Source organism: Lynx canadensis, chromosome C2 (genome assembly GCF_007474595.2).
Source record: "Lynx canadensis isolate LIC74 chromosome C2, mLynCan4.pri.v2, whole genome shotgun sequence".
Lineage (NCBI taxonomy): Eukaryota > Metazoa > Chordata > Mammalia > Carnivora > Felidae > Lynx > Lynx canadensis.
In genome coordinates, this window is record NC_044311.2 from 101,403,274 (window position 1) to 101,475,362 (window position 72,089).

The window sequence follows — 72,089 nt, forward strand, 5'->3', positions numbered from 1 at the left end:
CCAACAGACAGCTGGACCTCAAATATCACTGAGCTCTTAGGTCTATATACACACATTCAAACATACGTGTGTTTCACACAGTTTTTTTTTTTTTTTTTTTTTCCCCTCTCCTGTGGTAAACCCACTGTACCAGGGTGGCTGGTTCAGGCAAGTTTTCCGCAGAAGTAATCCATGTCTGAGACAACCCAGACCTAGTCTGGAGTCTGGCTCTCTATTCTAGAATCTGTTTCTCATGGTGAGATTTCTCTGAGCAGCTCCTAAGCTCCTAAACCACCAGCTAACCTCAGCCATGTCAGTTCAAGGTGTTTGAAGAATCTGCAACCTTAAAGGGAACAGGGGTGCAGTTTTCCATCCCTTTCTTTCCAGAAACACTTCAGAAATGTGCCCATTCCCATTTCAGCATCCCTAGAGCTCCCTATGGTAAGGGATTTGGGGAGAGCATCTTCAGTTGTGGGGGAAAAGTAAAAAGGAAACCTGTAATACCTTTGCCCCATAACAATGGCTGCCTGTTTGTCTTACACCACTTAATTAAAAATGGTTCTTTCCACAGCTAATTGATGTCTCCACTTGTAGAAGCTGAAGGGATTGGCAGGTTTTGAAATGCATATTCTCTCATTAGAAGACTTGAAGTTCTGCCTCACCAGTCATCCCTCTCCACTATTATTTTTCTTCTTATTATTATCATTTCAGAATTGAGGAGCTAAAAAAGTCCCTTGAGAAGACAACCTGAGAGAAAGAGGCAAGTCTGATTCTTTTAAAAATCCTGTACTCAAGTCAATTACCATTCTAGCTTTGGTCTGAATATACAAGAAGGTACCCTAGCTTTCTAATGAGGTTTTCCCATATGATATATTGAATTTTAGGTCCATTTCAGATGACCACGATTGTCATTTTTTTCAATTAAAAATTTCTTAGCAATTTGTGCCTTTAAAAAAGCCTCAGGAAATTCTTATTGCTCATAGTTCACATGAAAACCAGATAACCACCTCTTCTACCTGTGGCTTTAATAAAAAGGGAGAAAAAGTCTCATTGTTACAGTGTGATCACTGTTAGTTTGACACCCCATCAAAGAAAACAGCTCTCCAAGCAAGGCTGTCCTTAAACCCGGAGACAGACTTGTCAGTAACTTAGAGCCAGAAAAACTAGATTTCCAGAACTGTGATCAAACTGTCAGGGCAACGCTGCTTCCGTGGGGACCAAGACAAGCCCACCTGTCTGACTTTTTCCCAGACATAACTAAGAACTCTGAAGATGAGCCCCAAGTAAAAGACATCAAACAATTGCATCACTGTTTCCCTTGAGGGATTTGGTCCTGAAGATTAAGAAAACCCTCTTAGATTAGCTCTAATTAAATGCTGTGAATCTGCTGTCCCACCATTCGGAAAATGGATTGCCTCGTTGCGTTTTTTTTCGTGTTACTCATAAAGTGGGAAAATTGAGGTTCTTTAAAAGAAGGTGAAAAACATGGAGGGGACCCAAAAAACATTTTAAAAAATAAAAGAAAAATTGACAAGGCTATTCTGGATGCCCCGCGGATAAATGGTGGCCCTAGATAATCATTCAGTATGTGTTGACAGAATTTGTTGATGGGATCACTCAGGTGGTACGCTCGCCATATTGATTACAGAGTGATACGTATAGATTATTAAGATGACTACCAGTGACTTTCACACCACATTGGCTCACTGTGTATACAGACAAGAGCAAATTATTTTATACAGACTGTTCCTTGGGCGGGGGGGGGGGTGTGTGGCAGGGTAGTGAGAGGTGGTGTGGGGGGTTCACTGGACACTCTGCTTTAAGTTATCCTGACAAAACAGGGTTATTTGAAGATTTACCGTAAAGTGTTTCTGCACAAAGGAAATGTTTTGTGGAAGGAATTCATGACACCGTACAAGCATGTTTCTTTAATTGGAAACTGGATACACTCTAGTAAACATTTTATTGGAGAATTTATTTCACACTTTATGAAGGATCCTGAGAGAAATGCTTTGTGATTAACTGTGATTGTCCACATATGAAAAATGAGTAAAGGGACAAGAATAAATATGCAATTAGTAGGGCAGGCGTCCAATCCTTTATTTATTTTCTGCCATTTCCAGCAGTGCCCTTTCTCTCAAAGATAGTAGTGTTAGGCTGGACATCTAACATCAAACCTGGTCAGTTTGGTACCCTGTAATCTTTTGTTGTTATTTTAATTTTTAATACTAGTCGGGGGGTAAATCAAAAGCTAAAGATACCACTATAATCCTGCAAGCAGTTTCCTTTGAACAGAGGGAAACATGAGACCCAAGACCTGCGCTGTTTTTAAGCTCTTAGATAACACTCCTGACTCACTTACAGACTAGTGGCTTTTTGTTTCGTTTTTGTTTTTGTAATGGATGGATCCCTAGTTTATGTAAGCAGCATCAACATCACCCTGACACTTGGGAGAAATGCAGATTCTCAGGTCAATCCCAGACCCGCCAAATCAGAAATTCTGCAGTGGGAGTCCAGTAATCTCTGTTTAACAAGCCCCCCATGGTATTTCTGAAGCCCACTAAAGTTTGAGAACCACTGAACCACACTATTAACTCCTTCCTCTCCTTGCTTTGCATCCCCAAGCATGAGCTGTGGAGAGCACAGTCATGACTTAGCACAAAGTATAGTTCAGTGCTTTAACTAAACCTGCTGGCTCTGTGGTTTCATAAACACAGTGCTCCCAACAATTGAGCTGAGCAGACACACATAAAGCAAATATGTGAGTTTCCCCTCAATCTTTCTTTTTTGGGGAGGAAGCGTGGCATTTAAAGGTCTCATTTTTCTAAAGTGTCTTAGTAGTTGTGGGGCTTGAAGCAAGTAATTTAATTCCTCTCACTTTTGTGGTCTTCACCTATACGCATACACTCTTTCTGGAGTTGTGCCGAGTATGAAAGGAGCCCTGGCTAACACTAGCACATTGCCTTTCTGGGAATTAGAAACAGGTGTTCCTCTTGGGGGGACCAATTAGTAGAAAGCATCATCGGTTAAGGATAACACTGTGTTGTCCTAGATTTGGCCAGGAGAGATTGGGCTGGATTTCAGCCCTGCCTTCTGCCTCCTCCTCTGGACACCTTTGTGCAATTGTATGCAGACATGTTGATTGAGACAATGTATGTTGCTTTTCATGTGGTATGTTACATACATGACACATATTACACATAAACATACTTTTCTTAGATGTGTCTATCACAGTTCACGGAGAGGAGCGTGTGTGGTCATCATTTGGTTATCAGCAAAGATGCTTAAACTGCTCAGTAAAAGTTTAAAACGAATCATGAATCATCATATTTCTCAACGTTGTGATGCATGGACCAAATTAAGAGGTTAATTGAAAGCATTTCATTTTACCCTTAGTGCAATGTAGATGTATCTTCTCTGGACCGTTGAAAAATGAGATCTGGAAAGAAACCTGGTTTCACATTTGCTGCTCAGATGCCATCCATGACTTATCTACTGACTGATGGAATAATTGAAATAGGGGACTGACATTCCAAAATAATAAATAGCACTTAGATATACATGAAACATAGAGAAGATATTTCTGATATGATACCACCCAGGTGCTGAGGATTGGTTTCAAATACTTTTATTAAAAATATTTTTTAATGTTTATTTATTTTTGAGAGAGAGAGTGTGTGTGCAGGGGAGGTGCAGGGAGAGAGAGGGAGACTCAGAATCCGAAGCAGGCTCCAGGCTCTGAGCTGTCAGCCTAGAGCCTGATGCGGGCTCCGACTCATGGACCTCGAGATCATGACCTGAGCTGAAGTCGGATGCTCAACAGACTGAGCCACCTAGGTGTCCCTCAAATCCTTTTTTAAGGGTGACGTCAACAAGGAGGAAAGCCTGGGCTCCTGCAAAAAGAGGCTGCAGGAGGAGACACAAGAAGGGGAAGAGTGAAGTGTTTGGCTTCTTCACAAGTTCACTTAAGGTTGATCCTTCCTGGAGTTTTCTATCTAAGAACTTGAGTGTCATCACCTTAGGAAAGACCTACAACCCACTGTCATCTTTGGCTATCTTAGATTTTGGTATTTACTTTTAGCACAGCTCATTATTACTTACTATCAGTTCCCTGGTGCAAGGAGCAAGGATCCTGCCTAACAGTCATTATTACATATGAAATTGGCACAGTGAAAATGATGGAACAAAGCACTGGCTTAAAAGCCATAAATTCTTTAAAGACTACACTAAATCCTTGTGCATCTATACAATGCTAGGTTACAGCTCTGCTACCGTAATTAAATGCTATATGAGGAAATGTAACAAGATATGTGGCCAAAGTAAAATGCTAACCTAAATAGGATCGGTAAAATGTAACCCAGGAAATAAAATTGGAAATCACTATTAGAACACTGCTCGTGTTACAAGATGTCAGAATCATGCATAATGCAAGAGTGGAACTGCTTACAGAGACTTTACACAAGAGAATTTAAACTTGCTTCTGTGGACATGAGGAACTGCTCTTTGAAGCATGGGCTCTGATGAGATTCTGCCCGGCTGTAACGACATTCCAAGGGAATGTTCTGTTTCCATCAGATGCATATTTATTTATAGGGTGCTGAATGAAGGCACATTCATACTACGTGGCAGATTGTACCTCCACCATATTTTTCATTAATCACCTTTTCTTTGGCATCTTCACCATTGCTTCATTATTGATCTGTTTTTTGAACCCTCTATGTGAATAAACCTACAATCGCAAAATTACCCATTGATCAATGTCAGCAAACACATTCCTGCAAACACAACCTTTAACTCTTTTTTCTCCGAACCCTCATTCCATTTCATCTCTTGGGCAAAGGACTGAAAAAACAGATGATCCTTGTATTATTCCCTGAAGGTCAACGAATCCAGACTTTGCTTGGTTTACAAGGCTGAACATAAAGCCCATCTCAAAGAGAATACTTTTCCTCCGTTGCTCAGATTTTAAGTCAAAAGGCCTTTCTTGCACGCTCTAACATTCTCCCTGTACTCTGTGTTGAAGACTGTCGATCACATGTTGGTCTCTGTTGCCCTATACTGAGAAATCACCTTCTTTGAATACTTGTGCCAAATACAAACATATTTATCCACACACTAACCTCTCTAATTTGGTCATAATTAGAGAAAGGGCTATTTAATTAGTGAAAAGTCTTAAATTATAGATGGCTGATTGCTTTCGAGTATATAAAGTAATAGCAGGAAATGACTAACAAAGTGTTGCCAAGTACAGGACCTGCCAGGCCTGTTTTAATGAATAGCTAAAGATCACTGAAATTAGCACATTAATTGTATGCATGTAAATTGCTTCTGCTAAGTGTATTAAAATGTTGTTCTCTTTGTAATCATGTTGAAATTACTTATTTGGTTAGTACGCTCTTTTCACAATTGTTCATGAAAGACGAGAAAGCGAACTTCAACATAGTCCCTGCCTAAATCGGAACACCACCAATTACATGCCTCCACATTTTATCGTGCATACCAACGACTCATGACCTATTTTAAAAAAAAAAATTTTTTTTAAATTTTTTTTTTCAACGTTTATTTATTTTTTTTGGGACAGAGAGAGACAGAGCATGAACGGGGGAGGGGCAGAGAGAGAGGGAGACACAGAATCAGAAACAGGCTCCAGGCTCTGAGCCATCAGCCCAGAGCCCGACGCGGGGCTCGAACTCACGGACCGCGAGATCGTGACCTGGCTGAAGTCGGACGCTTAACCGACTGCGCCACCCAGGCGCCCCTTAAAAATTTTTTTAATGTTTTATTTCATTTTTTGAGAAACAGAGAAAGAGCGCGAGCAGAGGAGGGGCAGAGAGAGAAACACAGAATCCAAAGCAGGCTCCAGGCTCTGAGCTGTCAGCACAGAGCCCGACACAGGGCTGGAACCCAAAATGTGAGATCATGACCTGAGCCGAAGTCGGTCGCTCAACCGACTGAACCACCCAGGCGCCCATGACCTATTTTTTTAAAAACCCCAAATGCACATCTAATAAAACCCATCTTCATTTCCTTGTCTTGTATCTCTCTTTCAGAATCTCATGGAGGGTAGGTAAGATACCACCAGGCTCCAGACTAACCTCCCTGAGTGTGAATCCCTGCACAGCTGTGTAACTTTGGGTGCATTGCTCAATAACTCTGAGCGTTAGTTTCTCATCTGCCCTCCAAGATTGTTGTGAGAATTGAATGGATAAAATGATCTTTTGAAAACTTTTCTCAAACTTCCACAAGGACAGCAATCACCCGGGGGCACGTGTAAAACCGGCAGTTCCCAGGCTCCTTCTCTGAGGTCTCCGTGGCTTCTGATTCACGGGGAGCCGCCAGCCACCCCCGGAGATTCTAATCAGCTGAGAAACATAGCTGGGAAGCACCTGGTTCATCGTAGCTTCTCTTTGCTCACGTGCTGTGCACTGTGTATTTCATTAGTGAGCCAAGAAAAACAAAGGCAAAGTAGACTGAAGGTGCAGGAACCAAAAAAGTCATCAGAATATCCCTGACAGCTTTTTCTTCAGTGCCTCCTGGTGCAGAGGAGTTCACCGTCTTAGAGGGAGAGCAGTTTTCTCCACAGTTGAGCAGTTCCATTGGTCCAAAAGACAAATCTCTCATTGTGCAGAAATCTGTTTCTTTTGAAGTTCTGTCCATTGTTCTTGTCCAATATTTGGAGCAACATGGAACAAGTCTGTTCACCTGCCCATTAGGACAGCCTTTGTAACACTGAAAGAGCCGTCTTATCTCCTTCTGGTTTTCTTTTTCCAAGCTAAATATACCAAGTTCCTTCATCCATTATTGGTCATGGAACATGGCTTCTATAGTTTTCACAATCTTGGTCACCTTCCTCTGGAGCCAACTTGAGACTGTCAGTTTTCCTCATAAAATGTGTTGTGTGATAGCATTGGGTAGAGTGCTATACATTTCTGAACAGAATAGAGATAAACCGTATTTCTATAAAAGATGCTCAAAATAGATTATCTGAAAAGAAGGGTGCACTGAGTTAAAATTTCTAACTCCAGTTCTTTGACTTCCTGTGTGACCTTGGACGAGTCATTTAACATTTCCAGATTCTGAATGACCTGATCTGTGAAGCCAGCATAGCAATATTCCTCTGCCTACTCGCTCACCTCATAGGGTCATTCAGAGGATAAAATACAAAAGAAAGAGGTTGGAATGATTATGGGCTACTTTTATGATCAAATCAACAAAGCTACGTTCAAAATAATAGTTACTTAAAAATTAAGATATATTTTAAAATTAAGCAAGAGAAAATGATATATCACTTGCAAGCTCCATATAAAATAAAATGTATTAGATTTTTAACATTTTTTTCTCTTTTATAAAAAGTATATCACACATTGGTTCATATCAAGTTCATGTCAATTTAATAAAAATTCTTGATTTTTTTTTTCTTTTGAGAGTAGCCAAACCAGGTTATCTCAAGCTTGAAAACTGGAAGTCTGAACTTTACTTAAAAAAAAAAATGCCTTTCATGCTTCTAGGATGAGGGTCAATAGCCAGGAGACTGGACTCTAACGTGAAATCTTAAAAACCTACCTGTTAGGTCTGAAGAGAGAATTGGACACCACCTTCATGTCTCTCAAGTTTGTGAATTCTCTTTAGAGAGGAAGGTGTGGTTTGCAGAGTTTCCTCAATTCATTTAAGAGATTTTATTATCAATACGTTTCTACTCCTTTTTTTCTTTTTTCTTTGGTGTGATCTCAAGGTCAAGTTTAGAGTAAATGAGAAGTAGGTCTCTCACACAGTAGATTGGGACTTCGATTAATGGGAGAAATAAACTAACTCATTATAAGAATGAAGATTTAGCCTTGCTGATGTTTTCAAATAATAATTACACAAGGACATTTGTTTTTGTCTAATGGTGAGAATAAAAAGTAGAATACAAAATTACATACATATGGCATGATCAGAAGTATTGAAAATGTGTGTGAACACTTACGTGAATAGAAAAATAAAGAACACTGGGAGGAAATAAACCAAAATATCAAAAGTGATTATTGCTTGTCAGTGAGATTGCAGGTGTTGTCTTCTCTTTATACTTGTTTATATTTTCCAAATTTCCTGTAATAAGCATGTATTGCTTTTATAATCAGAAACAAGTTAGCAAGAAAGTGCAAAAAAGAACTTTGCTGCTAGGTAAAAAGTTGATGTTTGTATTAGAAACAAAATTTCACGAATACATTTTTTTTTTAATGATGCCAACTCCGGAAGGTGGGAAAAGGACCTTCTTTTATTCTTCTCCCCATTTAATCTGACATGTAGGATCCTCTTTTAATGATAGATTTCAATGAGGGAAAGGCACCTGGGGCAACAATCAAGGGAGATTGCGTTACACTGTGACAAAATCTTTAGAAACGCTTTTCTGTCTGGGTCATCAAACAGACTGCAACAGGTGTAAGTCCTTTTTCTTTTTTAAAGTAATTTTCAAGCAGACTTCTCACACGCTGAGATACACGTTGATTATATTAATAAAAAAAAAACCCCTCTGACCTATTTCCAAATAGGATTCTCACTTCACATTAATTTTCTGGTCTTTTATCCAAATTTAGGAAGTCAGGTCAGTGGCACCTGACCATTAGAATTAAAGCTCCATAAAAGTAGGAACTATGCTTATTGTTTATTTTAAAAATTTATTTATTTATTTTGAGAGAGAAAGAGAGAGAGAGAATAAGTGGGGGAGGAGCAGAGAGATGGAGAGACAGAATTCCAAGAAGGCTCTGTGCAGAAGCACAGAGCCTTACTTGGGGCTCGATCTCACTAACCGTGAGATCATGCATGACCTGAGCTGAGATCAAGAGCTGCTTAACTGACTGAGCCACCCAGGCACCTCTGTTTGTTTATTTTTAAATCATCTCCATGTCCTCAGCATCTAGCCCATGGTCTGACACTTAGTAAATGCCAGCCAAACAAAGAAGCAAGCCCTTAAACCCGCTGACCCGGATACAGACTAGAACTCTCTTCCTTCCTTCCTGGGGCATCAGTTCTTGGGTAAAGGTCAGAGAAACCTTAACCTGGGTAGAGAGGAGTAAGACTTTGCTGTTACCTGAGCAAACTGGGGAGGAGCAGGTAGAGGAGGGCTAGGGAATCTGCCTGGAATCACTTCCACATGGAACTGTGGAGCTCTGGAACTGTGGAAGATTTGGACTTTGGACAATAAATAGCAAAGACCGCTGTTTCAGGGATTTGGGCTTGTTGATTGTTTTTGGAAAGAGGTGGGTGAATTATGGATAGTTGTAAATTCACTCAGGAATGTTTAAGAAAGGGTTGGGATAGGACCTGGACTGACAAAGTGACAAGGACAAGTCGGTGGGCCCCATGTCAACAAGAAATAGAGACAGAGACTTTGGCCTAAGTAGTGATTTAGCAGACTGGTTGAGCAGAGCAAGGAAGGCCAGGTCTTGGGGAAAAGAAGCTCAGTGTGACTTCACATAGACTCCCCTTTTATTGAGCTTAAACTCTGTAACCATCTGACAGAGGTTAGGAATGGCCTGTGGCTTTGAGGTGTGGGAAAGGGCAGATGGGAGTCAAGTAGCTACCGCTGTTGGGCCATTTGGCCTGGGGAGGCTGAAAAAAAGAGGTGGATGGTGTGGGGTGGGCGCTAAGCGGCCTTGGCTGGCTAATCTGAGACAGTAAAGCAAACACACTTTGAAGGGAAGTGAGAAAGGCAGCTTGGTAACCACCGCATACCTGCAATTTGCTGACAGGCATATAACTCCTGTTCCAAAATTCCTCTCCATGTAGCTTCTTATGTCTTAAATTACTGGCTGGAATGTGTGAGGATCCAAATGACTCACTGTGAAAGAGAGCTGAGTTCCCAAAGTTGGGGTTTCAAGAGAAAAACCACTTTGGTCCCCTGGGAGTGACAGAGGCGCAAGAGTTTCTAATTGAGGTGCGGGATGATACACAATAATTTTAAGAGGCTTTAGGGTGTCAGCACCTTAATCTAAAGTAGTGACTCGAATGGTGGGATTTCAAGTACTGTGAGAAACTTGAGAGAAATAGGAATAGAGGCTTCTGAGATTCTCATGCCTGGGCAATCTGGACAGCTCCAGAGTAAGGCTAGATGTGGTTTCCAAGGGATTCTTTACCATGCCTGCAGTGATGAGGACACAGCATTGCTAAATTATCCCCATTCAGTGTTCCATTCTGTGCATCAGGAATCCTTTTGAACTAAAGTCACCAAATAGCCAATATGCTAGTCAAGTCAATTTTGTGCTGGTCAAGCTGATTCTTCTTTGAAATCCAAGTCCTCTGGCCTTGACCGTTGCCCTCCCTGGGGCCTGTTGTAAATCTATTGACCTCCTTTTAGTGGTCCTACCTGTTATCTCTAGATTAACCATCTCCAAACACTGCTTCCATCATGGTTTTCTCCTGTGCAGTCAACTTTGATGGCTTCCCATGGAGCACTGGGTTTCGAGGTGTGGTTCTTGCACTAGCAACATTAGCATTACTTGAAAAGTTGTGTGAAATGCAAATTTGGGGCCCAACTCCAGACCTACTGAATTAGAAACTCTGGTGGTAGGGCCCACTGATCTCTGATGCATGCTGGAGTTTGAGAACCACTGCCACAGAGTTCCTCAACCTGGCATTCAAAGCACTGTCTCCTCTATGGTCTTATAACACCTGTCTCTTATATTTGGCATTTATTGATCCTGCCTTGTATTAGGATTTTTTCTTTGTGTAATCTGATCTCACCTTCAGAGATGTAAACTCTTTGAAGGCGTGGTCTGTGTTTTCTAGATTTGCTGACTTGTAAAATCATAAAGCTGGAAGAATCTGGAAAAATACTATCTAATCTCTTCATTTTGCAAACCTTTCAATGGTACCATGTGCATGGTGGACATTCAATTAACAATTGCTGAATGAAGTAACATGCCCACGGGGAACATGGAGTTCGTGAATTAAGACTGCCGAGACTTCAGTGTCATCGCCTTAATTTAGATTGTCCCTTCTGGTACTCTCTAAGGGTTTGTGAATGCCTGGGGAAAGTCTTGGATGCCTTTGCCAGTTTCCCCCCATGATCCCCCTGAATGGGCTTTGGTATTTGCTCACTGAATACAAGGCAACAGTGTTTTGAGATACAAATGGCAGCACAGTTGAATTAAGAAAATAAAAACAAAAACAAAATTGATGTTGTTTTTCTTATTGCTGCTTTGAGAGTCAGCATGAAATATGAATCTGCCATACACAAGAAATAATATCTTGCCTGAATATTTAAGGCATAAATACAAATTAATTGCAGTGCGCAGCTGTTAATTATCAGGCTTTGGAGCATTCCAGGAGCAGTTGCTCATGAATACCTATTCAGCTAAAGATCCCTCACTTATTAGGACCTGATGACATTGACCATGAAGTTGTTGATGGGTTGCATCTGCATAGTCTAGAGGTCTAGGCTGCCAGGGGTCATTGCACTTGTAAGGGATAGGCTGCCACAGCAGAAACGGGGCATGTTTGGCTTAGGAAAGTACTGTTTCTCCATCTCAGGAATGTTCACACCCCAAAGAGGAGACCCTTGACTTCCACAAATGGTTTTGTGGTGACTCTTCTAAATGAATTGGGCTATGGCTATGGCAGACATCTGTGTGTATGTCACCATACCAAATTAATATGGCTGACTACATTCCCCATGCTGTACATTGCATCCCCATGGCTTACTGATTTTATAACTGGAAGTTTGTGCTTCTTGATCCCCTTTATCTATTTTGTTCCACCACCCTAACCCCATCCCTCTAGTAAGCACCTATCTGTTCTCTGTATCGATAAGTCTGGGTTTTGCTTTTTGTTTGTTTGTTTTGCTTTTTAGATTCCACGTTAAGTGAAGTCATGCTCTATTTGCCTTTTTCTGACTTATTTTACTTCGCATAATACTTTTAAGGTCCTTCCATGTTGTCACAAGTGGTAAGATTTCATTCTTTTTTATGGCTGAGTGATATTCCACATACCACATATCATATATACTGCATCTTCTTCTTCAATTCTTCCATTGATGGATACTGAGGTTGTTTCCATTTCTTGGCTATCATAAATAATGCTGAGTAGACAAAGGAGTGCACATATCTTTTTAAATTCATAATTTTCATTTTCTCCAGGTACATATCCAGTAGTGAAATTGCTGGGTCATATGGCGTTTCTATGTTTAAGGTTTTGAGGAACCTTCATACTTTTTCCAAAGCGGCTGCACTAATTTACATTACAACAGTACACGAGGGTTCCCTTTTCTCCACATGCCAACACTTGTTATTCCTTGTCTTCTTGATACTAGCCATTCTGACAGGTGTGAGGAGATAGTTCACTGTGGTTCTGATTTGCATTTCCCTGATGATGAGTGGCTTATCTTTTTACTATAGGTCAAGTTCATTAAAACAAACTCACATGGACTTTCCTAATTATGTTTGTGGTGGTTGTGCCGGGATTTGGTTTAAATAAGAGTGTTGCTATTTGTTTGTGAAGTTTCAGGGTAATTTTAGTGATTGCAGTTTTGGGACTGCTGGCCTGGTTTTGCCAGTCTTATGATTGTCTGGTCCTTCCTGCTCTCCAGTTTCCGCTGCACCCGCACCCACCATCATGAGCACAGATTGTTCCCTGAGCCTTCTAGGCTCTCTGTGGCCAGAATTTGAGACCTGGGATGGGGGGCATTTAAGGAACTCTAACTCAACACATTTGTTCCTCAGCATCAAGTTAGTTAGGTGTCTAGTCTGCCTTTGCCTTCCGCCATATTTCCAGAATCATCTATGTCTCTTTTTCTTTTGGGTTCAGTGCACTTCTTGTACTGGTTCCTGTCTCAGGAATTTGCCAAGCTTTCCCAGGTCCTCCCAGAACTTGCCATCCCTCCTCCCTCTTGGCCACCAGGGCGCAACCCTGGCACCATTGGCTGACTGAAGCTCCACCGTCACAGATTAGGCTGTCTGAGGCTGCCTGCCTGAGTCTTGGGACATGTTTTGCTTCTGAATTCCTTGGCACCATGCTGTGCTTTCATATTGAGTGAACTTCCGCTATTTCATGTTTGCCTCCTGATGCCAATTTCCTAGCTGCATTATCGGTTCTTATGTACTGCCATATTTTTTAGCTACTTTGTTCTGCCTGCCAGACTGGACATTCTCCCAGCACCTGCAGCTGGGCCATACTCCCTGGTGGCTGGTCTAGTGTCAGGTCCCAGCATCTTCCATCATGACCTGCCCAGACCCAGTTTAACAAATCAACAACTATGAAGTATGTCCTTCAAAATGTTTATGTTTCAAATACATTAATCATTTTTACTCCAATTAGGTTGTGCTACCTTTAAAGAATTATTCCCACACTTTTTTAGTACTCTATGTGAATTGTGAAAATGGTTGCCTTTCCCCATTTGCAGGTCTTTTAAGTAAAATGCAAATCAACTTTGCTTTTAACGGAAATTCTGAGCAAAATTCTTTTGTGAAGAAGTAAAAAAATTTTTTATACATTTTCATTTTTGAGAGACAGGGAGAGACAGAGTATGAGCGGGGGAGAGGCAGAGAGAGAGAGGAGACACAGGATCTGACGCAGGCTCCAGGCTCAGAGCTCTCAGCCCAGAGCCCGATGTGGGGCCAAACCCATGAACCACGAGATCATGATCCGAGCCGAAGTCGGACACTCAATCAACTGAGCCACACAGGCACTCTGCAAGAAATTTTATATTTAACGGGACTGTAATCTGATAAAATTGTTCCCATTTCTGCCCTGATGTCCAAGACAGGAACTCTGGGCCTAATTATTGTGTTTATCATCCTTGGTGTTAGCTATGTATGAGGAGCTGAAGAATGGGCAAAAGCAAAGAAAATATATGTGTGCGTGAATGTGCACGTGTGCATGTGTTGTATTGGGAGAGTGAATGGGAGTGAGGTAAGGACAGGGGAAAGCAGATATGTCTGTTTGACAAGTGTTATGGGCTTCCTGTTAATGTAATAGTTATTGATGATGTGAACACTTGTTATGGTGTTCTAATGTGTTCTAGTGTGCTAGTAAGTACTTGGATTAGCTCACTGAAACCCTCTTAAGTAGGTACTAATTTTGTTTCCACTTAGCATGAGAGAAGATTGAGGTTTAGAGAAGTAAATTAACTTACCTGAGTCCACACAGGAAATAATTGCTAGATTAGAGAGTGGAACTCCAGCAGTGGAACTCCAAATTTGTATCATCCTGATTCTGTTGTTTTCCTCTTTTTCACTATGGTGCTTCCAGATTATTCTTATAGGACCAGAGAATAGAGAATATAGGAGGAAAATAATTAACATTTATTAGTTATAATTTTCAAAGGGTTTTTACATTAATCTTCAGAAACAGATAATTCTTGTCTCCATTTAAGAGGGCAAAAGAGAGACTCAGAAACAATGACTCTATATTATCAAATGTAGCTGTAGTTTACTATTGCGTTATGGGAGTCTACCACATTATCCTGACCGTGGACGTTGGATTTTTCCAGGCTTTTTGTATTGTATATAGCGTCTCTGTAAATATACACATATTTCTCTCTCTCTTTTTTAAATGTTTGTTTATTTTTGAGAGACAGAGACAGAGTGTGAGAGGGGAAGGGGCAGAAAGAGAGGGAGACACAGAATCCAAAGCAGGCTCCAGGCTCTGAGCTGTTAGCACAGAGCCCGATGCAGGGCTTGAACTCAGAATGGTGAGATCATGACCTGAGCCGAAGTCAGACGCCCAACCGACTGAGCCCCCCAGGTGCCCCTACATACACATATTTCTAATGCACATTTTGCATGACCTTTTCTCAGGTATACACCTAAGAGTATATATGTTAAAAATGAACATTGAAGACAACAAATAAAAAAGAAGGCCACGAATGGAGCAATGATGACAGTTATGGACAATGATGAGTGTCATGAGCCAATAATTTTTATTAAACGAATTCTGTGAACCTGGGCTAAAAAATTTTTCGGTAAACTTGAGGTCTCACCTTTCCCCCCCAGAACAATTACCTGACTTGGTGACTTGTCTAGGACGACGGAGTGGTGGAACTGGGACTAAATCGAAGTTCTATAGTTATAGACAGTTCTTAGTCCCATCCGATTTCTACGCATGAACATTATCCTCATCATTCCACCTGGGTGGGCTGACAACTACAGACTTCACAGGTTCAGAGGGGAGATAATACACCACTGATTTGCAACCCTGTTTTTGCAGAAGAGATTTGGTTTTGAGAAATTACTCGAGTGTTGATATTGCTTCACCCATGGGCCTGTGTGCTGTTAAGCTTGAAATGAAAAGAATGGCTTCGTGGTTTAGTTTTATGAGGGAACCACAGCCATAGAGTTATGATCCAGTGCATATAACATTGAAGGATAACAATTTAAACTCCAATAACTCTTGCCATATATCTTCACCAGAAGGTCTCAAAGAGTTTTATGAGAAATTATAGACTAAGAATTTGGAAGAGTTATGTGCAATTCATGGTTAAAAAAGGAAGTGCTAAAGTTTTCTGGAATGTTCCAAGGCTTTCATTAGAGAAGGCATGAAGAGAGCCCAGGACCATTGACTCTTTGGCTAGAAACCCTGGCAGGAATAGATGTGACCAAACGATTTAGTGATTCTGAATGGCTTCAGCTTGCTTTGAGTGGCAATATTACTTTTCCAGGGGCCTTGCTGATTGAAGAAGGACATAGAGGAGCCAGCATGAGTTGACTCCCCAGAAACTTTAATAAACAGTGATACTGTTGCGGTCATATTAATACAGCTTCTGTAATATACTCTCTGATTAGTGTTTCTCCCACTTTAATTGGGATTCTAAGCACCATAATGATGTGAGCCAGCTGAAGTTTTTAAACAGTACAGATATAAATGGTTATCCTAAATTATATTTAGGAGAAACTCTACTTGAACTATTTAGCTTAATAAATAAAGACACCAAATTAATATAGGCTATTTTAAGACCAAGCATGTAATACTATAAAACTTTGGTGATCTGTGTGCTTTCTGTTGGCTGGCCATGGGATTTTTAATTGAATTACTACAGAAAATTCAGCTCAAAATATTATCAGATTTAACCACCCACTGAGTGTGTTGTTATTGTTTTATTAGACTAAATCAAAGGTTACCACAGCTCTTTTCTGCACTGACTTTCAGCCCAGAGGGTAAAGTCTTAAAACGAGATGATGAAATTTTAGAAAAGAGCAAGAACTTAATGTGGGGATAATAGTCACATATTTTCTTGAGAAAAATGAAACTGCTTCATGGCTACTTTATATAATAACATTACTAGCTTTTTAATAGTTAGTGTCCATGATATTCATGTTCTGAAGTTTGTAACTGGTCTGAGGTTGAGACTGAAGGAAATTGTCAGGGGACAGAGGTGCCCCTGGAGAAGAAACCCATTGGCAAACCCAGTGTCAACAGTATCCACATTGCAAGCACACTGCTTTCTGGCCATATCATCCCCAAAGCTCAAAGTGTAGGTGGGATGGCAGCATGGCTGGAGGAATCAACTCAGCAGATAATCATTTCAGAGCCTATACATCTTTATCGGCTTGCATGTGGTTAGGAATGCACCTCCCCCACTTTTTAATCTGTTCCAAGAATGTGTGTGTGTCTCATCTTTCAGTGGATCTCAAAGTGCAGTTCTCCAAACCAGCAGCACTACCCAGGACCTTGTCAGAAATGTATATATATGTGGTATGCGGTACACACACACACACACACACACACACACACTCAATGGAATAGTACTTGGCGATGAAAAAGAATGAAATCTTCTCATTTGCAACAACGTGGATGGAACTAGAGTGTATTATCTTAAGCAAAATAAGTCAGTTAGAGAAAGACAAATACCATATGATTTCACTCCTATGTGGAATTTAAGAAACAACAGATGAACATAGGGGAAGGGAAGGAAAAATAAGATAAAAACAGAGAAGGAGGAAAACCATAAGAGACTCTTAAATACAGAGAACAAACGGAGGGTTGATGGAGGGGAGGTGGGTGGGCGGATGGGCTAAATGGGTGATGGGCATTAAGGAGGGCACTTGTTGGGATGAGCACTGGATATTATATATAAGTAATGAATCACTGGGTTCTACTCCTGAAACCAATACTATACTGTATGTTAACTAACTTGAATTAAAATTAAGAAAAAAAGAAATGTATACTCTAATGTGCTCATCCAGACATACTAAAGCAAAAACATCGGGAGTGGACCCCAACAATCTGTGTTTTAAAGGCCCTTCATGCTTCATATAATTCTCATGTCTGCTAATGTGAGAAAACACCTGATTTAAATTCTGTTGATCGTTTTGTTTTGTTTTGTTTTGTTTTTAATCAAAGAGCAGGTTTCCCATTGTTGGATTCATAGTAGGCTCTCAATAAATGTTACCATGAAAATGAATATACACTTAATTGGTCATGCAACATTCTGCAATGTTTACCATCATATTTTAGTCTCTTTGTTATTGTATACTCAGGAATGAGCACTTGCCCTCACAGATTATTCATTTTCTTTCCCTTTGAGACTAGCTCTTCAGCTATTCATTTAATATGAAAGGTCATCTTCAAAGAAAATTGTTGTCTGAGGCTTCCGTTTTTAATTCTCCAGAGAGTCACTGAGAAGCAAAGTTAGTTCGTGCCAATCATTTCTTTCCCATTTTTAAAGAGGGCCAGTCAGTTCACTGTCAATGATGATTAGTGAGATTTTTCTCTAGTCTCTTCTGCAGGACTATCCAGAAGTTCAGTGGCCAAGAGTTTGTTGTTTTAGGACTTCTAAGTTGGCTTCATCTCTGCTTAGGCAGCAAATTCATCCAAGGGCTTTAATACTCTCAGCTTTGCTTCAAGTAATATGTGAAAATGGGGGAAAAATCAATCACAAAGAAAGCTGAAATGCAACAGGTTTATGAAGACAGAGGGACTCAGAGTGAAACATGTGAATTCACTTGTATTATATACCCAATAATTTCTGATGTGGGAAATCCAGGGGATCATGGGCCCCAGATGCAGTGAGATTGATGTGGTATAAATCTCTTACCTCTTGTCAGGCAATTGACTTCTGTGGGTTGAACAACATCCCTGCCTATGAGCACATCTAGCCCTCGGGGCAGGTTCCCAGGTAGGGACACTAAAAGAAAGAGTCAAGGCCTGGAGCTGGGTGTATGTTCTATGGGAACGAGAATGCTGACTGTGGGTAAAAACTTAGGATGCAGGCATCGCTTAGAGTTTGGGGAGGCTCCTCATGGAGCAGGAGTGGGGGAGGGGTAGTGATGGGCAAGGAGTGCTGAGAGTCTACCAGCAAGACAGAGAAGTATGGGATAGTCTGGAGGAAAGTGTGTTTGCAGGAAGCCAGGGATCTGAGTAGGACCTCCTCCTCTAGCTTTCCTTGTAATTCTCATGGGGATGTGGGTGGGTGAATGCTTCTAGAATTATGCTGGGTGGTGCTAATCATGGCCTAAGGAGCTCTTTCTTTCCTGAGTGAAACTTGCTATTCTGGTCACAGGCTTTGAATTGGTAACTGGATTTATTAATTCTGAGCCCTGGCTATAGCTTCTTAATTTTTGTCTCCCAAACTCCAATTGCTTGTTCATTCAGAGACGGAAGGGGGTGAATTGGCCTCTAGAACCCCTGCTCTGGGGGGCAGACCAAACAACTGCATTGTGAAGTCCACAACCACTGACCACCTTCCAGGCGCCAGGCACCACAGAGACACTAGAAATCGTGTGAGAAGCGAGAGTTTCTGCGTTCAGGGAGCACCGAGTCTAGTGAGGGACATAGATATCTAAACAGCCTACAGTTTGATAGGATAATTTTTGTAAGTATAGAATGTTACCTAAATGGAATTAAATGTGTTTTCTTTCTGCTTGAGGAAGTCAGCTAAGTCTTCTAAGAAGAGGTAATACTTATAGCTAGGCCAGGTAGTGAAGAGGGGAAGGGGCATTGTAGGCAAGAGGAGGAGTGTTTGAGAAAGTCTGATGCCTCCAAGAAATGGCAAGTGGTCTGTGAGTGGTAGACGTGAAGCGAGACAGAAGACAGGGAGTCAGATACCAAGGGCCAGCATCTTGCTGGGGGACTAGGGAGCACAGCTTTAAGTAGGAGCATGACAGGTTAGGTTTGTTTTAGAAAGATCATTCTAGCTCCTTTGTGGAGGGTGGGTCAGAGGGAGTAGAGCCTTGTCAAAATACAGTTGAGGCATGATGAACACCCGACCCATGGCCATTGCCAAGGCAGTGAAGAAGCCAGGTTGACTTTTAGAAGCTTGAATTTGTCTCGGTGACTTCTCTTCTATAGCCCTAGCCCCACCTCTTCGGGGGCATCTAGGGCTGCTGCTTCTGTAGATGCTGCCTGCATAGTTGTTTCTGAGAGAAGGTGCAAATTAAACCTGTGCCTGAGTTCTCTCATTTATTAACAGCAGCTTTCTTCTCTCAAAGATTTTACCAATCTCTCCTAACAGTATGGAACTGAAGCTAATTATAAAAAATTCCATGCTAGTGTATTGGTAAATAAATTCTGTACTTGGATACCATTTTTTTTTGTGACAAGCAATATGATTTTGTACTTTGACATGTAATTTAAATGGCTTACATCGAATGCTTTAATTCATTTGTGAAACTTTTATTGACATTTACTATGTGAAGGCACTATTAGTTGCACTGAGGGGTAACTTAAAAAAGTATTAGACTTCCTCTTGCAGAATGTGCCAATTCTGGTTTATTTTTACAACCACAAACCAAGGAACTTTCTAATAGCATTTGGTTCTTTCATTCATTTATTTACTCATTCATCTATTAATCCGTCAGTCAACAAATATTTGTTAATCATCTACTTTGTGAAGGCGAAGTAATGACATGAGGAACACCTTAGGGGTGGAAGTAAAAAATAGAACAGAGAGTTCTGGATGGACCTCACAGTTCTCAGAAAGCCCAGAATATGAAATAACCTCAGGGCTTTGGTTACTTAATCTTTAATACTAGGGTCACTTTCATTATTAAAGAGCATCTTGGATTAGGAAGTGAGGTTTTAACTTCTTAGATAACCTATCCTATCTCTGCCCCCATTTTCCTCTGGTAATTACTTGAAACTTTTAGTCATTGGACTGTGCACTGTGGAACTGTATTCACAAGGCCACAATAATTTCAAGAAATGAATCATGGAAGTATTTTCCATTACCTATCTATAGGATTTTCTCCTCAGTCAAAAAGGGACCAAACTGTATGCTTTCATAGGCAGGTGTGTAGAAAATATTCATACCCTTACCAATTCCATACCCTTACCAATTGATGGGTCTACTTGAAATTGGCCAGTTTCAGAATTCAGCTCCCAGTTGTTTGTGTAAGTGACTAAGGATCATCAGAAACCATCTTAGAAGTACAACATACCGAGACATATTTTGATCTCTTCCTCGTTTCAAGCCCCTCTTTTAATTGAAGAAGCTCTTTCTTGTTCTATAGTTTTCTACTCCTCTGTGGAAGGAGCACTTGCTAGGAATTAAGTGACTTGATTTCTAATCCTAGCTATACTGCTAACTCATTATATGACTTTAGCCAGGGCTTGGCATACTATATATAGCCTGCTGCTAAATCTGACCTACCACCTATTTTTGTAAATAAAGTTTTATTGGGGCACAGCCATGATTATTTGTCCACTTATTCTTTTGTGCTACCATGCAGTGATGAATATTCATGATAGGACCATTAGACCACAGAGCCTAAATAAAATGTTTACTGTGTGGCCCTTTATGGAAAAAGTCTGTCACCCTCAACTTTAGGCAGGGTCATTATTTTACTTGAGGTTCCCCATCTGTAAGTTTGGGGAATTGGATTAGGTTGTCCCCAAGGCCTATGTCATTTTTAGCGTTCTGTCGCTCTATCATTCTTCCTACAGAGCAGCCTCGTATCAATCTTTGTACACTGGGATATAAACCTATTCATATTTACTTCACTTATTCAATTTATGAAGCACTAATCCTGGCAAGCCACTGTAGAAAACTAACAAGTCTGAGTCTCTGCCTTTGAGAAGCTTATAATCTGGTTAGAAGGTATAGTTATTACAAGGATTAGAAGTTAAATTATGACAGAAGGTAGTAAAGGATAACATACCAGAATAAGTGATGATAATTAAATGAATTCAAAGGAGAGAGATGATTATGGGGTGAGATGACCAGGGAAAACCTATAGGGGAAAGTGGGCTGTTTTTAAGAATAGTTACCTCCATGGTCCCATAAAATTTTGGATCAAGTGTCCTTCTAAAGTAGTAGTTTTCAGATTTTAGAGTGCAGGTTCCTGGGAAAAAAAATGCAAATTCCTGTAAGGAAGCATTAGAAGTTCTGATGTTAGGTCTGGGATACATCCCAGAAATCTGCTTTTTCAAAGAGCACCCCTGGTGATTCTGATATACACGGAGAATTTTCTTACTTTTAAAAATACTGCTTTGGAAATTTGGTTAAGTTGCTAAATACTGTTTCTGTAGAGGAATTCATGCTAGGCTTGGCAGAGTCTTATTAAACCGTAGATTTTGTGTGACTAGGAGGGGCTCCACTGTCCATGGAGCAATTATTTTAATGATTTTCTCTCTCCTTTTAGGAAATCTGTGACCTCCCAGGCCAAGAAGAACAAACTGAGGACTATCTCTGAAAGCCATTGAATTCCTTAGTTAAATCCAGAGGGAAAGTCTGAGATCAGTATGGCTGTTGTGTCTGTGATAGTTGAGGATAAATTATTGGAAAGAAACAGGTACTAACTACTTCTTTTGCATTTGACTCTTGGTCCTTTTTTTGTGAGCTTTTTGTTCCTGCAAAGCTGGCTTGGGTCAACGTAGTAAGTCAAAAAAAACCCCTCAATGAAAGAAGCTGGGAATCTCCAATCTCCATCCCAAAACATGTCGCTGATGACTTGAACATATCACCAGATACTCAAGATACAGACAGCAGCTTCCACCTATGGGAGAATGACCCTCTGAAGAGAAACTTGGAATCATCATCAGAGCCATTGGAGGGGACATCTGAGAGTCATGTGGGTGAAATTTTACAAGACCCTGCCATGCCTCCAGTCCAGGGTAGAAAGTTAGATCCACTTCCGAAAACGCATAGACATCTTAAGAAGGCTGTAAGGACAAAGAGAATGAGGAAGAGCAGGAGGAAGGAGAAGGTGGAGACCCACCATGCCCCCATCCTTCCAACACCTTTTGTGCCACCACAAAGTGAAGAAGATGAGGTGGTAGACACAAAGCCGGCTGTATTCAGTGCTCAGGAAGAGGATCCTGACCTTCCCAGTGAGGTAGGGATGAGGCATGGGGTGGCAAAAGTCTGGGCTTGCCGCGTTTTCCTAGGAAAAATAATGACAGCCCTTCATCTGGAATGGAAGGAGGTGGGGGATGAAGAGCTAGGGGAACAAACTGGGATCCCTGGGCCCAGATAAAGCATGAAAGAACTGGCTCAGAGGGTGATGTCCTTTCTGCGTATGTGTGTTGGCGTTGAAGGCTTTAACTTCTCTCTTCTACTTGCAGGACAGGTTACAGAGTCAGCAGGATAAGGGCGCATGTGCGATGCATCAGGAGTGTCAGATACAGCCCTGTGAGCTCTCAGTGTCCCAGGAGCCGGGGCCGTCTTCTCCGGCAGTGACATCCTTGGCATCACCACCACGCTGCTTTGGTCACTTCCTAAGCTGCGTCTGCCAGACCTTCTCGAGGTCTAGGAAGCAGAAGGCCCCCAGAAGAGAGGACACCAAGCAGGCTGGGGCAGGAGGTGATGCTAAGGCTCTAAGACCTGCCCTGCTGAGGGGTCTGGGCAGAAACCGAGTGCAACCTCATGAAAGCCTGTAGCAAGCTGATGCCGATATGGCTTCTCCCTGTGTTTCATTTTGTAATTTTCCCCGTGTTGTTGTTCCTGTTGGTCGATTCTTGTTTCTCAAAGATAAACGTTTTTGCTCTGCTTTTTTGCTGAGATCCTTAAGCCTGAGGAAGTGGTAAAAGCAAAGTAACTTTGAAGATTTTAACACTTTACCCAGTAGTGGGATTGCTTCCTACTTCCTCCCATTAGGCTGAAGTGGAATTCACTACAGAGCAGCGGTTCCCAAAATTCATGCGGGTGTTGCTCATGTCTTTAGTTAGCTTAATTCTCACTACCTTCTCTGAGGATGGAAGCCATACCATCTCATCATTTTGATGTGTCTCCAGAATCAACCGCCAAGTGGAGACTCCTCATGTCCAGCTCCTCTCATTGTCTTTTACCTTTGGCTAAGAGATTCATGTTGCATTCCTCATCCTCAGGACTTTGTTGAAATTCTGACACTCCCTACCTGATTTAGAAACGTCTCAGGGAGTGGTCGTTGCTCTTTTGCTCGCATAAGGTAGCGCTACCACCTCCTGCATCTCTAACCATCCTCTGGTTTTCTTTTTGTCACTTGTTAGTAAGATATCTGGCCCTTACTTCTCAAGTGTTCTGTATTAAGAGCCTCGTCACATAAGGTGATGGGCTCCTTTCCCTGTTATTCTTTAGCCAGATTCACAGAATCCTGAGTTCTGAGAACCCTAAAGAAAATAAGTACTTAGAAAAAAGTTCAAGATTATTTCATTTCCTGTTGTTGTCCCAGCACACTGGGCTACTCCTCTTCCCAGGACATAAACTAAGAGTTTAAATTAATTTTACACCCTCCTTTGAGAGAGTAGGTTTAAGGTGAATTTGAGAGTTTTCCTGTAGCTTTAATGACCTGTTGTTATTTCCTACATGTCCCGGTTTTTCCGATTCATATAAGAATAATCAATAAAAGTACAAATAGAAATAAATGTGTAAAGTATCTGCATTGGAAGGAAATTGTACAATTTCTTCCTTCTTTAGGACTGACCCCAATGGTTACTGCACTAGAATTGGAGAAGATAACCAATGTGTTTGTTTTGTTCTTTCTTGCCTGGAATCGGGCCTGGTGCTGTTGGAAGAATGAAGTTGGGAAGGGAATAGAATGAGGTGCAGGAGCAGTGGCGAAAGATCCCAAAGGCTGCCTTGCGAGTAATTGGTAAAAACCAGCCTGGAGGGAGTCTTGCGATGTGATGAGGATCTCAAGTTAGAATGAGAAATTTTATGAAATGTCATACTCCGTGTTTGGAGTAAAATGGGACAGCTTTCTAAAGTCAGTCATGCTTTGGTACCTTTAGTTGTCTAAAGAGTGGTTGATTGTTTAGAGAGTATGGCATTTTAATAGAGCTAGTTGAGCATTATAAATGGGCTCAAGCTATTACATGAAATTTCAAATTATCCAACTGTATTTATGCACATATTTTCTCAGTGTTATATAAGAAATGTGTTCCCAGGCAAGGCATAGTGTACGTAAAGTCCTGAGTCGTGGAGCCTATTATTAAAAGCTCAAAAGAAGGTAGATATTAGTGTTGTCATTAAGGCTTTGTTATTGTTATTGTTTCTTATTATAAGATATTTTAGGATGAGCTGTTCTATCATAGAAAAACTATTAGTTTCAACCTGGTTAGCCATATGCCCACTCCCATTTACAATGGTGATTTTCACACAAAGTTTACTTATTCCAAATTTAAGATACATATTACAGATAAGGAAAGATCTGTATAAGCACTTAGTTTTGAAACTCTTTTGCGCATGTGTCTTGACCGCCCGCTCACAAACAGGGGAAAGGGTGTCCAATACTCCTCAGCTGCATTTCTAAAGAAAAAAGGATATGTTCTCAGGTTTCAGACTTTGTGTTGCTATCTTCAGAGTCTGAATTATTAAACATGGTTTCTGTCTTAATAAAGTTGTTTTTTCAAAATATATTTAGAAAAGTAGTACGGCTGTGTCAAAGTAAAAACAAATTAAAAATAAAACCTACTACTATTGATGAGAGATAAAGCATGGGTCTCATTTAAAAAAAGTTGCTTCCCCCGCCCCCCCCGGCAGATAAACAGATACTGTAAATGTGTTGTAAATGGCAGTACTTGACAAGTATAAAGATGACCACATTTAATGTATTTAGCTCCCTGTCTTTCTCATGGGAACTCCCAGAACTAGGTAGGTGGCAGGTACCCTCAGTGCTGCAAGTTGAGTAAGCTGAGATTAGGCAAGCTGATTAAACTTTTCCAGTGATTTTTCTAAGAACACTCATTAAAGCTGATAGGGAATCATAATACAAATTCTTTAAACAGATTATTTAATCACTCACCTGCGGTTTTATCTTCTAAATGTGATTGTTTTTGCTCTGGTTCTTATCCCAGCGTTCCATCCTGAAACACTTCTTGCTGACCATTTTGTTTTTGTCACCTTGTCCTCACACTACTGTCCAAATTCCAGCTAATGTCATCTTTACTCACCTGGAAAATGTTAACATGAAAAAAAAATCTGGTTAATGTAAAATTACAGAGAACCCTTAGAGAGGGTTTACTTATTAACCGAGCTTTAACGGAAAACGTTGAAATTATCTAGTCCTTATTATCAGAGGAACCTGAAACAAAGAAATTAAGTCGTTCTCTCAAGGTAGCATAGCTGGTTAGTGGCAAAGCTAAAACAAACAATAGCTAACATTAGATTCAATATTGTACATTGTATCTATCTTCTGTGATCTTCAAGCAGTCTGCATGGGGTTGATATTAATATTTTAATTTTACAAATTAGACCATTTAGGGGTGCTTGGTGGCTCTGTTGAGCGTCCAACTCTTGATTTCAGCTCAGATCATGATCCTAGGTTTGTGAGATCAAGCCCCTCATCGGGCTCTGCACAAAGCATGGAACCTTCTTGGGATTCTCTCTCTCTCTCTCTCTCTCTCTCTCTCTCCCCCTGCCCCTTTCCCTTATATGCTCGCTCTCTCTCAAAAAAAAAAAAAAACAACCAAAAACAAAAACAAAAAACAAAACAACAACAAAACAAACAAAAAAAACCCCAAAAAACAAAAAATCCCCCAAACAAAAAAACCCAAATGAAACCATTTAAGTTCAGAAATGTCCTGGTAAGTCCAGATGCAGAATTCAAACCCAGATTTGTTAGTCTCTGAAACCCACAGTCATTACATTCTACCTCTCAGTATTAATTACAATCTTATAAAATCTCTTTGTTTCCAGTCTAACTCTGTAATGTCAAAAACATGCAATTTCTCATATTTGCCAAAATTTATATTTCAGCTTTAATGCGTTTATAATAAATATAGTTCAATTAAAAAAAAAGTCCAGTTAAAAAGATTGTTTCTTCCAGGTAAAATTTTTGTACTGGACAGTAAATAATAAAATAGTTAACCTACGTGTCATTGATAAAATAAAATTGCAGTGTAATATAAACACAGTTTTAGTCATTACAACCAATTAAACCAAGACAATTACTTAACTGAAAAGTGATTAAGAGAAAAAGGAATAGCACATAAAGCAGGGCCCTCGACTTGACAGGGTCACAAGACAAAGTACAGCAAAGATGAATTAGGCCCTGTAGAAAGCTAACGGACATGAGTGTTTCTAAACTGTTTTCAGGTGAATGGTTTGGGACTCAGGTAGCAGAGAAGCTCTTCTGTGTAACCCAGTGACCCTTGAAATAAGTGACTATATTTCTGCTAATGAACTCCAGGCTTTAAATAAGAAATTTGAATTTTCTCACGTTTCAGAACATTCTTTTCATTCTTATTTGACAAGGCCTCTTCAAGACAAAATAAAAGAACAGCAAAACTAGTAGATTTGAGCCACTGGACTGCGTGGTCAAGGAATGTTCTTCATTTTTTTTCAAACTCAAGATGCGAGGACAGCCGTTGTATGTGGGAAAATGGAGGGGTGCGGATTTCCTGGGCTGGAAAGAATTGCAGCACTGCTCCCATCGTGGAACCTTCGTGAGGAACTATCTCAGACACACGGTTATGACCCTGATTCCTAATGCTAGAGGAAGTCTTTGAGTATCATCCTTGTTTCCCTCCCTTCTTCCCCACCTTGGGGATTTGAGTCAGTCCTGCAAAATTGGTGAAAGGCCAGAAAGGCGATTTTAATAAGAAGTTTAAACAGGCTACAGGAACGGGAAACCTCAAAACAGATTAAAATAACTTTTAGGCAAGTTCCATAATTTTAGATGAATTCGAAATTCTGAAATTTTATTACAAATGATTTCTAATGTGAACTTGACTTCTTTCCCAGTTATAATTACCATTTGATTCTAGGATGCCTGTGAAAGTACACAGTGCTGGATCATTACAATGGTAGCCCTTCTGGTGAGCAGGATAGTAGATCCATTCACAGAAAGGGATGAAGCGGTAACTGGGAGTTTTTACAACTACCATGAGAGATATCCCCTAAATATCTGTCTCTTTACATGGAAAAAAGCGGAATTACAAAGAGTGGGAAACTAAAACAAAAGAATACATTTCAATCAGCATGTAGTACCCAGACTCCTACTTGGTCTGTGATCCTCAATAAAAATCTCTGACTACAATTTATGTATATTGAAGATAATAGATGAAATAGAAACTAATCATCCCATGATCCCTTTTCAAGAGCTACCATTCATCCTAATTTAAAATTTGCTTTTATTTTAAGGTGAAAATTATGAAGCAAAGTTCTGTGTCTAATTCAATGTGTTATGTAATTATATAATAAGTACTTGGGAAGTATCTGTCTGGGCTTGGACTTAAAAGTTAAAACACTTAAATACTGAATCCAAGTTTTGTCATGTGCTGTTGTGCAACTTTGACCATTTATTGATTAATCTTTGATCTCCTCCTCTAAAAAAAGAGGATGCTAAGGTGGTTTTGAGAATTTCATGAGGTTATGCCTCTGAAAAAACTTAGTGGCTATTTTGTAGTAGAAAGCTTTTGACATTGTAATGCCTATTGAATTCTTAGAAAACAAAAGAAAACATTAACTTGACTAAGTGCTCTGCCAGGGTAAGCACTCATGTCAATTTTTATTTTGAAGAGAATTGAATTTATTTCTGGGAGCATCATGTTGGGGCAAAAAGATTTAATATTTGTTGATTCCCAATTTGAGTGCCTCTAGAGAAAATGTTTACCCTGGAACTTGACAAGCCAAAGCCCCTTTATTGTTACAACCTGTGAAATCAATATTAGTTGGCCATTTATTCTTGATTTGTAAGGCTGAACAGACACTCATTTGGTCCTAAACTGTCATGGTTTAATGCAACATCTTTTTTTAAGTTATTAGAATTTTCTAAGAAAACTTCATTATAAAGGCGTTTTATTCAATGACTGTAATAGAGTAGTAGTGGCTTTTAACGTTTTCTGCTTAAATCCTTCTGAATGATAGGAGATATCCTAATGCGTCACTATGGGTGGTTCAGTTAGTTAAGTGTCTGACTTCACATCAGGTCATGATCTCATGGTTCATGAGGTCAAACCCGGCATTGGGCTCACTGCTGTCGTGCAGAGTCTGCTTTGGATTCTCTGTCCTCCTCTCTTTCTGCCCCTCCCTTGCTTGCACTCTCTCTCTCTCTCTCTCTCAAAAATAAACAAACAAAAAAAGAATTTTGGAGAGATTGTCATTGGGTAAGCCTCCCTCCCTGCATCTTAATGTCCTCCCCTTTCCATTTGCCCTACCTACATGTAAATATTACACCAAGATTTACTATGTAAAGGGTCAAAGAATTCTAGTTTTCTGTGATCTGGAATTTTATTTTGTTGTATTCACTAAGCATGTGTGGAATATCTGTGCCTAAAAGAAAGTGAAACAAAGAAAGCACACATAAAACGTAGAAGAACCTCTCTGTGCTATCAAATAATTTACAGACTGTTCCGAGAAAATATGGCACTCACATAGTGACTACTGGACAATATCGAAAGTATTCGAAGGAGCTCCAAAGAGTAACAGTGTAAGTGGGCACAAATAGAATGTCTTGTAAAGGAAAGATTTTTGCAAAATGGAATGTAGGAGATGCCTTCCCTGAGTAGGTAAATTTTGAGCTGAAACTTGAAGGAAAAATATGGTCTAGGTTTGTCCAATCCCATGGTCAAACAGGTTAAAGTTGTTTTACTGGATGGAGTCCTGGAGACTGGACAGAGCCAGAGCACAAGAGTAACCAGATACAATAGAAAGTTGACAGAAATGCTGCAGCCCTTATGGATGAGTCCTTGTGCCCAAGGGTACCAGTTCAAGAGAAGGGTCAGGAACAGAAGACAGAGATAGAAAGTTAGGTGCCGAATACAGGCAGAGATGGTGCAGAGACAATCATAAGGGAAAGAATAAAGAGTGGGGGTAGGACTTTATCTGAACAGCAGAAAGGCCTGTGGGGTGTTGGCCATCTAGTGTTCTGGGGGGAGATCCCCTCCAAGGGAAAATGGTGGACAGCATTGAAGGACTGAAATCAGATGATTCCGATGAAGAATATCATGAAGAAAGGTACAGATGTGGCAATATTAGGTTATATGATGTGGGGAGTAGTGAGAAATAAGCTGGGGTCAGTTGAACTCGATATTTGTATTTTGTACTTGGCTTTGATTCATAGTTGAAAGGGAGCCATTGCAAATTCTTGATCTTCTCTAAGCAGATAACATTGCCCAAGTTAGTGAACTCCAAAAGGAAAAAGTATAGGAACAGAGATGTGCATGGGCATCGGCTCAGATTCAGTAATGATCTTTAAGAATATGCTGTTTGGTTCACTGCCTTCCACTATGTATCTGGGGTAGATGATTGCCTTTTTTTTTTTTTTTTTTACCACTTGCTTACAAATAATATATTTTTGTAAGAATTGTGGATAGAATTAAAGGAACAACTGCAAAGAAACCCTTATGTGAAAACACACACTACAAAGAATGTAGAAAGTCCTGATCTGACTTATGGTCTCACATTCTACCTTAGTCAAAAATTAAACACAAAAGTTGAACATAATAAATTTGCTAGGAACTTCTAAATGCTTATCTGTTCTTAGGGCAACAGAGCCGTACATCCTGGCATTTAAGAATATTTCTGCAGACAGTGTCTGGGTTCAATTCTTGGCTTTACTACTTCATAACTTCGTGCCTCAAACAAATTACTTTCTTTGTGTCCCGGTTTGCTCATCTGAGAAGTAGGAGGAGTTACAGCTACCACATAGGGCTTCGGTGAGAATCAAGGAAGGTGATGACACATTTAGGGAACCTAGGCTAGAACTTGACACATGGAGTGCAAGTACAAAAGATGTGCATCTGTCATCATCAGGTAGGCTGGACAGTTTTCTGAAATACTGATTTGTGTGGGAAGAGGTCGTAAGGTCTCAAACGGGAAGACTGTATGAGGCACCTGAGGAGTCTGACCCTATGTGTAGGGGCTTCCGGCCTCTCTAAATATCCTGAGCAAGGCTGAGAGATAGTGGGATTACCATACCCAATGAGATTCTTTGTGGTAGGACAGCGATTATATCCATTGACAGAACCAACTTATCACGTGACTACAGGGCGAGTTTCTTAGCAGCTGATTGTGAAGGAGTCCAATTCATCTTTTATGTCCAGTGCTAGCACAGGGCCAAGTACAATAAGCACATAATAACTTCTCAGTAAATGTCAAGTAAATGAGTCAACAATTCAGTGAAGAACAGAATTCCTGTACAAGTAAAATGAAATGTACCATTCACGGAAACATTTTGTTTCATTCTCTTCTGGCTTTGGCAGTGCTTTGACACTGAAGACATCTTTCAGATCATGGCACATAGGAGGAGGACTGAATACGAAGTTTTCATCAGTTAAGTGGGATGAGGCATGGGATCAGCATTAGGCTGATTTTAAAAAGGTAGATTCAGAACTGCTCTATTCAGTGATTAAGAAGCAATGTATTCCTTCGTTGAGCAGCCTCAGTACTCTGCTTTGAAACGTGCATGTGTGCACACACATACACATACATACAGGCACAAATACACAAATATATCGCAGTTACTATAGTGCTTTATTCATTTTGGGTAAGTGCTGCCTAACAGTCTCCCTGAAAACTTAGTAGCCTAAAACAATGACAACCATTCATTTAGCTCATGGATCTGCAGTTTGGTTGGGGTTTGGCAGGGAAGGCTCATCTGTATTCCATGCAGCATAGCTGGGACAGCTCTATTTTTGACTGAAGGTTTCATTCAAGATGGCACATTCACATAATTGACAAGTTAGTACTGACTGTCATCTGGTTGCTCAGTCATGCTGTGTGCAAGGGGACGCAGGTCCTTTCCACACGGGGCCTTTTCATCGACTATAAACCACTCACAGCATGGTGGCTGTGTTCCAAGAGTGAGCTTCCTAGAAAACCTGGTAGAAGCTAGGTTTTATGATCTTGTCTCAGAAAGCACATAGTGTCAATTCTGCTGTAGTCACAGGCCACCCAAACCCAAGGGGAAGAAATGTGGACCCTTTCCTGCCCCAGGGCAGGGAGTGTCAATATCACAGTGTAGTGTGTGCAGTGGGAGAGCTTGTGACCGTCTTGGAAGATCCAATCTGTATTTAGAGCAATGCTAATTCAAGTACCTCTGAAGTTCCCCAAAGTGACAAGCCTATTCTGGTATGCGGAAATATTTTCTGGAAGAAGCATATTCAAAGGGAGGAGATATTTTTGTGGAAATTTGGAAAAGATGGTTCTAATTGCACGTAAGAGGTGTCACGACACTTGTCTTTGAAGAAAGTTGCAAACAATATAAATAGGACAAAGAGGTGAATGGGGGCATTAGCTGATTGAAGTAATTTAGCATGAAGAGCTGTCAACAATTAAAAAAAAAAAATAAAAGGAATCTTCACTTTGTCCTGTCGATGCCAGTAGAAAGGGATATTCTGAATAACCATGGACCTTTGGCAATGGCTCCTTTGATATAGTATAGAATGTGCATAGCTAAATCTAATTTTTCTCTGCCTGAGTATAATTTTCCATTATGACTAGAGGCTCAGAAACATCTTACCCACCAAATTGAAAGTAGACAGGAAAATCGTAGGGAAATCTATATCTGAAGTATGTATCAACATTCTTTGTTAGTAAATATTTATTAGCTCTCACAGGTGAAATATAAATAATGACTGCAGTTTCCTTCAAGGCAGACTCAAGTTCAGCTGAGAACAGTATGCAGCAAATCAAATGTCAGCAGCTTTGACCTGTCTGCCAGAAGAGACACATTTAAATGGTTTTAAAAATTATCTATTTTAGGACTTTGCATGAAAACCCAGGAAAATCATTTTGCTAAAATATATACCAGCTGGCCCAGGTAACTTCATAGTCTCTGCCCGCATCTGTTTTATTCACAAATGAACTGCAACTGATTTGTATGAGGAAGCAATATCACACCAGTGATCACTTCCCCCAAAGCCATAGCCTTTGTCTGTTTAGGATTTGGAGTGGGAAAGAGAGATCATAAACAATAAATTTTCTTCTTCAAAATATATTTGTTACTATCAGCTTGCTTCCGTCCATCCAAAGGAGACTGTAAAAGCCCAGTTAGGATTGAACATGGCAGTTCTTTTCCTTATGGAATGTTAATCGGGCCAACTGAATCTGCACTGGCAAAGGAGAGGATAATGGTGGTACTCCATCATTCATTTTCCACAATTATATTATTTTAACTGATCCCCTATGCTTCAGTAATTTTCTTTTGTTTAATAATTTAGCCTTCTGTTAAAGAATCAGGAGTAGCTAAATGATGATGCATTTATTTCAACTTTGTGTACCTTATGCCTGATTGTCAGGATAGGGAATCTTTGGTAGCTCGATTAGAATGGAAAATACTAGACCTAAAGAACTGAGAACACAGAATAAAAGCAATATTTTTATCTCCTTACCTGGGCCCTTCCATGAATGGGGCCGTGGGTTCCTTTACCTAGGAGAATTGAGGCAGAGCCCTAGGAGTAGGATCGTATGAATGTCAATGTCATTTAAGCCTTCTCGCCATTCACTGGTTAGTATCTGATAACTTATTGAGATTAGACAACTTCACGTGCAGGATTAAAAGCATTGCCTTGATCACAGCACCTCAGTTTCAATACCTTCTAATGCTGCCAGGGCATAGAAATCATGTGACCATTTCTACAGCTGGGGTTACTTTCCTTGACACTAGGCAGAATTTGAAAACAAACTTGTAGCTTTTATTTCATCTCCTTGGAGTGAGGACAATCCATGGGGTTGAGAACTGGACATTTTCTATGGGCTCCACAAGTTCTTTAACCTATGACCCGGAACTGACTGAAGGCACCTAATACTGTGTTAGGAAGCATTGTTCTGAAAGGCATTATTCTGAAGCTTGATACTCTGTCTTCCTTCTTCCGGTTTAATTCTCTTTATATGCTAGGTTTCATTTCTGGTTTTGGATGACTACCATTGCTTTCAGAAAATTCATTGTAACATGTCTTGAGATCCTAATAGGACGTGCACCGTAAAAACAGCTTAGTTTTGCATTGTATAAGCCCTTCTTTCTGAAGAAATGTTAAATGAACCTGTTAAATTTTACTTTAAGGAGTTAAGCTTAGAAGAACCCTTCAAACAGCACGACTTCTTTAGACAGGTGGTAATTTATTGTTAGGCATTCTGAAATGGTTTGTCTTGCAGAAATAAACATACAATAAAATTACCCAGAAAGCATTCAGGTGAGTGTTTTGATTCAACAAATGACAGGAAAGTTTGGAATTTGAATATTTTGTGAATTGTAGTAGTAACTTTAGCAACTGAAGGGATATGAAGACAAATCAAATGGAAAGCAATTTTGATTTTAATATGGAAAATGTGCAGTTATGTAGAAGATACTAATGGTACTAGAAAAAGACTTCAACAAGGAACTAGAAATTATATTTAAATAAGCAAGATCAAGAACACATGGTGATTGACAAGTATTAACAGAGCTATTAAAGATGTTTTTGAAGCAAATGCTCATGACATATTTTAGCATTTTTCCAGTGATTTCAACATCATTTTATTTGTTGTTACTTGCTTGTTGAGGTTTAGCAGATGATACGTAAAACGCCAAAAGGCTACATGTAAAGAAAAACTTTTTAATTGTCTAGCTGCCAAGCTTTTAAAATGCCTTGTATATTCAAATATATATATATATATATATATATATATAAACACCCACACATCAGAAAATAAATTGACAAGAAAAGTTGTAAATTACACAGCAAATAAATAAATGAATAAATAGAATGGAGTAGTACATTTATCTATATCAGAGAGGGCCAGACTCTTTAAGTCATAATTACACCTTTATTTGCTATTTGCAAAAAAAAACACAAAAAACCCCCAAAGCACATTTTTATATTGGGGAGCCAATATTAGACTTTTCTCCAAAGATATATTTAAGTAGTATAATATTAAGAAAGACATCAGCACGAAGGTCAATATGAGCTAATTTTGGAGTAGAGATGTTATCAAGACTAGTTACCTGAAAAATTTTTAGTGTCTACCTATTCCTGTATCTTTCAGTCCTGAAAGCCAAATATATATCAGTGTTTCTTAAACTTTGTGGCCATCAGAATCATTGGAGAAACCCCTTCAAAATATTTTTGCTTGGGATCCATCCTCAAAAATTCTTGAGGCTAGGCCTCAGGAACCAGTATTTTTAACATCATTCTCTGCCCCACTCCCCAGATGTGATTCTTATGTACACAAAAATCTGAGAACTATTGTAGCATATAACATACATACAATAAGATATAAGATAGGAGACCATGGCACTTGAATAGTAGAGCATTTATACCTTTAAAAATGTCAGAGTTCATCTAGAGTCTATGATCCATATGAAACAGTTTAAAAACGATTTTGCTTCTGGATTATTTGTTTCACATTTTATTTTTTTCATAATTATTCTAAGAAATATTCCAAACTGACTATGTTATACAGGTATTAGTTTTTGAAACAACCAAATTATTAGGATTGGGAATTCTATTAATCGTTTCATTTTAAGCTGTTACGTCTTTTTTGGACTTTGGGGGTAGGGGAAAAGAATCATAGCTTTTTGTTAATGACATAAAAAGTTTATACATATACAGATATTTAAGTCAAGAGAAATAGTATTGAAGAATGAAAGGCATTGTATTTAAGGTGCTGTAACTTCTTTATTGCTACATGTTATTATTCCCTTCCAACTGGCTATTTGCTCCCAGTTCACTATATCCTATTCTTAATTGGTAAGACCTAAAGATACAAAGGATCTTTAATAGCAGGGCTGGTAATGGTGGGAGGGGGGTAGGCTAATCCTTAGAGGTGAAGGCTAATGGTATGTGGAAGAAAGTGCTGGGTATGGTTGTGAAGCCCTGAGTGGTGGAAGTATGGCGAAGGATGTCCACCTCAACTGATGTGGACAGGCCAGGTTTCGAGGTATGCATATGCTGGAGGAAACAAGGGAAAGAGAAGTTGACGGTAAGCCTAGGACTAAGCCACACATGAATAAAGTGTTGGTGAGGGCTACATAAGGTCTGCCTTGAGATATGGTCTGTTGTGTTCAAAATAGTTACTGACTTTAGAGTCAAGCTCTCATAGTTTGAATCACTGATCTGTCACTTATGGGCTTTCTGACCACTGAGAAGTCATTTATTCTCTTTGCTCACAGCTTTTTTCTTATTTGTAAAATGTGGATAATAATACCTCAAAGGAGTTTGATGTGGATTAAGTGAATTGGCATGGTGTGCAGAAGATTTAAATAGAATCCAGAGTTTCATAATATAGTATTAAAAATGTCCAGGATACAACCCAAAACTACTCAGCATACAAAGAAGTAGGAAAATCTGAACAACTATTAAGGGTAAAGGAAAACAACAGACACCAACCACAAGATGACCAAAGTGTTGAAATTATCAGAATAATCTCTGAAGCAGCCATTATAATCATGCTCCACGAAGTAAGGCAAAACACTCTTGAAAGGAATAGATATATAGAAGCAAAGACATAGAAACTAATAAAAAAATCAGAGAAAAATTTTAAAGCAGAAATATACAATAATGGAAATTAAAAAAAAATCACCAAAGGGGCTTAATAGCAGAATGTAGATGAGAAAGGAAGAAGTCAAGAGAGTTAGTGAACATGAAATTAGAGGAATAAAAATTATCCATTCTAAACAATGAGAGAGAGAAAGAGAGATAGAGACAGAGAGACACACACAGAGGAGCTTTGGGAGAATATTCATGTTATGGGAGGAGAAAAGAAAGTGTGTGAAAAAAACAAGCATACAAAACCTAAAAGCATAGACTTGAACAACACCATTAGCCAACTTTATTTAATTGACATTTACATAACACTTCAGGTTAAAACAGTATAATACACATTCTTTTCTTTTCTTTTTTCTTTTTTTTTATTATATGAAATTTATTGTCGACTACACATTCTTTTCAAGCACGGATGGAACATTCACCAAGTCCATATTGTGAGTCATAAAGCAAACCTCATTAAATTCCAAGGAGCTGGAATTATTGAAAGTATGTTCTCTGACCATAACAAAATTAAACTAGAAAGCAATAACAATCAAATCTGTACAACTCTTAGATATTAGAAAATTAAACAAAACATTACTAAGCAATAGATTAAAGAGGAAATCTCAAGACAAATAGAAATGATTTTGAACTGGATAAAAATGGAAATATACCCACCCCAAATTTATGTGATACAGCTAAAGCAGTGCTGTAGAGAAAAGTGATAGCATTAAAAATTTATATGAGAAAAGAAAGTTCTCAAATCAATAATTTAATATTTAGGAATACCTATGGTCAATACTCATTTGTATGAAGTTGAATAATTAAAAAAGAGCAAAATATACTCAATATAAACAGAAAAGCAGAGGTCGATGAAACTGAAAACATAAAAATTAGTGTAACTAAAATCTGGTTCTTTAGAAAAACAAACAATATCCTGAGAAACTTAACAAAAGACCATGGGGCAGGGGAAGAAAAAAAAGAAAAGTTAGAGAGGGAGGGAGCCAAACCATAAGAGACTCTTAAAAACTGAGAATAGGGGCACGTGGGTGGCTCAGTCAGTTGAGCGTCCGACTTTGGCTCAGGTCATGATCTCGCGGCCTGTGAGTTCAAGCCCCGCATCAGGCTCTGTGCTGGCAGCTCAGAGCCTGGAGCCAGCTTTAGATTCTATGTCTCCCTCTCTCCCTGCCCCTCCCCTGCTCATGCTCTGTCTCTCTGTCTGTCAAAAATAAATAAACATTAAAAAAAATTAAAAAAAATGAGAATAAACTGAAGGTTGATGGGGGGTGGGAGGGAGGGGAAAGTGGGTGATGGGCATTGAGGAGGGCACCTGTTTGGGATGAGCACTGGGTGTTGTATGGAAACCAATTTGACAATAAATTTTATATTAAAAAAAAAAGAAAAACAAACAATAAAATTGATAAATCTCTAGTGCAATTGACCAAGAAAATAAGGCACAAATGGTCAAAGTAATACTCACAAATGATCAGGAATAATTTGTGGAATCACAATTGTGGGATCAAGAAGAAATATCACTAACAAACCAACAGACATTCAAAGGATAATAAGGAGATATTATGGGGCACCCAGGTGGCTCAGTCTGTTGAGCATCCAACTCTTGGTTTCAGTTCAGGTTATGATGTCACAGTTTGTGAGTTCGAGCCCCACATCAGTCTCTTCACTGACAGTGAGGGGCCTGCTTGGGATTCTCTCTCTCTCTCTCTCTCTGCCCCTCCCGCCTCTAAATAAAGAAAGAAAGAAAGAAAGAAAGAAAGAAAGAAAGAAATAAGTAAACAACTAAAACTTATAAAAAAGGAAATATGAACAACTTTACTCACATAATTTACAACTTAGATGAAATAAATTCTTTTTAAGACACGAATATGAAAACTAAGTGAAAAACAGAGATAATATGAGCCTTCCTTTGCCTATTGAAAAAAATCTAATTCATAGTTAAACACTTTCAAAAAATATTTTCAAGCCCAGATGGTTTCACTGGTGAACTTTCCTAAATATCCAAGGAGGAAAAAAATCAACTCTTCAAATTTCTCATTGAGTTGGGGTCATAGTTTATATATATATATATATATATATATATATATATATATATATATATTGGGGTTATAGTAATGCTAACTCTATAACCCTAACCTATATAACCTATATAACCTATGTATAACCTATATATAACCATATATATAACCATACAGTAATGCTAACCCTATAAACCTAACGGTTAGGTTTATAGGGTTAGCATTACTGTAACCCCAAATCCAGACAACGACAACATGAGAAATGAAAACTACAGACCAATATCTCTCTTGAACATAGAAAAATCCTTAAAAAAATATTAGCAAGTCAAATCCAGCAATGTATAAAAAGAATAATAAATCACAGCCATGTGAGGTTTATCTTGGGAAAACTCTGAAGTAATTAGAAATGACAGATCATTCCACCAGTTCTGGCTTCACAGGACTATATGTAACAACTAAAATCAGTTGTTATATATAACCACATTAACAGACTTAATGACAAAAGAGAACAAATGATTATATCAGTAGACTCAGAAAAAAACATTTGACAAAATTCTACACCTAATTTTTGATAAAAGTTCTCAGCACACTTGGAATGAAAGAGAACATTAGCAATCTGATAAAGGGCATTTATGAGAAACCTACAGTTAACATTGTACTTAATCGTAGAATGCTAATTGTTTTCTCCCTCACATCAAAAACTAGACAAAGACGTTTAGTCTCACTAGAATTCTAGCAAATTCAATATGTATAAAAAATGAAACAAAAGGCATTTTCTTTTTTTTCATCCCAAATTATTGGACAGGAAAAAATAAAACAGTTTTTGTCTATGTAGTTGATCTCAAGGAATCTATTAAAAAATTTTTCTAGAATTAATAATTGAGTTTGGCCAGTTTATAGGGTAAAAAAGCAATAAACAAAATTCAATTATGTTTTTGTGTACTAATAATGAACAGTTGGAAATTGAGATTAAAAAAATCAGCAACTGGCATAAAAACAGACACTCAGATCAATGGAACAGAATAGAGAACCCAGAAATGGACCGACAAACATATGGCCAACTAATCTTTGACAAAGCAGGAAAGAATATCCAATGGAATAAAGACACTCCCTTCAGCAAGTGGTGCTGGGAAAACTGGACAGCAACATGCAGAAAAATGGACCTGGACCACTTTCTTACACCATACACAAAAACAAACTCAAAATAGATGAAAGACCTAAATGTAAGACAGGAAGCTATCAAAATCCTTGAGGAGAAAGCAGGCAAAAACCTCTTTGATACTGGCTGCAGCAACTTCTTACTCAATGTGTCTCCAGAGGCAAGGGAAACAAAAGCAAAAATGAACTATTGGGACCTCATCAAAATAAAAACTTCTGCACACCAAAGGAAACAATCAGCAAACCAGCAGAATGGGAGAAGATATTTGCAAATGACATATCAGATAAAGGGTTAGTATCCAAAATCTATGAAGAACTTATCAAACTCAACACCCAAAAAACAAATAATCCACTGAAGAAATGGGCAAAAGACATGAATAGACACTTCTCCAAAGAAGACATCCAGATGGCTAAAAGACACGTGAAAATGCTCAACATCAGTCATCAGCAGGGAAATACAAATCAAAACCACAATGAGATATTACCTCACGCCTGTCAGAATGGCTAACATTAACAACTCAGGCAACAACAGATGTTGGCTGGGATGCAGAGAAAGGGGATCTCTTTTGCAATGCTGGTAGGAATGCAAACTGGTGCAGCCACTCTGGAAAACAGTATGGAGGTTCCTCAAATGATTAAAAATAGAACTACCCTACTACCCAGCAATTGCACTATTTTTATTTAAGGGATACAAGTATGCTGTTTCAAAGCGGCACATTCATCCCCATGTTTATAGCAACACTATCAACAATAGCCAAAGTATGGAAAGAGCCCAAATGTTCATTGATGGTTGAATGGATAAATAAGATGTAATATATACACAATGGAATATTACTCAGAAATCAAAAAGAATGAAATCTTGCCATTTGTAACTACATGGATGGAGCTAGAGGGTATTATGCTAAGCGAAAGTAGTCAGTCAGAGAAAGACAAATATCATGTGACTTCACTCATATGAGGACTTTAAGACGCAGAACAGATGAACACAAGGGAAGGGAAGCAAAAATAATATAAAAACAAGGAGGGGGACAAAACATGAGACTCTTAAATATGGAGAACAAACAGAGGGTTACTGGAGGGGTTGTGGGAGGGGGATGGGCTAAAATGGATAATGGGCATTAAGGAATCTACTCCTGAAATTGTTGCGCTATATGCTAACTAATTTGGATGTAAATTTTAAAAAAAATCACCATTTATTGTTGTTCCAAAATGAAATATTTTGTAATAAAGATAAATACTGATGATATTAAATGGAGAAATGTTCATGGATTGGAAGACTCATAGTTAAAATATCAGTTTGTCTCCATTATTATTTATAAATTTAATGTAATCCAAGTCAATATCTCAACAGGATTTTGTTTGTAGATATCAACAAGATGATCATAAATGTGAATACAGAAACTCATGAGAACTAGAAGAGCCAAACTATTTTTTAAAAGAACAGAGTTGAAGAAACACACTATTGAATTTTAAGCCATGTTATAAAACTATAGTAGTCAGAGTAGTGTGGTAGAAATATAGATACATAGAACATTGGAACAGAAGGGGAAACCTAGAAATAGACCCATACATAAGGGGTTGAGTTTTGACAAAGGTGCAATGGATAAAGGACAGTCTTTTCAGTAGTCTAGAACACCAGGAAATTCACACGTGGAACAATGAACCTTCTTCAACACTTTACTCCATAAACAGAACTCAAATGCATCAGAGATGTAAATGAAAACGTGAAAATATAAAACACTTAGAAGAAACCATAGGGGAAAATATATAATTTTTTTAATTTTTAAAACAATTTTAATTCCAGTGGCATTAACATACAGTGTTATATTAGTTTCAGGAATACAATACAGTGATTCAACACTTCCGTATGTTATAGGGACAATCTTCTTGACCTTTGGTTACAAAGGAGTTCTTAAATACAATACCAAATGTGCAATCCATAAGGACTAACTGATAAATTGGACTTTACCAACAGTAAAAATTTTTGTTCTATATAGGACATTATCAAAAAAATAGGAGTACAGGTAGAGAGAGAGAGAGAAAATAGAAAGACAATCCACAGACTGGGAAAAAATATTTGCAAATTACATATCGGACAAAGGATTATATTAGCATATACAAGAACTCTCCAAGTTAAAACATTAAAAAATATACAACCCAGTTTTGAAAATGGGCAAAAGATTTAAACAGGCACTTTACCAAGAAAGATAAACAGATGGAAAACAAACACATGAAGATATATTTTGCATCATTAGTCATTAGGGAAATGAAAATTAAAACCATGAGATAGCATTTACACCTATTAGCTTGATGAAAATAAAAAATACTGATGAAACCCCATACTGATGAGGATGCTGGAGCAAAAGGAATTCTCATACATTGCTGATAGGAATGCAAAAATGGTCCGACACTGGGAAACAATTGGGCAGTTTTTCAGAATTATGCATACACTTACTATCTGACCCAGCAATCCCACCTTTAGGTATAGTTATTCAAAAAAGTTTATGTTCACATGAAAACCTGTGCATAAATGCTTATAGCAGCATTATTACTGATCACCTAGAACCAAAAGCATTACAAATATTCTTCAGTGGTTGAATGCATAAGTAAACTACGGTAATCTAAGTATGCAATACTTAGATAAGTTTATAAATAGGTTTACCAATAATAAAAAAAATGGAATGAGCTGATATGCACTAAAAAAAAAAAAAAAGGCCTAGAGCACAGATCAATGTTTGCTGGGGCTCTGGAGTAAGGAGGATCAGAACACAAGAGACAGTCCGAGGGAACTTTTTTGGGGTGCTGGCATTGCTTTGCATCATCTCTGTAGTCATAGGTAAAGAATTTATACATGTTAAAATATCACAGAACTGTACATCAAAGTATTACTGTTTGAAAATAAAATAAAACAAAACAAAATAAAATAAGACAAAATAAAAATTCATCTGGGTCATTATCACTGTTTCATGTAGATTAGAGAAACAGCACAGTATATTCTCAGCTCTACAGTCTGTAGTTATTCACTAAATGAAGGGGTTCAATAGTTTTGTTTTTAAGTAATATATTTTAATATTCAGCTAGGAACTTAATAGATGGCTCACACAACAATATGAAAACCAATAGCTTTAAATTTTGATGTTTTCAAGGATTTTAAACCCCCAGAGTTCCCTCTTCATATACAAAGTTGTCTTGTCTGCATTTAAATTAATGGTAATTTATATAAAATATTTAATCATTTATCTTCAGTAATGCTTTTTAAAAAATAGAGTAAGATGAAATGCTGGTCTATGCTCAATGCCCATTTCTGCATCTTTCTCAATGTATTTTGACACATAAACTTTTATTTCGACTAGAAGAGGCTTGAATTGGGAGCTTTATTTAAATTGAGTGACTATATTAATGTTGCCTTGAAAAAAAGAGTACTAGACGTTCTGCCCAAAAAAGTAATGCTTTTGGAAAACTAGAAATCAGTACGGTGGTTTTTTTTTTCTTTTTTTACAAACTTCTAATAAGAGGATTCAAGATCAATCAGAGGTCATAGTCTGTGAAGGGCCTAAAATTTTACTCCCCTTGCAAGCTAACAAGATAGCCTGCCACGATTTCATAGATACCCTTTGCCAGAAGCTCAGCAAAAGCATCAGTCACAGAGAATTGTAGCTCAAAGAGGTCATTATGATTTGGGGGCCCCCCAAACAGAAAATGGGCTCCAGTTTGATGTGCACTTCCAATTCAGCATATCGGTTGCTCCGCATTCAAAGGATACTTGTTTGCAGATGGGCAGATAAAACAGAGTGAGTGAGGTATATACGGTCTCCAGTGTTCAGAGTATAATAAAGTGTAGAGCATTTTTGGTGTGGGGAGAGGAGAGGCAAAGAGACAGCAGTTTTCCTTGACTACCAGAGAGATTGGATGTTGAGAATCTATCCACACAGTCCTAAGAAGGTTTACTCAGTGACTAAGCCCTTGAATTTCATTGTGGTTTATCAGCTACTCTTACTGGTGGGGGTACGATAACAGGGCAGTCAGGGACATTCAGATAGGCTTTTGTTTTGCTAACCCACAGGACATCAACTATAGACAGAAAGCTTTGGCCACCATGGGACAGAGGTACTTGGACTAAATCCTGACCTACTCCCTGGTGGCAAATAACAGTGGAGTTTAGGTAGCTCTGGCAAATGTATATTGGAAACTTTGCCACATGAATGAGAATTGGTAATCAGGCACCAGCGGCTAGGAAATAAGGCACTGGCAACATCCAAGGCAGCATACCAGGTACCATCAGTGTATGCAACGGATTCAGGTCCAGTCACAATCTGCAATAGCCAGGGCTATGGGAGCAACTACTGAATTCACTGATGGTGAAGCCACTCTAAACCTCCAAACCCCTCTTGTCCCTTTCCAGTAGGCACCCAGGGCTATAGCATTTTTTACTACCCCTGCTGTCTTTAAGTCCTTACAGGACTGTAATTTCTTTCTCCTGGGAATGTATTCTGTTTCTGTTGGACCACCTGGGAGGGAATGTGGATTAGAGAGTGACTTACATGTCCCTCTAGAATTTCTCTACAAGCAGTAGCTCCTGAATGGGAGAACCCCTTCCAGCACTTAAACGCGTTCACGATACAGGCATGTCCAATATCAATACCAATTATACATTCATCAGTGTAACCCACAGTGACAGTACACTAATTGTCCCAAAGAGCCCCACCTACAAGGTCAGGTCAGTTTCCCTTCCTCCCTGTGGATCTTGCCCAAGCCCCATGAACTGAATCCAGGCATTACCTCCCTCTCGGGATGGAGTAGAGTGGTGACTCTCTTGTATTCAACAGAGCCTGAAAAGTCTGTGTCCTCTCTGCACAGTTTCTCAGCATACTTGGGCACATGCATATCGCATTTGGTGCCCCTTGGGGACAGCAAGACTTTGGATCCATCCCCAATTGACTTTTTCTTTAAAATAGCTAAGCTTAGCACCTGGGTGGCTCAGTCGGTTAAGCGCCGACCTCGGCTCAGGTCATGATCTCTGGATTCACGAGTTCGAGCCCCGCGTCGGGCTCTGTTCTGACAGCTCAGAGCCTGGAGCCTGCTTTGGGATTCTGTGTCTCCCTCTCTGTCCGCCCCTTCCCTCACACTCTGTAAAATAAGCAAACATTAAAAAATAAAAAAAAAATTAAAACAGCTAAGCTTAGGGGCGCCAGGGTGGCTCAGTCGGTTAAGTGTCCAACTTTTGGCTCAGGTCATGATCTCGCAGTTCATGGGATCGAGCCCTGCATCAGGCTCTGTGCTGACAGTTCAGAGCCTGGAGCCTGCTTCGGATTCTGTGTCTCCCTCTCTCTCTGCTCCTCTCCTGCTCATGTTCTTTCTCTCTCTCTCGAAAATAAGTAAACATTAAAAAAGAAAAAAAAAAACCCAGCTGAACTTGCATTAGAGGAGAGAAGATCAGGGGTCTTGTAGGGAGAGACTATGTCAGTTCCAGTAAACAGGTCATATTTACTTTCCATTTTGAGTGGTGCAACAGGTGCACATAGCTCAACCAAATGTACCTTCCGTGTTTTTGATCCAATCAAAACCCAATCTCAAGTAGCAAGGTCATTATAACCAACACCTTCTAAGTCAGCTTTGGAGACCCCTTAACAGCCACAGACACACTGATTTCTATTTGGGGTCTCAGGATTTATGCCCTTTCTGTGACTTGGTCTTTACTCTTATGAGGCAATTTTCATAATGGAATACACATTATTCTGGAAAGCCCCACTGCCACATCACCAAGGTAACAGCTCTTAAATACTCATGTGATTTCAACATAGGCCTCGGAGAGTTTTCCAGTGTAGCAGAGAAGATAGCAAGCATTTATCCAGATCTAAGATTGCCATGCTAGACTGCAGGAGGGGTTGGGTCTTACCCAGCCCAGCTGTTGGCATCCTTTCTTAAGCATTGTGTTTCCCCATCTCATCTCCCAATTGAACCAGCCAAGGTTTCAACCATTGGTCTGCTTTCTCTCTATACTGGTTCCAAATTTCCCTCCTTCATGCTCAGTATAGGTGTGCTTCTCTGAAACTTGTCTGACAGGGGACACAATATTATGCTTACCCAGGATGTCTTACTACTAGTTGTTACAATGGGGATAGAGCTGAGGCTGACAGTGAGACTGACCAGGAGGTCTCCCTTCTCCACCACGGGCAGCTGTCTTTGAACCTAGTTTCTTGTCTTCTACCTGCAACCATCGCTCCAATTTTTCTTTGTTAACAGGACATACAATGGAGAACCATTTAGTGCCTAGTTGACTGTACAATTTGGTTAGATGCTCCGTAGTGATCAGTTAGAAATTTTCCATTCCAACTCCCTTCCCCTCTGAGTTAATATGGAGACAATTGATTCTGTTCTGTTAAATCACCCAAACTTCTGTTTAAAGTGACCAGTGGAAGGATGGAAAGCATAAGTTTCGGTTTCCAGAAGGAAGAAATCACTTTTACTTAAAATAATGTAATCAAAAAGAAGAATGAGATGTTAAACTCATATATTTCTGGGGAAAAAAAGGAGGTAGGAAGGAGAAGGCACTGAAGCTTGAGAGGAGCTTAATAGTCTGTAATTGGTGCTGAAATATTTGGATAAGTTCTGATTAAATTTGCCACAGACATAAGTATCAATGGAAGAAAACAAGATATGAGACATCGGGCGAGTTATAAAGAAAGAGTACTTTCTCATTTCTATGCATTTTCTCAGTATGCACATGCGAATTACTTGTGAAGTTAATGTCAGCATGCTAATGTGGAGTGAACCCATAGGTTGAGAGCCCAGACTTGGGAATGTGGCACACCTAGTTCTGACTGCACCACTTTCTCACATAATTTTAAACAAATTCATTTTGCACCTACATTTTTTAAAAACTTTTTTAATGTTTATTTATTTTTGAGAGAGAGAGAGAGAGAGAGACAGAATATGAGTGGGGGAGGGGCAGAGAGAGAGGAAGACACAGAATCCGAAGCAGGCTCCAGGCTCTGAGCCATCAGCGCAGAGCCTGACGCGGTGCTCCAACTCACGAACCGTGAGATCATGACCTGAGCTGAAGTCAGACGCTCAACCGACTGAGCCATCCAGGCGCCCCTGCACCTACATTTTTTAAATCTTTAGTGATGTGACAATAATATATAATTTATATGGTTGTTGTGAAGATTACAAGATGAGATAATGTATGTTAAGTGATTAGTGCCGTGCTTAGCTATTATTATGAATAGATAAAGACAATAAGAGTCTCACTTTGGTGTTGCCAGAGTAGACAGATGCAGGACAAGACTGACTAGTGTCAACAATTGGTAGCTTCCTATATACAAAAATTCAGGAGCCAAGAAGGCTCCTGCAAACAAGTCTTGGTTGATAAGACCGATTCCCGGGATTCCATGACTAGAATTCTATCACACTGAATTAAGATACCTCAAATGCATTTGAAATATAAAATAACTGGTAGATAACAGATGTCCCCTTTCTTAGTCATTTTAGTCGTAGGAGACCTAATTTGATTTGACTCTTTGCTGAGAGTAAAGGAGAAAAGAGGAGAGGTAGTAAACAGTAGCAAGTTTTGCCATGAAAAAGGCGTGCCCTAAGGACAGACAGTAGAGAATAGGAGGTGCAGTTTTTTAAAAGACAAATTTGACCATCTTCGTAATTTAGCCAAAGTTCAACCCTATTTCAAAAGCATTAACTTATGCCATTTAGCTAAAGGATTCGAGAGCTAATAAAATTTCATCATTGTTCAATTAGTGCTTAAATCTTTCAATTTCATGTAAGTAAATAGAGATTTGAATGCAATTCTGAACTTTCACATTTTTGAGGTAATGCCAGTTAATTACATCCTTGGTAACAATACATTGCTGTGATTTTCCTTTATGCATGCAAATCAGGCATGGAATTATTTATCTTCCGTGGCCTGTCTTGGATGACCAGTCACACACTGGAAAATTTCTAATTTTCCTTTCCTGCATTAGGTTATCTTTCTGCCTTTGAGTGTAGACTATTTACTCATGAATGAGATTCTTGGTGTTACAAACCCAGCAAGAAATCATGTATTTCTTCATGATAATAGTTATTTGTAAATTATAATCTTCCAAGACTCTTAGGAGCTATGTATGTAATTTCTCACTCATTGTGGAAAACATCTCACTGTACTCTTGAAAGGTATCCGTTCTTCATCAGCTTGAATGCTTCCCGAGTATGAGGAGAGTACTCTGGCAAGGCAACCTCTTCTGTTGTTGAGCAGCTCTGATGAGAAGCTCTTTCCTACGTTGAACCTGAATCTGCTTCTTGATTATAATTCTGCTTTTTGGAGCAGGAGAGAATAAGCTTTTCACTCGGCCATATGAAGGCTCTTTGAGTAAGTTTATGTTGCCCTCCATTGGCCTCCAATACATACATACACACATATAGCCTCAAACTATCAGGTTTTTTTTTTCATGCTGGCTCTTATTTGTAATATTTGTTTATTTTGGGGGAGGACGCAGGTGAGGGAGGGACAGAGAGAGGGGAACAGAGGATCCCAAGTGGGCTCTGTACAGACAGGCTGACAGCAGTGAGCCCTATATGGGGCTTGAACTCACGAACCGTGAGATCATGACCTGAGCCCAAGTTGGATGCTCAACCTCAACCAACTGAGCCACCCAGGTGCCCCTCATGCTGACTATCTTCAGTGTGCTCGTATAATTTACAGGATTGCAGGCCTTTTACAGACTGATTTTTCTCCTCTGAAAGGTAATATATTTAGTTTGGCCACATGCCCTGGACTTTCAGGCACAATACTTTTGTGCAGGTGTAAATAATAACAATGCTCTCTTCCACTCTTACAATGGTCTTGTTTCAGTGATAAACTATAATGTCTCTGTTGTGCAAATAAAGATGGATCGTAAAACAGCGCTCACACAAGGCCTACCAGAGTAGCAATCTGGAAAATTCACTGATACAGGACGAGTAGCAGATGAGTGGGCTGTGCCCCTCCCACAATCATGGTTCTTAGGGCAGTGCACAAAAACAGAGTTCTTCATCAGACTCCATGAGAGGGACCCCAGTCCTTTGAATTGTGGACTTCTAAGCTGCATGATTAGCAAAATGACAGCTCCTCTAGTGTGTTCAGAGGCTGAGATACCAAAGCTATGTGACATGGCAGCACATTGGCTACAGTGGAAAGGGACATTAATTTTAATAGCCCTGGAGGTATCTAGCTGGAAAGGGTAACAGGACAGCTATCTGTACTTCAACGTGGGGGGTGAGGACAGGCGAACTGTGACTAGCAGCATTGCTCCCTGGTCTCTTCCTTTGACCAGGGATCCTCAGTCGTACAGTGCTATTGTATGGTGGCTCTTGATCACACCAAAGAGACTGACACATCCGTAATCATGCACTTAATATTCCATAGTCAAGGGCTGTGTCTGCTGCCACAGGAAAAAATGGGCAATTCCTGCCTCTGTGACTTTTTCCCAGTGAACACTGCCCAGCAATCTTATGCCGGTGTTCCTTTGGCCGTTTTCCCTTGTGTGCCAGTCACCTTAATCATATCTCATTCCACAGGTATGGGAGAGAAGAGCAGGTGAGATGGAGAAGACTGCTTCTTATTACTCCTTTTAGAGTACTTCTTTCATATCTGTCTCTTCTTACTTAGTTATATGAGATCTGGTTTAGGCACTTTCTCTCACTTGCCGTCTTAGGTTAGGCAAATCACATAAGGTTTCTAGTTCTCATATTCTTTATCTATAAAATGGGAGATGTGATACAAATACTCCATGACTATATCTTCTTGAGATTGGAAGCATGTCTTCCTTGTATTTCCCTACTCCTGATCCACAGAACATAATATGTAGGTGTGCTCTATAAATAGCTGGTAAATGAATAAACAAATAAGTGGATATCTTCTACCTTTCTTCTTGTGGGTGTTTGTATGCTGTTCCAACCTATTGAAATCATGTTGATTCTGCCTTGCATCATAAAAACTAACTTTTCCGGGGCACCTGGTGGCTCAGGCAGTTAAGCGTCCAACTTTGGCTCGGGTCATGATCTCACAGTTTGTGGGTTCAAGCCCCACATTGGGCTCTGTGCTGACAGCTCAGAGCCTGGAGCCTGCTTCAGATTCTGTGTCTCCTTCTCTCTGCCCTTTCCTTGATCACACACTCTCTCTCTCAAAAATAAATAAAGATTAAAATTTCTTTTTTAAAAACTAACTTTCCCTTCTTGATATCACCTGTAGATAGGATATGCCTTCTACATATTCATCTTAGTCACTGATACAAAGATTGAATAAGGTAGGTCCCTGTATGCATTTTTCTTTGTACCATAGGACACACAGGAAGGAACAAATATGCAAACTGGCCCCTCCGTGTTCTCTAAAGCCCCCTTACATATTAAAAGCCTCTGTGAAGAAATAAAGAGAAAATTCAATGGTTTGGACTGACTGAACTACAAAATTACCAAGAACCAGCTGTTACGATTGGCTGCTCATATGGAAACTTATTACAAATTTATTTGCTTCTTGCATTTAATTGTCTTGGCCAATGCTGGTTCTTAAGGATGGGGGATTGTGAGGAGCACTTTTAGTCTCTGGTCTTCTGGCATCTTGATCCCAAAGACATACAAAACCGTTCTCAAATAAAGATGAAAAAAAAAAAAAAAAGAAAAGGAGGAACACTAACATTTTATTGAGCTAAATTTGTCTTCAATATGTAAAATGATATTAGACTCTAACCCTAGAAAGAGCTAGACTAGAAGCACTTATCAACACTGCAGAGGAAAAATACTTAGATAAGTTTATAATTTAACTTGTCTAGAGTACGAAGGATGAATTTAATAGGTCTGGGAAGTTGTAAAGACCTGTCAGTGTTTGAATCCTGGATAGTATGTCCCATTAAAAAATAACCACTATGTTTCATTACCTGAGCTTAAACAAATGCTTTTATTACCAGTGAGTGTGCGACTCACACACACAGTCCAACAAGTAAAGAGAAGATTTTCTGGTGCACTTGATCAATGCCGAGATCATCAAATTTCAGGACTGAGAGGGACTTTTACAGTCATTGGTTTAGGCAGGGGTAGCATAAGAATTGTGACACTTCCAAGTCATAGCTATCTTTCTTCATGTAAAGTTATTTAAATTTTTGTGCTGTTAGTCATACAGTTATAAAATAATAAGATTTTAGAATAGGAAAGGGGCTCAAACTATCTCTTAGTTAACTATTTTGTGCAACCAGAAAATTGTTCAGAAATTAAAGATAAACAGGTACTGCAAAGGAACAATGGCTCTATTTCTTCCTGTTAAAAAGTTGCAGAGGTGACTGGACTTGGTGTCAGAGTGGTTAGACCAACAGCCTGGCCCTTGTACTTACAGCTGTGTATTCTTGGGCAACAGACTAGCCTTTTGAATCTGACTTCCATCTATGAGGCCAAATATGGTGTGCAGGGAATCAAATGAGACCTAACAACAAAACAATAACGATGTCACAATGTCACTGGTAATATTCATGCTAAGTGTTTTAAGTGTGTTTGGAAATTTAATTTTTGCACAATCATACAAGATGGGTGTTGTTATTTTCATATGTATGAAAGAATTTTTAAAAAATCAAAGAGCTATTGTGATGTGAGCCATTATTATTATTATTAGTGTCATATTTCATCGGGGTAAAAGGACTGTGATTTTGGGGCACCCGGGTGGCTCAGTTGGTTAAGCATCGGACTTTGGCTCAGGTCATGATCTCACGGTCTGTGGGTTCGAGCCGCATGTTGGGCTCGGTGCTGACAGCTCAGAGCCTGGGGCCGCTTCGGATTCTGTGTCTCCCTCTCTCTCTGCCCTCCCCGACTCGCACTCTGTTTCTTTCTCTCTCTTAAAAATAAATAAACATTAAAAAAACCCAAAAAACTTTAATATAAAAAAGGACTGTGATTTTAATGTTAGGAATCCCCCAATTGCTATGTATTTGAGACCACTTAGCCAGGGTTCATTTAGTGAACAAATACACCTATTAACAGCTATACAAGAAAAAATGGAAGCATGGCATCTTAGAATAAAGTTAGTATAAAATAAAATTTTTTTTATATATCTTTTTCTTCATGAATAAAGCAGAGGCTACTAGTGGTCACTGAGTATCTATATGATCCTCTATATTTTCTGGCAACTTGGCAATTAGGATAGAAATCTGTAATTGATTCTGGCCAATGAAATGAGAGCAGAATTAATGTGTATCATTTCTGGGTCAGGCAGTTAAGAGTTGATAAGTCTCCTGAATTTTCCTTTTCTCTGCTGCCATAATCCCAGATGCCACATGTTCCAGATGACCTAACAATATGATGGAGGAGGGCACCTAGACTTGCATTGGTTTGAGTTGGGTTAGGCCCCTGAGATCTTGGTATTTATTTGTTACCACAGCATAGCCTTGACTATTCTGACTAAAGTAATTGCACTGTACCTTACTTACAACTGTATCCTCCCAAGATTCTAGCAGAATGTAGTAAATGAAAGAACTGGTTGGCAAGTATTTGTGCAAGTAATATAGTCCAAGCTCATAACTTTACACAGGAAGTGTCTGAGGTATGGCCAGGTTAGCTTTAACTGCCTCAAGTGCTAAAGATCAAGTTCTTTCCAATCCTCTCACATAACTGGACTAATAGAAGATGATAGCATTTGTTTGGCACACTTGGATAAATAATCATGTTTAATGGGTGACCGGCTCAAGAGTTTAGGATGCTTCAGGTCCTGTCAGGCATGCTAGGGGCGAAAGGACCAATTTCTTTACCCATTTATCCTATCCTATTTGGGAAAATCTAGCCCCAAATCACAACAGCTTAGTAGTAATAGTTTCAAGATTAGAACCCAGGTGACCTGACATGCTAATTTACTTACTGGTTTTACAAATAAAATTGAGGGCCCCTGGGTGGCTCAGTCAGTTAAGCAGTCAACTCTTGATTTCAGCTCAGGTCATGATCTCCGGGTTTGTGGGTTTGAGCCCCACATTGGGCTCTACACTAAGTGTGGACCTGCTTGGGATTCTCTCTCTGTTTCTCTCTTTGCCCCTTCCTTAGTCTCTCTCTCTCTCTCTCTCAAAGATGAATAATAAACATTTTTAAAAAATCAAATTGAGATGATTCAGATTCCAAAAACTGTTTTGCTACTGATTTAGCTACTCTGATTGAATTGGGTAAATTTTGAGTCCTCTTTGAAATAAAGAGTTAGTCTCCAAGGTACTCTCGCTCAAAAATTCTAGAATTCTTTAAGAACAAGGAAATATACCATATGGTATTTGGACTGAAACAAATTGAAATGGCTATTTTATGATAATACAGTAAATCTGATCAATGCAGACAGCCAGACTAGATGATACTGTCCCTGAAGTGAATTTTATTCAGTTTGGCTGTTTATATTTATCACATAAATTGAGTAATTAGGTAACCATGGTCCCTATGTGAGAAGTCAGTAATTTGTAGTAAAGTTGTAGATTCTGAATGACTGAGCCACATTTCACAAGGATATCACCACACTTGATGCTTATATATGTGAAGGCAGTATGTATATTAAGCTTATGTATGGATTAGTCACCAAGTGCTGGGAAAACTTGATTCAGACTCTTACAAAAGAAAATTATTTAAAACATTTAATTTAATATTGTTTAAAAATTTAATAAAACCTTTCTTTCCGCAAATATATGTTTTTTCCATAAATATATTTTTTTAGTTTACTACCAAAACTTAATAAATTTCTATTAACCACTTCTGAACTAGCAAAATATAATAATAATTAAACGTATTACTATTTTAAGTGTTTGTACAGGATTTTTGCTGCACGTGAAAAATTTCTTTATAGGAGGAATACAAGTATTCTCTCTGTACCATCTTAGCTTCATGAGTTGGGGCCTGGAAATCAGACTGGGAAAAGAAAAAACAGATTGACAAGAGAAAAATGAGCAGAGGTTTGAGAACACATGCATTGTGTGTACATGCAGGAGCAGTCTGCGATGAGTAACTCAAAAGGGTGGTCACAGTTTGGGCTTATATAGCATTTTAATGAAGAACAACACTTTGTTAGAGAAGTGACCAAAGGAAAAGGACTTTCTTTTTTTTCTTTTTTTTTTTTTATGAAATTTATTGACAAATTGGTTTCCATACAACACCCAGTGCTCATCCCAAAAGGTGCCCTCCTCAATACCCATCACCCACCCTCCCCTCCCTCCCACCCCCCCATCAACCCTCAGTTTGTTCTCAGTTTTTAACAGTCTCTTATGCTTTGGCTCTCTCCCACTCTAACCTCTCTTTTTTTTTTTTTCCTTCCCCTCCCCCATGGGTTCCTGTTGAGTTTCTCAGGATCCACATAAGAGTGAAACCATATGGTATCTGTCTTTCTCTGTATGGCTTATTTCACTTAGCATTACACTCTCCAGTTCCATCCACGTTGCTACAAAAGGCCATATTTCATTTTTTCTCATTGCCACATAGTATTCCATTGTGTATATAAACCACAGTTTCTTTATCCATTCATCAGTTGATGGACATTTAGGCTCTTTCCATAATTTGGCTATTGTTGAGAGTGCTGCTATGAACATTGGGGTACAAGTGCCCCTCTGCATCAGTACTCCTGTATCCCTTGGATAAATTCCTAGCAGTGCTATTGCTGGGTCATAGGGTAGGTCTATTTTTAATTTTCTGAGGAACCTCCACACTGCTAGGAAAAGGACTTTCAACTTTTAGGTTCAACAAACTTCAGGAAGAAAATGTATGGGGAAACTAACGGTACATAAAGGCTAGTTTTAGCAAAGATTTGTATGTAGATTCATCTGGGCTAATAAGGGTCTGGAGTTCGCTCCACTGATTAACTTCTATCTTTCCTGCTAGCGAAGGGCGAAGGAACGTCCTTTCAAATTTACGTCCTGCTTTTAACCAGAGAGCTTTTTTTATATCTGTTTCTTCTCACTTATCTTTAGCTCAAAATAATCAATTTGTCAAAGTAGCATATTTTGGGGTGGCATATTCTGGTACTCTTTAATTCCATGTGCAAATTTGTAGACAAGTTAGTTATTTCTTTTTTTTTTAAATTTTTTTTAACGTTTTATTTATTTTTGAGACAGAGAGAGACAGAGCATGAATGGGGGAGGGGCAGAGAGAGAGGGAGACACAGAATCTGAAACAGGCTCCAGGCTCTGAGCTGTCAGCACAGAGCCCGACGCGGGGCTTGAACTCACGGAGTGTGAGATCATGACCTGAGCCGAAGTCGGCAGCTTAACTGACTGAGCCACCCAAGCGCCCCGACAAGTTAGTTATTTCACCCAGGTTTAAAACCCACCGATATCATTTTGTGCTCTTTTCTCAAATGCTGTCAGCCACTCCACTACAGTTGTTACGTATGGCAAATAAACCGGGAGAAGATCCCTTATTTGTGGGATTTAATTGAAATGCTCATTTTGCTTTGAAGGGTATTCAAGATGGATAATGTTTCTCTTCATGAAATAAAAGGCATATCATCAGCTGATTTTATGATCTTTAATTGAAACACATGAATTTCACATGCTTATTTTCTGTCCTGACAAGCATGTGCCACATGTCACTCTGAACGGTCATCCCCTTCCTCCAGCAGCTTGCTTCTCTCCGTTTGGTGACATAAGCAGCTCTCGCAGATGGAGCCTTGCTGGTGTGCTGAGAGTTAATCCAATTAAAACAGCATAACTAAATAACAGAAAAATGTTTGCTGCATATGGAGGGAAAATGACATTTGAGAACTCATTTATTAGATTGATGAACTGAGACATCCAAAGCAGTGTTTTCCTGACATGCTTGGCTGATGGCGGGGGGGGGGGGCTTCAATTCCAGAACCAGTTGACAGACTCTGTCCTGCCTCATTAATGCACACTTAACGTGGACTACATCTGGAGAGTCTTGTATTTTTGTGTTTTAAGCTCTAGTGTGAAGAATATAACGCGTTTGTGAGAATTCGTCTGGATATGCTTTCTGAATATGCAAATAAATGTGGGCACGAAGTGGAAGTTTCTATCTGGGCCTCTTGTAGCTGAGGCAAACTTTAATAATGTCTGTTCCAGTGGTGTGCTTACTTTCGTCCTTCATTGTTTTGTACAAGGTTGCTTTCTGCTGCTTCTCTACACCCACCTTACGTTGTAACAGTCTCACGTTGATTTTTCCCCCATTGCCTGATGAGTGCCTATTCATTCTTGATTGAGTGCAAGCATTGCTTCTCCCGTGAGGGCAGCTCCTGGGGGGACAGCCGTGGCAGTGCCTGGCAGAAGCCTGAAGAGCACCTGTACCCCCTGTGGGTGCCAGGAGGGAGTTGTGATTTATGGCCTATGGTATTATGTAGCTTTTCACCTGTTTTTATTGTCTTTTCATTTGGCTTCTTTTAACTTTATCTTTTCCCTCACTCATCCTCCTAGCTGAAGTGCTTGGCCCCGTGAAGATTTAACTATCCCCTACCCAAGACATGGCTCACGAACTGGCCCGGCTCACAGACTCCACTGGTGACCTGTGGTGTGTCATTTTGATTCCCAGGACCAGGGTTCTGCTTCAGTTTCTGACAGATGATACCTGTTCCCTTCAGTTTCCTTGCCTGAGGAGGTCACCCATGAATAGTCATCTGCCTAAAAGACTTGCTGTTAATTGAACACACGCCTGGGTTCTTCCTGGTTTCTCATATCGTGTGCTCTGGTGTTGCAGGGTGTGCAGGCGATGTAGCATCAAAGACTTGTTTATACGCAACTCCCTTTGAAAAGGGAAGTGGCCAGAAACTATTTTTTTTTTTTTCCTGCAGGCCCCAAAGTATGGTTATTAAGTGAAAGTAGTTCCAGTGCACTAGCCAGGTAAGATTGAGTTAGAGGCGGAAGCATGAGGTAAATGGGAGGGTGAATGTGAGGGAGTTCAGGAGTCCCTCCTGAAGTCAGGAGGTGACTTGGGGGTAAATTCTGCCCAATGGGTGTACTATAGAGAATGGTGGCAAATCATCCTAATTACACCTTTTATTTTGAGATGTATAATTTCTATGAGAGTCTCACTATTCAGGATCTCCTCTAGCAGATGTCGAACACATTTTTCTGGGTTTCTATGGGCTTCCTGGATGTCCAAAACATCTGAATTTCAGAATGATTATTAGGCTGGTGGGGTAACTTTCTTGTAGCTTTGTATTTTTATATCCTGGAATAAACAAACCTCTGTGACTGGAGGCAAACCATGAGTGTTTCTGCCTTGGATTTCTTAGGAGGAAAAGAGCATACTTATTGGAACCTTATGACCTTCTCTTGGCAATAAAGTACTCGCAGTTGCCTGAAGCACGCTCGCTCGTGTCAAACCCTGTGAACGCGGGTGGCACAGTGATCTGGAAATGTGTCAGGTCCAAGCTCTATCCTTTGTCCTGCTGCCCTTGCTGCTCTAAGGCAAGAGAGATTATCGTTCTCTGTGGGTCTGAGATAGCATTTCAAGCCTCCACCTCATGTAACACAGATAATATACAGATTTTTCAGGGGCGTCTGGGTGGCTCAGTCGATTAAGCATCTGACTTTGGCTCAGGTTGTGATCTCTCAGTGCGTAAGTTTGAGCCCCACATCGGGGTCTATGCTGACAGTGAAGCCTGGAGCCTGCTTCTGATTCTGTGTCTTCCTCTCTCTCTGCCCCTCCCCTACTCCTGCTCTCTCTCTCTCAAAAATAAATAAACACTAAAAAATTAAAAATTATACAGATTTTTCAATAAATGTTGGTTAATGCAGAGTCAATGAGGGGCTATCGTCCAAGATATGTTCTTGAACAAAAGTGAGTTTGCATCCCACAAATACGTGTTTATATGTGTGTCTATTTCTATATTTGTATTATAAATATAATCTGTATGCTATACAATGTAAAATATATTTATAAAAATAATATTTATATTATAGATTCTATGTGCACACACATCTCTTATACTTGCTGCCATGGCCTTAACGTCAAACTCAGGCTCTTTATCAGAATTTTTAGCAAAGGGAGTCAAATTCTTTGTTATTCAAAGCTTGTCCCAGATAGCTTTTCTACCCATGATATATGTAGACACAGTGTTGCTAAGTATAGAGGCCAGACCTTATGCCTCCAAAGGATTTGTTGTGTTTTCTGGTGTCATGGTACCTCAGCTCAGCACTGCTCAAGCATTACAAATGTAGCTACAGTTGTCAAGTGGTTTCATTATGACAGTATTTTTAATAATACTTCCAAGGGGTAAAATTCTTCTGGGGAAAATACTAAAAACATACACACGCTTCTATATATAATCTCAGCTGAAGGATAATACTGGATGTAGTTTTGCTTCTGAAGTGTGAAATAACCTTCTTTTGAGGTAGGGAGATTTGGTCTTAAGGAAGTGATATCCGATGGCCTCTCCACAGCTGCCCTCAGTTTTTACTGTGTAATGATCCCATGTCTCATGTCCCTGACATGGAGTTTCTACTGCAAAAAGATAAATGTGCTACTTTTGTACGTCCCAGCTAACTGGCCCCTAGCTTGCACTGTTTTATTGCCATTGGCTGGAATGCTAGAACTTTCTCCTGCCTCCCAATCCTCCTTAAGAATTTCTCTCAAAACTCACTCCTTGTTCTCTTTCTGGATCAAAGCCATGTATATACGATTACTCCAGCCATCCCAGCACACTCCCAGCACATGTGGGAATGAATGCTAACTGCAAGTCTTATGATTGCTTCAATTTCTGCCATTTGGTCATGACTTTGAGTCATTTCAGTAATTCGAGATTTATTAAGTAGGGTGGGGATGATGGAGTGCTAATAGCTTAGCTCAGTGAAGAGGCTTTGGGAAATTGAGGGTTGGGCACTTTAGGAGCATCAGGAGCAAGTACCCTTGGAACTCCCCTTGCTGGTTCCTGGCAGAAGTGGTGGTGATAAACTGATCCCCGCAAGGGTCTTAGCAAGCCATGATCATCAATATGCGGGCCACAGGGAAAGGACAGGAGTATCAACACGCATGAGAGACCTTCATAGGTCTCTCTGAATTGGCACAGGTGCCAGCAAAAGATGGATGATTTGTTTGAATGTGAAGGTCATCGTGGTCCTAGCAGGAGATCCACCTCCTCTCATTTCATCAGAAATGACACACAGAAACAGAGGGTACTTCTGACTACCAAGTGGGCCTTCTCTTTGCCTATTATGTTGTCTCTTTTAACCACAGTGTGGCTTGCTATGTTGGCTTAGAACTTCTCCTATCGTGCTCTTCTTCCAGATTCATAAGCAAGTAGTAGCTGCTCTCAGTGTGTCCCTCCCTTGTCTAAAATACCACCTATTGTCAAGCATGGAGAAGGTTCTTTCCTTCTACCTTAGGGCATTACAACTTTTGGTTTAGCCTTCCTTTGTGGACAGTGGTTTTTACCATGATAGGAAATTTGCGGTCTGAATATGCTTGGCTAAGTATGCTAGTGAAATTTAGAAAGATTCTCTCTTTTTCCAAGGTGGTTTTCAAGCCTATTTATTATCTTGATTATAAATAAGTCAAATATGTGCCTTCTCTTTTCATGGGGCACTAATACTCAAGAGTCAGAATTGGGGGAGGGAGGTTATTAGGAATCATGAGTTAACAGGGCTGTTAAATATATGTGTATAATATTTGTATGTATTATCACAATCTTAATATCATCCTATCACAAACTGATTTATTTGTTTCTAGTACATTGCCATTTTCAAAGACTGTATTAGTTGTCATCTGAATTTATGTATATAAGAACATTGTCAGATTCACTCATTTCACAGCTATTTGTTGAGCACCAATTAAATTCCAGACATTATTTTAAGCATTTGGAAGTCATCATTAAATGATAACAAAGATCTATGCCTTACAGAACTAATGCTCTAGGGTAGGGAGAACAAAAACAAAAACATAAAAAATATAAAAATTATGTTGCATGTTATGAGGTATTTAGTGCTATGGATATAAAAACAGAAGAGAATAAGTACAATCATGAATATGGAGTAAAAGGAAGATATTGCTCAGAAAGTGACATGTGAGCAAAGCCATCAGGCAATGAGAGAGATGGCCATATGTGTATCTGAAGGAAGAGTGTTCCAGGCTAAGAAGACAACCCACAGGAAAGCCCTGCCGGAGGAGTGTGCCTGATGTACTCCGGGAACAAGAAACAACCAGAGGACCTGGAGGGAAGGGAGGAAGGAGGAGAGTAATACAGATTCTTTGAAACAATTTTTAAGTTCGGAAATAAAGAAATGCTTAAATATTAAAAACCACCTTTAAATTCATAAAAATGTAAAACAAATACATTGATGAAAACATATTTTAGCAAATTAAAAAGGGTTTTATCAGCTTGTTTTTAATTTAATGATAACTAGTGTACTTTCAAAAAATATTTCACATCTTGGGGTACTTGGGTGGATCAGTCAGTTGAGCATCTGACTCTTCTTTGTTTTAATTTTTTTAATGTTTATTTTTGAGACAGAGAGAGGCGGGGAGAGGGACAGAGAGGGAGACACAGAATCTGAAGCAGGCTCCAGGCTCTGAGCTGTCAGCACAGAGCCTGACATGGGACTCAAAGCCATGAGCAGTAAGATCATGACCTGAGCTGAAGTTGGATGCTTAACTGACTAGCCACCCAGGCGCCCTGAGCATCTGACTCTTGATTTAAGCTTGTGTTGGGATCTCAGGGTTGTGAGATCAAACCCCACGTTAGGCTCTGTGCTGACAATGTGGGCTCTGTGCTGACAGTGTGGGATTCATTCTCCCTATCTCTCTACCCTCCCCTGCTCATGAACGCACTCTCTCTCTCTCTCTCTCTGTCTCTCAAAATCAATAAATGAACATTAAAAAAATTCACATCTTAAAAAGCCTGAATCAAGTCTTCTTCACCATTTTTTTCTCTATGTGCACTCTAACATATACATCCTAGTCATAAATGTATAGACATGTGCATATTCTTACATATGTGTATTCCTCTTGACATGTGGGTCAGCCTTTGAGAACATGTCACTTGTCTAAAGACACTAGCTTCTGGCATAGGGGATGAGGCTATCTAATTATCTAATTTGTGTGAATGTAGACAGCTAAACTGAATAAAATTCACTAAGGGATTAAATTACCTAGTGTGCTGTCTATGATGATTATATCAACTCCATAATTACAAAACAGTTGTTTCATTTTGGGCTCCTTCAACATCATGTGAGTACTACACACAGCACAGTGAATTCTCTTGCTAATAAAAACGTGTAAATGTGAGGGAAGGAAGCAGTCTTACAGGATTATCTCAACCTCCTCATTTTACAGGTGAAGAAATGGAGGCACTCACAAATGACCAATCAGTGAAATTAATTAAAACTCAAAATACCTTCTAGAATCTGGAATATTTTAATTAGTTGTCCAATCAGTGTGTTGGAGAATATGCCAGAGCCAAAAACTTTGGGTGTCAGGTCTGGCTGAGGCCATTGTGAATGCTTTGACATTTCCACTGAAGAAAATGGAGAGCCATTGCAGGCCTTGAGCAGGGGATCAATACTATGCTAATTGTATTTAGAAGGATCACTCTGGCTGCTGTGGGGATGGAATGGATTGAGGAGGATGAAGGGTAAAAGCAGGAGATTGGTTAGAGGGTTATTGCTGGAATCCAGGGGAGAGAGATGACAGGTCAGATCACAGGGACAGCAGTGGAGGCATTGGGAAAGGAATAGATTTTGTATAAATTTTGAAGGCGGAACCAAGAGGACTTCTGAGAAGATTGAATATGGAATATGAAAGAGAGGAATAAAGGGTAATCTCTTTGCTTGGGCTGCCATAATAAAATATTACAGACTGGTGGTTTAAACAGCAGAGATCTATTTTCTCACAGTTCTGGAGGCTGGAAGTCTGAGATCAGCACGCCAGCATGGTCAGGTTGTGGTGTGGACTCTCTTCCTGGCTTGAAGACAGATGCCTTCTTACTGTGTCCTCACATGGTGGGAAGAGAGAACAAGCAAGCTCTTTGGTGTCTTCTCTCAAAAGGTCTCTAATCCCACCACGAGAGTTCCATCCTCATGACCTCATCTAACTCTAAATCACCTCCCAAAAGCTTGATCTCCCAAATACTATCACCCTGGGGGTTAGGACTTCAACACATTAATTTTTGAAAGAAACAATTCAACCCGTAGCAGGTGACACCAACATTTTTGTCCTGAAAACCAAAAGAATGGAATTATAATCTAATAAAACCAGGAAGGCTATAAGTGAATACGTTTTGTGGGAAGACATCAAGAGTTAAATTTTGGTCGTGTTGAATTTGAGATGTTTTTAAGATCTCCAAGTGGAAAAGTCAGCAGGGAATTGGATACATGAGTCTGGAGGGTGGAAGAAAGTTCTGGATAAAGGTGTACATTTGGGAGATGCTGGCATAGAGATGGTGTTTAAAACTATTAACATCAGATTATGTAGAGGCTCTGTTAATTTGCCAGGGTTGCTGCAACAAAGTATCACAAACTGTGTGGCTGAACAAAGAGAAAGTTATTATCTTATAGTTCTGGAGGCTAGAAGTCCAAAGTTAAGGTGTCAGCCAAATTGAGTCCTTTGAAGCTTGTAAGCAAGAGTATATTCCATGCCTCTCTCCTAGCTTCTCGTGTCTGCTGGATATCTTTGGTGTTCTTTGGCTTATATATGCATCACCCTGATCACTGCCTTCATGCTCGTATCACATTCTTCCTGTGTATGTGTCTGTGCCCAAATTTCCTTTTTGTAGAAGGACATCAGCCTTATTGGATTAGGGGCCCACCCTCTTCCAGTATGACCTCATCTTAACTAATTACATCTGAAACAATGCTATCTCCAAATCAAGTCACATCCTGAGGTACTGGGGTTTAGAACATCAACATGAATTTTGGGGGGACATGATTCAACACATAACAGGAACAAAGCATATTTTTTTTTTTTTTTTTTTTTTTTTTTTAATAAAAGAGGCTCAAGAACTAGGAAAGGAAATTTAAATGAGTGATCAGTGATGGATGGGAAAAAAAAAAAAACTAAGAGAAGATTTTATTCTGTAATCCAGGGAAGAGTGAAGCTTACATTCACCTATTATGATTAATTGGTCAACATCGATTTATACCTACCCAACTGTAAGCTCCAGAAATACCAGGATAAATTGTTTTTCAACTGTTTTTAACCATAGTAGGTTTTATAACCATAATGGATACTTAGTGATATAATATTTATTGAGACAACAATCAATGAATGGATCTTCTACCCCTATGACTTAGAGTTTGTCCCTCGGTATGCTTCATTACTCTGAGGTGCCTATTTTTATGTCCCCCATAGAAGGGTAAGCTCTTTGGCCACAAAGATTGTTCCTTCTGCTCCTCTGTATATCTCACAGCGTCTGGCACATATTAGGCACATAGTAGACATGCAACAGACACTTGTTAATTGATTTCTAGTATGCAAATTTATGCTTATTAACACACTAGTTCACAAGTTCTTTTAATCTTGTTGATAAGTGCATTATTCCTGTCATAAAAGACATTACTTGTAATTTGGAAGAGAGTCTAAAAACATCAATTATAATTCTAATATTACAAAAAAATTCTAGAATTTTAATCTATTTTTTCCAGTTAAAGCTTTTTATCCTTGATTTTGTACATAGTTTTCATTGCCTTTTCCTCTGTTTGCATATTTCTTGTCTTCTTCAGTAGATATCGGGAGAACCATGTCTTTTATACCCTTTTTTTATTCCCTTAGTGGCATATAGTTCAGCAGCTCTCTCCTTCCCCCTCCCGCTCTTCCGAACTCACATAGTTTGGATTTGCAATAATCATTCAACAATGAATTAACAGCCTGATTACTCATTTAGAGAAGATTTCTGCTCTCATTTCTAATTTCTAATCCCTTGGATATTTCCATCTCTATAGTCCTGCGTGATTTTAGCAACAAATCAACACTTTGCCTGATTCAGGTAAAATTCAAGATGATGTTATCAGGGCCTTGTTGATAAATAATGTTCAGAGAAGCACTCTCCCCATTTAGATCAACTAGTGAGGCTAACGCATCAGGAACACTGCAGCTTTGGTCTTGTTTTTAGGCACCATGTTTGGGCGCCATGATTGAGAATCAAGTGAGAAACAGAAAAGGGAATTAGGCGGCAAGCCTGGATCAGTACAACAACAGCTAGCAACAAAAACTCCTTTCATGAGATGCAATTTGGGAGAATGAGAGGAGGTGGCAGAGGGCAGGAAGTAAATATTTTTCTTTTTAATGAATGTTGGTTGTTTTATTTGTCAGAATGTGCCCACTGAGAATGTTTTGAGGTTTTTGTAACTATAATGATAGACTACAAATTAATGACTATTTACCTCAAATCCTGGCAAAATAAGCAAAATGTCATTGAATGCAGTTCTGTAACTAACTGAGCCACACTTTGGACAGAATGCCCAATACAAAAATGTCTTTCAATTTGCTATATGAAGCATCCTCCAAATCCATAGCAACAACGTTTCACACATTTGCCAAAATTCTCACACTAGACTCTAATTCAGTCCACTGTTGGCAGAGAGAGATAATTATCTTCTTCTAAAAGCAGCCATAAAAGTTTCTAGGTGATTTTCTTAGAAAGTTTTCTCCATACCACCATGAAAACTAAGGAATGCTTAACTATTGGGAGAGAATGTTAAAAGTGATGTATATGTAGAGAAAATTTTAATAAGAACTTAGAGGAGATCATAATATAAAAGGATGCAATAGTGGAGAGAAGGAAGAAGATCATCATCAACAGCAACAAAAAGAAAGAGCCTCAGTGACCTATTGAACACTATTCCTATCGAATATCAGGAAGTATAATATACATATAATAGGAGTCCCAGGAGGAGAAGAGCACAAGGGAGGCAGAAAAATATAAGAAATAATGGCTAAACTTTCCCCATAAGTGTTAAAAAAATTAACCCACAGACATAAGAAACTCAGCAAACCCCAAGCAGGATGCACAAAAAAAGTCACATCAATGCACATCATATATTGTTGAAAAGCAGAGGTTTTCAAAAGGACAATGCCTTTAATGTGCTGAAAGAAAAAAATATATATATTGTCAGATTCTATATCCACTGAAGATACCCTTCACAAATCAGGGTGAGATGAAACATTTTGAGATACAGAAAAGCTGGCAAAGTTTGTTGCTGAAAGACCTGTACCATGTGGAATGATAAAGGAAGTCTTCAGGTAGAAAGGAAATGGCACCAGGTGGAAATTCAGATCTATAGGAAGGAATAGGGAGTTGGGGCAGTGGTAAACACATAGTAAGTATAAAAGCAATCCCATTTTTCTTCTTGTAATTTATTTAATGGACAACTGATGGTTTAAAGCAAAAATAAAAATATTTTCTTGGAGCTACTGGGTGGCTCAGGTTGTTAAGCATCTGACTCTTGATTTCAGTTCAGGTTCTGATCTCACACTATGTGAGTTTGAGCCCTGAGTCAGGCTCTGCACTGACTGTGTAGGGCTTGCTTGGGAGACTCTGTCTCCCTCTCTCTCTGCCCCCTTCAGGCTCATGCTTTATCTCTCCCAAAATAGATAAATAAACTTAAAAAATTTATTGTGGAATTTATAATATAGATACAAGAAAAATATATGATATCAGTAGAACAAAGGATGGAATATAAATAAAATTATGTTGTTGAAAGGCTCTTATATTTCATGTGAAGTGATACAATGGTAATTCTAAATACACTATGGTAAGTCAAAGATACATATTATAATCCCTAAAGAAACAAATAAGATGATAATTAATACAAACAAGGATAGTGAAAAAGCCAAAAGAGAAAGTAAAATAGAACATTGAAGATTAAAAAACAACAACAATATGCAGCTTTGACTTCACCTATAGCTTTGCTCTTTCTTTCCATTTATTTATTTATTTAGAAAACAAGCAAGAGAGGGGCAGAGAGAAGGCGAGACAGAATCCCAAGCAGGCTCTGTGCCATCAGCACAGCCCAATGCAGGGCTCGATCTCACAAGCTGTGAGCCAAGATCAAGAGGTGGTTGCTTAACTGACTGAGCTATCCAGGTGCTCCCAGGTTTGCTCTTTCTCTAACACCTCATATCCAGTTGTTAAGGAAATCCTGTTGGCTTCACCTCCAAACTACATTCAGAGTCTATTTTTTGCCACCCCCACTGCTACCAGCCTCATTATCCTCTCTCAGCAAAAGCCATGTACCTGGTACCCCAGATTCTGTCTTTACTTTCACTGAGTCATCCTTAGCAGTGAAGCCGGTGATTCTATTAAATACTAAAGTCCTGACAGTGATCTACAAGGCATGACATGCTCTGGCCCCAGGGCTTGTGTCTACATATAGTTCTTATATTTCTCCCTTTTACTTCTTCTCCAGCCACACAGGCCACCTGACAGTCCCCATAGCACACTAGATGTCCTCTTGCCTTTGCACTGGCCATTCTGTCTAAATAGTTTCCCTAGATGTTTACAGGCTAATCCTTCATCCCCTTCCAAGTTTGCTCAAACCTCATGCACTGGACTTTGATCAACCTACTAAAAATCACAACACCATCTCAACTATTCTGATCCCCTACTTTTCTTTTCTTTCCTTTCTTTTCTTTATTCTTTTCTTTTTTTTCTTTTCTTCTCTTTTCGTTTCTTATTAGCACTTAACACCTTCTAACATACCATGTAATTTGTTTACTTGTTATATTTATTATTTATCTTCCCCTAATAAAACAAAGTTCCACAAAGACCTGCATCTTTTTCTGTTTGTTTGTTTGTCATAATTGGTATATATTGAGGACATAGAACAGGTGCTCAGTAAATAATTGTTGATGAAATGAATGAATGAATATGGTAGAAGCACTAGCTGTCTTGCCATTGAGAATATATGTATGTATTTTCAGTACATAGTGTAGTGTCTCGACATAGTTCAATAAAAATTTCTGGACTGGGGGCATCTGGGTGGCTCAGTCAGTTGGATGTCTGACTCTTGATTTCAGCTCAGGTCATGATCCCAGGGTCATGTGATCGAGCCCTGTGTCAGGCTCTGCACCGAGTATGGAGCTTCCTTGGGATTCTCTCTCTCTCTCTCTCTCTCTCTCTCTCTGCCTCTCTCCCCCACTTGCCTGCTCACTTTCTCTCTCTTAAAAAAATGTCTAGACTCAATTTTATGAAACTTATGTGTAGACCCAATACAAGTACCACCGTCCCTACTCAATTACAAATTTAAGTAATAGATAAATCTAAGGATAAGATGGAGACTCACCTGTTTTTATTACTGGTACAACTGACATTACTTTTAGTAGTGGTAAGACTGATATTGCTGAACATGGCTTTTGACTGAGGGCAGTATTGCTAATAATGAGCCCCACAAATCGACAGACCTACTCAGCCTGCCACAGGTAGTGCTGTAGCACTCATTGGTGGATACCATGTGTGGAAACTTACAGAACGAAGAGAAAGAATATATGTTTTTTGTCTGGTTTCTAAAGAAAGAGAAAGAGGGAAAAGGAGAGACAGAGAGGAAAGAGAGGTGCTGACCGAAGCATCACCAGTTTATTCTTTTCAAAATTAGCATTTGGAAAATAATCAGATAATCTCTCCTTCCTTGGGGAGGAACAAGAAGCAGTTATAGGGAAGCTAGGAGTGTTTTCCTAATGGACATCCTCCATTATGGAAGAAAACAAAACGAGCGAGGGAGAAATATATCCCTCACATCTAGAACATAAACCACAATGAATCGTCAGTGTGAAGATAGTATTTGATTCTATGGTCTTGGACAAACTCACCTAGGAAGGGAGGATAAAGAGGGCTGAGCCTAGGTCGGAGGCTTGAGAAACCATCAGTACCCCGACGGAAGCCATGTCATCTCCCCTCCTTCCATGCGTATATTGAAGCCCTGACCCTTAGTGTGCTATAGTTAAAGACAGGGACTTTAGGGCGGCCCTTAAGGTTAAAAGAGGTCATAAGGTTGGGACCTAATATAATAAGACTGGTATCCTTATAAGAAGTGGAAAAAAACAACACCACCAGAGCTCTCTCTCCACAAACACACAGAGGAAAGGCCCTGTGAAGGCCAGCAAGTAGCCTGCCATCTGCAAGCCAGGAGAGAGCTCTCATCAGAAACAGAATTTTCTGGCACCTTGATTGTGGTCTTCTAGCCTCCAGAACAGTGAGAAAATGAATTTCCGTCTTCTGCCTAAGACACCCAATCTGGGGTTTTTGTTGTGGCAGTCTTATCTAACTAAGGCAGGAAGGTCACAGGCTGGCCAGTAGAGGACAGAGAAGCACAGAGGCAAGGGTGTTGTCACAGAAACTAAGGACAAAGAGTATTTTCACAAGGAAGATGCAGACAACCCCTTTAAACTGGCTGGGAGGTTACATAATATGAGGACTAGAACATCCACTCATCAGTGACATGGATGATTTTGCTGTCGCATGGACAGATGGAAATGGCTGTCCAGATGGAGCTGGGAAAACAAACATAGACAACTGCTTCTAGAAGCTGGCTCTGAAGCTCTTCTAGAGGCTGGAAGGAAAGGAAAGGAAAAGGCATGATAACATTGGGGAAGAAGTAGGTGTTAATTTGATGTGTTTATGGACAGTAAGTAACCAGACCTGCCTGACCGGAATGGGGAACTTCTTAAGAAGTGATAGCCACATGATTAGACAGAATAGAGCCAGATTAATTGTCTTGAATCCCAAAAGGAGAGAATTTCATTTGATGGAGAGGAAAATAAATAGACTGAGAAGGTTTTTGATAATTTAATGTAACATTCATTAACCACTTATCATCAGCTGGTAACTGTTGTGACTGATGCATAAATTAATATGTGAAATATATACACATTTGTTCATAACACTGAAATAATATTCATATTCTTGTAACTTGATTTCAAGTTATTTTCTTTTTTTTTTTAAATATTTTTTTTTCAACGTTTATTTATTTTTGGGAGAGAGACAGAGCATGAACAGGGGAGGGGCAGAGAGAGAGGGAGACACAGAATCGGAAACAGGCTCCAGGCTCTGAGCCATCAGCCCAGAGCCTGACTCGGGGCTCGAACTCACGGACCGCGAGATCGTGACCTGGCTGAAGTCAGACGCTTAACCGACTGTGCCACCCAGGCGCCCCTCAAGTTATTTTCTAATGATTACAAGGAATGCACTCAAATTAGATTAAATAAAAATATGTATTGCAAAGGTTCATGTTCAGTCAAAGAAGATGGACTTTCCCAGAAATATGAGAATAGTAAACAGTACCTGTAAGCCAAATACTTTGGATTGGTTCATTAAATCCCCCTTTCATTATACTTCTAGAAAACAAATCAGAAAGCTAAAAACTTCACTCTCTCCTTTCTTGCAGCCAAAAAGCTAAAATTCTGGATGAGAAGTAGGTTTGCACAAGATTTGAGGGGCAGAAATGAGGTCAATGCTATCTTCTGCAGCTTTGACAAACCATGTTCTAGAAATGCATAGAGTTCATGTATCAGGTTTCCAGCATCTGTTCTTCAGCTTTCGCTCTGTTTCTGAGAAAATAGCACAGAGGCAGAATAGCCTTATTGTGTCTGTCAAAGCTCCAGCTGTGACCTCAGAGGGAGAGTATCTACCTAAGTTGGTTGGTTCTGGATCTTGTTGGAAGCCATTCCAGAAAGCTCAGATTAAACCAGGGATAGGACAATTTTTCTATAAACGGCAAAGGGTAAATGTTTTAGGCATTCTGGAACATACAATCCTCTGTTGAAATTCAATTACTCAACTGTGCTATAGCTTGCAAATAGCCACACAATATATAAATAAATTGGCATGGTCATGTTCCAATAAAACTTTATTAACAAAAACAGGTGGCAGGAAAGGATTTGGTCACCAGGCCATAGTTTGCTATCCTTTGGCCTAAACCCTTCTCCTTTAATCTTTCCAATGATTTTGGAGCACCCAATTCAGTTTGTTAATAATGCTTCTGCTAAGATAATATGTAGAGTAGTTTCTGGTTCTTGGATTGAACTCTGACTAATACAGTTGTAGGGCTGCAGAGCAGTGAGGAAGGGGTTAAATTATATCGCAGTAACAACAGTTCCCCAAACACAGTCACTTAACATGGTAAAAAATGAGTTCTCATTCACAGTGAGTATCTAAAACAGGTTAGAAGGGCATACTGTTCTACATCTCCCCACTTAGGGTCCAGCACTGATATAGCACCTACCTGCAAAGTATTACTGGTCTCCGTGACATAGGGAAAAAGGAGACTGTGGAATACCACACACGGACTCTTAAACTATAGAAATGAGAATGTCACTTATGCTCCTGGTTGGCTAAAATCAGTCACATGGCTGTGCCTATTCAGGGGGTAGGGAAGGGCAAGCTTATCCTGAGAGAGAAAAGGGAGAGTCAGAGTATTTTGGAAGAGTACTAATGACTCCTGAAAGTTGAATTTCCAGGGAGTATAATTGGAGGGAAATTCTGGATCCAACTCGGCCAAAGGATGTCTTTGTGGAATATTACACTACATTTTGCCATCAACAAGATTTCATTACGTTACAGTTGTCTACCCTATTTGTTATACTTGTGTGAATAAGAAATAGAAAGCCTCATCTTACTCAGTTTAATAAGAATAATAACAATAATGAGAAGTACTTTTGGAAAATCCACACATTCTTGGATGTCACTGGCCACACAGATCCACTGACGTGAATTCATGTAGTTCTCAACAATGCCTTAGAGTTCGTGTACCTTTTAACAATGTCTCACTTACAGAAGGAAAGGAGTTTGGAGTCTGAGGAAATATGATTTAATCTCTGCAGAATCCTTTCTGTGGAGCTCCTCTGTCATCATATTTTTATTATTGTCCTGTGAAAACAGCAGTAATAATACATTTGGTCTTAAGCTCTGAAACCAGGCTGAGTCTACTTGAATTCCTTCTTCAAAACTTACTGACAGAATGTCATCAGGCATATTATATAACCTCTTAAGCTTACATTTCTATAAAATGGGTTAAATAATAGTCACTCCTTCTCGGGTTTGGGAAAGGATTAAGTGAAGACATGTAAACCACTTAAAATAGAACCCGGTGGATAGTAACAGCTGAATGGTGTTTCTCCTCCTCTACTCCTTCTCATCCTTACTCCATGGCATTGCATGAGGATTACAAGACAAAACGTGTATAAAAACATTCTCTGCTAATTCTAAAGCACTTCATAAATGTTATTAAGGAATACACTAGAAAACCCGGGAAAGCTAACTGGCTTGTCCAAGATCCAACTGGTCTCCAAGTCACCTGAGAATTCCAGACTTTTCTCCTTCGCCCTGTTCGTGCTTCCTTGATATCTCAAACCCTTTCAAACAATTGCTTTGCCAGGCAAGGTTTGAATCTTTTTCTTCTACTTAGGTTTGCGATATTTTTATTTAGCTCACTTTCATATTTTCTCCTCTCTGTGCCCATTTCCCCCCCAGCATTGATGTTACTGTGTGGCTCCCAATAGAAGGGGTTAGTTCTGACACCTCCAAGCAAATTCCCGAGGATGTGGATCCTCCCCTCTCCTGGCTTCTGTGGACTGCACACAGCTGACAGGAGAGGCCATACAGATGCCTTGGAAGAACGGGCTCTGCTGTGGGGAGCCCTCAGGGAGGCTCGTTCCAATTCCTAGCTAACTAGCTCTCATGCCCAGGATCTCTGCCCAAAGCAGAGGTCGATAAGGACCTTTGCAGTGGAAACTGGGTCCCTGTGACATGGCTCACTCTCCAGAACTCCTTCTGAAGGTAGAGCATTTGAGAAGGGCTGGCTCTCAGCAATGTGACCACATTCCCAGCCCCAAGGCCAGCCACATCACTGGCTCAGCCTTGGTTTTCAACTAAGAGCTTAAAAACAATGAAGTTACTCCGTGCATCAGGACCCCACCTTCCAAAATTCTACATGGTTAGTGCCACAGCACCCCAGCGCATCTCATTATTAAGTACTTATGGCCCAAAGAGGAGTGTGACATTCATTTCCAACCCATCCCAAATACTTGAGCTTAGAAGGATGGGTAAAATCAATATTTGTCGAAAAGAAGAGGATAAAATTTGCGGGGAGTTCTGTAATTTCAAGATGTGGTACAAAGGTGCTTGGGAGATGAACTGCAAATAAAAGCAGAAAAGAATTTCCTGAGTGTCATTTTAAAAGGCTTCATGCTAATAGGAGCCAAATTCATCCTTTGATATTTTCCAGCTTGCTGGGTAAATAAATCATAAATTTCCCACAATGATTAGATGCATGCTGCTGGTGAGCCTCAGAGTCTGACCTATTTTGCAGGTTGACATCAGAGTTGGAGAAAGCTGTGCCAGAGCACCAGCATTCCAGCTAGCTCCCTGGCTGTGTGCGTGCCCCATGTGGTTGGGATGGTGTCTGTTTCAGGAGACTAGGCTGGTAATCCCACCTGAAGTCTCCTTCAATGGTATTCTTTTTCCTTGGTTTTCTTTCCTTTAAATTTATTTTGTATCTTTTGTTTTCCTCTAGACAAGTGAAGAGAAAGACGATGTGTATCATGTAGTGTTCTTGAAATTCCTCACCTCTCACAAAAGATTTTAAAGGTGGGGCACAGAAACACCTCCGTTTAACATTTTTAAGCTCAAGAGCTTGAAGGGTAAGGAAGTCAAAGGCAGATAATAAATAAGGAGGCAGGTGTTGTCACAGGATGAGTTTCCATATTCATACCTTCTTTTCCAGCTACTCATGTATTTTGATTTGTTAATCGTGCAGTTCTAGCTATAAGCAATGGATGGACATGAAGAGATGGGAGTGGTGGGGCTACTGAACAACACTTAATACCAACCTCGGGGACAATCCTCACAGTGTACCTGATTTTGTTTTTATGTGGGAAATTTTACATATTTGAAGTACAGTTTTCGTTGTGACATTTCCTTAAGGTAGCATTTCATGTAAAGCTCATTACATGCTTTCACATAGTAGAAATGAGATGAATGTGGTGATGGTTCTCAGTCCTACTTTCTACATAGATAATACACGTTGACATTAGGCTATAATAAAGAAAATGATGAAATTAAAACCACCATTCAATAGTCATATGACCAAGGTTATGGAAGACAATAATTTCACAGATGGGAGGTCAAATTAATTTCAACCAAATGCTTCAGTGCAAAGGAGAAGTCTGAAATAAATAGACCATAATATGTTTTTACAGGATGCTTGTTTTTATTTTCAATTTCACAGACGCAGTGTC

At 39.4% G+C, this 72,089-nt stretch overlaps 1 protein-coding gene and 1 long non-coding RNA gene across 2 annotated transcripts; one reads left to right on the forward strand and one right to left on the reverse strand.

The window, feature by feature from the left end:
- Positions 1–3,774: 3,774 nt before the first annotated feature.
- LOC115523546 lies at positions 3,775–25,232 on the reverse strand. Its single transcript, XR_003971777.1, has 4 exons — positions 25,113–25,232; positions 21,160–21,233; positions 14,090–14,211; positions 3,775–3,885 (listed from the first exon to the last, which is right to left on the reverse strand). It is a non-coding gene; the product is annotated as an uncharacterized LOC115523546 (long non-coding RNA).
- LOC115523545 lies at positions 21,990–22,770 on the forward strand. Its single transcript, XM_030329667.1, has 2 exons — positions 21,990–22,226; positions 22,456–22,770. Exons 1-2 carry the CDS (start codon positions 21,990–21,992, stop codon positions 22,768–22,770), a joined length of 552 nt encoding a protein of 183 aa, XP_030185527.1.
- Positions 25,233–72,089: the final 46,857 nt, after the last annotated feature.

Excerpts from the sequence above, each read along its gene's own strand:
- LOC115523545 (XM_030329667.1), top strand. The coding sequence starts at position 21,990 with ATGCCTCCAGTCCAGGGTAGAAAGTTAGATCCACTTCCGAAAACGCAT. Across the intron at positions 22,227-22,455 it reads ATCCTGACCTTCCCAGTGAG|GACAGGTTACAGAGTCAGCA; the intron begins GTAGGGATGAGG and ends TTCTACTTGCAG.